The sequence below is a fragment of the Jaculus jaculus genome, chromosome 9 (genome assembly GCF_020740685.1).
Source record: "Jaculus jaculus isolate mJacJac1 chromosome 9, mJacJac1.mat.Y.cur, whole genome shotgun sequence".
Taxonomy (NCBI): Eukaryota; Metazoa; Chordata; class Mammalia; order Rodentia; family Dipodidae; genus Jaculus; species Jaculus jaculus.
The window spans coordinates 38,937,845-38,997,752 of record NC_059110.1 but is presented as its reverse complement, the minus strand read 5'-3'; the positions used below and the strand labels follow the sequence as shown (position 1 = coordinate 38,997,752).

General features: G+C 39.1%; 1 protein-coding gene across 8 annotated transcripts; it reads right to left on the bottom strand.

The window, feature by feature from the left end:
- Positions 1 to 255: 255 nt before the first annotated feature.
- Positions 256 to 41,575, bottom strand: Echdc1 (ethylmalonyl-CoA decarboxylase 1). Of its 8 annotated transcripts, none has more exons than XM_045159350.1 (8): positions 41,475 to 41,563; positions 39,740 to 39,812; positions 38,818 to 38,901; positions 33,352 to 33,570; positions 29,414 to 29,556; positions 13,554 to 13,606; positions 12,602 to 12,682; positions 256 to 2,006 (listed from the first exon to the last, which is right to left on the bottom strand). In XM_045159350.1, exons 4-8 carry the CDS (start codon positions 33,566 to 33,568, stop codon positions 1,598 to 1,600), a joined length of 903 nt encoding a protein of 300 aa, XP_045015285.1. In that variant the 5' UTR covers positions 33,569 to 33,570; positions 38,818 to 38,901; positions 39,740 to 39,812; positions 41,475 to 41,563; the 3' UTR covers positions 256 to 1,597. The 8 variants fall into 8 exon arrangements, with proteins under 8 accessions (XP_045015285.1, XP_045015284.1, XP_045015287.1 ...); XM_045159349.1 differs by lacking the exon at positions 41,475 to 41,563 and adding an exon at positions 40,806 to 41,261; XM_045159352.1 differs by lacking the exon at positions 41,475 to 41,563 and adding an exon at positions 40,806 to 41,259 and having other exon boundaries at positions 33,352 to 33,530.
- Positions 41,576 to 59,908: the final 18,333 nt, after the last annotated feature.

The following is a 59,908-nucleotide window of genomic DNA, read 5'->3' as shown; positions in this document are numbered from 1 at the left end:
TTATCTTTATTATGATTCTCATGTGAGTTACAATGTAAAATAATTACAGTCACTGCTTTGAAAATCTTAAAGGTGTTAATTACTGGGATGATCAGAGTTTGAGTTACATTTTAAAAATTTTATTATTTACTTATTTGTTTGAGAGAGAATGGGCACACTAGGGCCTCCAGCCGCTGCAAACAAACTCCAAGTGCATGTGCCACCTTGTGCATGTGGCTTACATGAGTACTGGGGAATTGAACCGAGGTCATTTGGCTTTGCAGGCAAGCACCTTTAACCACTAAGCCATTACCCAGCCCAAGTTACATATTTTTGTTAAATTTATACTAAAGATAGCTAAATCACAAAAGAAAATTTAGCTATTTTTCAAAAAACCAAAGTAGGTGAAAAGTTCAAACTGTTGTAGGATGCTTTATGAATGTTAAGTTGCTTCAATTATTTATTTTTTATTGGAGACAAAAAGAAAGGGAAGGAGAGAGTGGGCATGCCAGGGCCTGTAGCCACTGCAAACGAACTCCAGGCACATGCACCACCTTGTGCATCTGGTTTACATGGGTACTGGGGAATCAAATCTGGGTCCTTAGCCATCACAGGCAAGTGAGAGCACCTTAACCAGTAAGCCATCTCTCCAGCCCAAGTAGCTTCAATTTTAAATCTTTATCAACAGTACCATTTATTAGACTAGAAAATCCAGCGAACCCAAATGAATGACCAGTTTGCACGGTCGGTTATGTTCCACATCCCAGCTTTCACTGTTTAGCAGATCATTGAAAATAGAAAGCTAGCTGAAAAGATCAACTAAATAATGCTTTAAATTTGTTGGGTGTGTGTCTCTTTCTTAAACAAAGGGCTGTTTCTTTTGATTAGATTCCAGCTGTTTGTGCAGAAGAAAATGACTGTGGTTATAGTTCTCTTCTGATCCTTCACCCCCATTTTGTGCTTTAACTATAAGCACTGCAAAGTGCATAAGGGATGCCATTGGTTTGTTCAAGGTAGGGTCTCACTGTAGCCCAGGCTGACCTGGAATTCACTATGGAGTCTCAGGGTGGCCTGGAACTCATGATGATCCTCCTACCTCTGCCTCCTGAGTGCTGGGATTAAAGGCATGTGCCACCACTCCCAGGCATAAGGGATTTCTTGGTTGGTTGGTTTATTTTGTTTTAATTACTTCCAGGTTACAAAGAATAGTAGCAGGAATCTGTAATTCCAGCACTTAAAGGCTGGCCATGGCTACATAGCAAGTTTAAGCCCAGCCTGAACTTCATGAGATCCTGTCTCAAAACAAGAATAAGAGAAAGCTTAAGAATGTTATGAAAAACAACTCCAGTAATAGATTTTGTGTAGAAGCTTTTCCTATTAAACAGTGGCCTTTAGCTCTAGGCTATGATTTACAATAATGTAGGAACTGATATAAATAACATTTGAGTAAAGGCTCATTTGTTAGCCAAAGTTGGCTGAACTAGTCCACTGACTTGAGATGTTACAAATATCAAATCTTAAATACTAGTAATAGACTTCAAAGTAATTATGCTGCTCATTTAGCTTTCATATTATTAGTCATTATACTTTTACTGTGGTACATGCACATCTTAAAAAACTATTTATTAAACTTTCCTCTCCTAGCAATAGCCTCTAAGTTTGCAGGTCCACCCCACACTGTTCCTATAAGATCTCTCTCATTCTGTAATGCCTCTTCTAAATATAGCTCTTTGCCTGAACAAACAGATTTTTTCACAGCTCTGATGACTTCTGGTGGCCCATTGACAAACTGCATTAGCCACTCTTGTGCTTCATCTAGAGTCTTAGTTGCATCCGAAGACTGCAAGACCTCATCAGCCATACCAATATTTAACGCTTTCTTGGAATCCAGTTTGAGGGCTCCACTTAACACTTTGAGAGCTTGTCTGCTGCCAATAATTTCAACCAGCCGGCTGGCACCACCCCAACTTGGAACTATTCCCATTTCTTTGTGGACAAATCTGATCTCACTCTCCGGAGTCATTAACCTGCAAAAGCAAGAAGGAAAAACAGGCTATATAATCTCACAGGAAATCTCCAATGACTGAACCACTTATAGATACCTAATTTTAAAAGCAATGTTAAGAAAATGTGGCTTCCATCTAGAATTTTTTGTTTATTTATTTGAGAGAGAAAGAGAGAATGGGTACACCACGGCCTCCAGCCACTGCAAATGAACTCCAGATGCATGTGTCCCCTTGTGCATCTGGCTTATGTGGGTCCTGGAGAGTCAAACCGGGAGCTTTTGGCTTTGCAGGAAACGCCTTAACCACTAAGCCATCTCTCCAGCCCCCATCTAGAATTTAACATCACAAATTACTCAACACTTCCGTCTGACAATAACATTTTCTTTTGCTTATTCCAAAATTTGTCAATAAGAATCTACTTGTCATGTTTTTAAAAGCCCAGATTTTATCTTCCTGAACAAGCCCAATGAGAAAGCCTCGGTCATGCGCAAGCCCAAGCACAGAAAATAGTAGGTGCACATTGAAAAAACAAACAAAAAAGGCTCAGTAAGTTAAGTTTTTCTCTTGGGAAAAAGCAAGAAGCAATTTTATTTTCAGCCTAGGATCTAGCAAATGTTTACCGAGCACTGCCAATATCAGTGTGAAGGCCACAGGAATGACCACAACATCTTTGTGCCTAAGCCTGCAGTCTGGAAAAAATAAAGCACGGCAAGGAGGTAAAGAGTAAGGGTATGAGTACTAAAGATGAGCTCTGAATATGTGAGCAGCTACCTGGAGAGTATGCAAAGCTGAAAGCTAGAGGAGTTGCTCCAAGTGTGAAGACTTTCAAATAGAACTGCTTATCCAAGTCAAGTAACTGGTAGGGGGGGAGTAATGGAGGCAGGAAAAAGAACCTGAATGAAACATCTCAGTGTGTAGTTCAGATTTTCTTTTTTCTTTTTGGGTGCTGTTTGGAGGAAGTCCACCAAAAGGACTCCGCATCTCACCAGATTATAATGGTTGCTTTAGTTGCATAAAGACCATCTTCAACAGAGTAGCACTTGTAACACTTGTAGAGAATATTAATCCATGGAGCAGCCATATGAAATCTCAGATGGGGAAACTTAGACAACAGAAGCTAAATAGCTCAATCATACAGCTATATATAGCAGCATCAGAACTTAAGCGCAGTTTGGTTCAACGTGTGTGTTTAACCTCCTAGCACACGGTCAGCTAGACAAGTCTGGAAGCATGGATAGTGGAAAGAAGGTAACAGTGAGTTCCTACCAAAGGGGTTAAATTTCCTCCCAAAGTGGGATTTTATGCATACAGTAATTTTTATGAAAAATACTTAAGGAAAATAGGGTAATTAAGGGGAGTTAACACAAAATTGTTGGACTGAACATTTCCCAGCTGAATATTTGTGTACTAACAGTAACACTGTGGTATACAGTGTTTAGAAAATAATGCTTATGAGTTTTATTTTGACTGTGTTTCTATGAGAGGCTCTCACTATGTTAAAGCTAAATGCCACATCAGAATTTTAGTGTTTATTTTGTGTGTGTGCACACAAGTGTGTACAAGCATGCACTTGTGTGTGTATTAAGGGAAAAAATGCTTTCAAACTACTCACTACAAAAAAGGAAAACATTAAGTTGATCTGTTTCCTCGAATGTTAAAATTATTCAACAGTACATGTTATTAGTGCTCTTAGCACCAAGAACAGAATCAAGTCTTTGTCTCTTGGATCACGAGAAATACTCCAGTGGAGAATTACAACAAAAGCTCATTTGCTAAAACACTTTCTCCTCAGAGCTGTTAATTTCCAGAGGAAAATATGTTGCAATGATTAACAATGACTTCTAGAGGCAAATACTTTAAAGGTAGTTTCTTATACTTTCAAGTAGACTGGAAAGAAAAGGCTAACGGAAGAGTACTAACACCATCAGGAATAAATCTGTGTAAAGCCAGCTGACTGTTAATACCCTAAATGCTGGTATATTGTGGATAAGATTACATAACAAGTTTTCACTAAAGTCAACACATTTGCATTTGGAATTCTTTGCTTCTAGAAGAAAATCTTCATCATCCTTGTAAATGCCTTTTAGAATCTTATCTAAAAACTAACATCCTATGGTAACTTTGTAAAAAGTATCCTTTCCAATCTGATGTATTCTTTATAAGTTACATGCCTAGCATGTATATACTGACCTACGTTTAATATACTTTAAGACTAATTCATTGGTGATAAGAATACAAGGTATTTCACAAGGTTATGTGAGAAATATGGAACATTGAGAGAATCACAAGGTTAACCTAAAAACTAAAGTTCAAGTATAAAACTTTAAACAATAGAAAATATAAAGAAACATAAACCAATCAATAAAATATGACCAATAGTAGAAATTGCTTCATCTCAGGATTATACACTGGTTCTAGAGTATAGGTGCAACTGCCTAATATCACTTGGAATGTCATTTATTGCTAGGAGCAATTTGTTATGTTAACCCATGTAGATTACAGAAGACTTACTATTTTCTTGATGGAAAATTGTTACAGGAAAAAAAAAATAACTACTCACAACTGGACAAAGATTATTATATTTGGCAACTGATGCCAGGTCAAGTATTGATAAATGGAAAGGATGATCAGTGTGCTACTTTGTGACCAGTTAGTTCTAAATTTCAGGGTTAGCAAATGCAGTCAAGATGCAACAAACTGGGCTGGAGAGATGGCTTAGCGGTTAAGCGCTTGCCTATGAAGCCGAAGGACCCCAGTTCGAGGCTCGGTTCCCCAGGTCCCACGTTAGCCAGATGCACAAGGGGGCGCACGCGTCTGGAGTTCGTTTGCAGAGGCTGGAAGCCCTGGCGCGCCCATTCTCTCTCTCTCCCTCTATCTGTCTCTCTCTGTGTCTGTCGCTCTCAAATAAATAAATAATAAATGAACAACAAAAAAAAATATTAAAAAAAAAAAAGATGCAACAAACTTTGCTAAATAGGAAGTTTTTGCTAAAATTCATACAAGTAAAAGTTTTAAAAATGGTTCAGTATTGAGAAAAGGTATTTATAGTGACCTCTGCATAAAGGATGGAATCAAGAATTTGAAAACTAGCTTTTCTGTGAAGTACATGGGGCAGACATTGTGGTTGGCAAGCCTTCTACAAGTGTCCACAAAGCACATCCCACAGTGCATTGATGGTGTTCATCAATGGGAGAAGCAGCTAGCTCCACTTCATAGATCCAATGAGACAGAAACCACCGAACAGCCAGCACAAGCAAGCACAGCCAGAGCTCAAAACTCTCCATACTCCTTTGGACTGGAATAAGGATCCATCCCCAAACACAGTCCACCACAATGACACACTCTAGCAGGAATTTGCCTGCTAGGGGTTCAAGTAAAAAGTTTAATCAAAAATTACTGAGTCGGGCTGGAGAGATGGCTTAATGGTTATAAGGCACTAACCTGCAAAACCTAAGGACCCAGATTCGATTCCCCAGTGTCCACGTAAGTCAGATGTACAAGGTGGCACATGCATCTGGAGTTCCTTTACAGTGGCTAGAGACTCTGGCACACCCAATCTCCCCACTCTCTCTCAAGCTAAATACATAAACATTTTTTTAAATCAATGAGTTTATGGGGCCAAACATTCAAACTGCCACAGAAGCTAATTTGTTCCATTTCATAAATTCATAATCATTTATTCAAATAAGCTTATATCTAGAGCTAAAAACTAAGTACTCCTGTAATATGGAGGTGAAAAAAAAAAAAAGGAAACTACCCACAACTGGACAAAGATTATGACCTTTGACATGTTGTGCTACAAGATTATGCTTATTTGTTGTAGAAAATTATATAACTAGCAACATCTCTAACTACAAACAATTCTTCAAAACCACACCTTGAACATACTATATTTTCACATATACATCCTTTCTTTTCACACCACAGCTTAGAGAAATGGGAAGAAAAGAAACACTATACCTATAATCTCGAATTTTTTGTGTGTGTTTTTATGTTCCCAGCTCTCAGGTGACAGGGTCAAGTGAAATTCTTCATTTTATACAAGACTGACTTGAATAAGAAGATGATTTATTATTCGTGTTTGTGTTTGTCTTAGTAGTGATGCATAAGAATGGAAAAGGATTCAAAACCATTCTATTTTTAATGTTGTTAGTAATCCTAGCATGACCAGAGTTAGATTTTTCTTGGCATTATAGGCCCTAAAGCAAAGTAACATAGACAAGGTGACTATTTCCTGAGGTGAAGATTTCATATTCAGAGTCAAAGAACTTCCAGATTTAAAAAAATAGAATAAAATTAGTCTTATTGTGTTGTTTGTACATGTGTTTTAGTTTTATATTTTATATTGGAAGTATTATGAACATTTTTGTATTAAGTATTTTACGAAAAGCTCTATCTACAGTGAGCTCCACTAGGACAAGCATGTTTACAGGTACCTTTCTTTCTGACATACACTGAACTAGCAGGTAGCAGCTGGAAATGTGAATGCCTGGGCCCTGGGGGATCCTTATGTTCAGGAAAACAATGTTAGAGATTGGAGATCTACGAGATAGGCAGGCAGCAAATTGTAAGTTGAGAGTTTTATTCTATACAGAGACTGAGGAATAAAAGATGTTTTTCATGTGGCAAATCAACAGCCCAATAGACCAGAAGAAAAATGGAAAAAGGAAATGTCAACAATTCACATACACATTCACAAATCAAGGAATAGCTGAAAATATACACCTCCCTAAAAGTGTAAATAAGGAGACATAGGTTTTAATTATCAAAATTAGAAAATATCGTTTTAAAGATCTGTAAAAGATTAGGGACAAATGTATGAGGAAAGGGACTAATTTGTGGGACATGATCTCAGCAAACACTTTGTGAGTGACCTCACAGGGTCCACTTTTGACTAGAGAAGCACACAGCTGAAAGGAGGTTAGGAAGGAAAGTAAATTTGTTTACTTTCAAGGTTACAGGAAGAAAGTTCAAGTGGTAGATAACTAATTAAGGAATGTAGAGCACATCTAGGGATTATTTCTAAAAATTAATCATCAAAGGAGTTTATACTTGGAGAGTATGGACTTATCCTGTCCAGGAAAAGAGCAGAGAGGAGTTAGAGTTGCCAATTCAATGAGAAAATGGCAGAGATTTTGACTGACTTGTCAGCTTAAAAAAAAAAAAAAAAGTGAGAAGGCAGCACATATAAGACTAATAATGTACTATTGTGGGGGGTAGTGCCCTGCCAATAAGGCAGGTGCCCCAACAAAGATGCTATTCGCTGTTAAGAAAGTAAATCGATATTTCAAATAGATATTCATTTACTGCTGGTGGAAGCACAGTAGACAGAATCTTTAACATAACTTGACAATATATACCAAAGCCTAGGTCTTTGTACTTCTTACAGAATAAATTTTCAAGCAATCTATGATGGTTTGTGCATGGTGTGTCCTCCAAAGACATGTAGATTTTCTCTGCAGCTGGTAGAGCACCTGACTCATCAATGGGCTGACCCATGCTATGAAGTGAGCAGATCTGCTATAATGATATTTTCTAATTTTGATAATTAAAACCATTTTCACCATGATATTAAACGGACTGAGACCTCTGAAAGTTCACAAAATAAGTCCATCCTCTTAAACTATTTAATTAGTTATTTTGTCTCAGCAACATAAAACTGAAGGTACAACCCCAAGACCTGTGTAGAGATATTTATCACAGAATTAATGAGGACATGTAAAAGTTAAAAACAATGAACCAAATGGAAAATTCACCCAATTATAAGCAGAAACCTAGTATGTGATGGGGGTAGCTCAAATGACCTGAATATAGACCTTTTTTAATGTAAGTAGTGTCAGGTGGAGTGGAGAGAAACAGCAATATGGGAAAAAGGTAAGCTCCATTATCTATACAACTCATAAAAATAAGATCAAAATGGATTAGGTGAATGGAAAAAACAAGGCTATTCAAGTACCAGAAGAAGACATAAGGCATTTTGCCATTCACAGTCCAAAGCAGTGAAAAAGGCAGATACAGTTACATTTTTAAAAGGCTTGCACTATAAAACCCAAGCAGACTCTAAAGGTATATGGCAATCTAGGCAAACATGCAAAACATACCATAATGATAAATGGCCCTAACATTTGAAACAAAAATGAATGTGAAAATACCAAATAAATTATAGATAGCTAAATCATAAAATGGATTTTAAAAAGTTTTTTTTTCAAAAATATGACCAACTTCACTACTGGGAAATGCTCTTGTTACATGAGTAAGCCCAAACTAATCACAAGACTCTTAAATGAAGAGACCTTCTTCCAGCCAGAATCAAAAAGGTGAAGAAGAGTAATAATAAGAATGTTGCAAAATATGAGAGGAAGCTAACTCACTGCTCCTCAGGGGCTACTAGGAAAGCAGAAGGGGGAATGCAGGCACCTTCCAGGAGCAAAACCCTTCCTTCTCTGGGTGACATCAAGTGAACTATACAAGAGCATGACACTAAACTGTGCGCCTGGAGCCTGAATGGGCCTGGAGCTTCCCTTGAAACTTCAGAGCTCAGTCCAACCTACATTTTGATTTGGGGTTTCAGAAATTAGGAACAGAGGAACCAGCTTGGCCAGACCATTTTTTCCTTCTTTGTTTGTTAAGCTAGAGTTCTGACTAACAAATCTGTGATATAACAAAATATAGCACACTTTGTGGTAATTTGTTACTGAAAACAATAGAGAATATCTTTAATTTGTCAAGGCAGATTTAAAAATTGGCTATTTTATCATATTTCTAGCTTTTCACTTCCACATCAATTTTGTCACTGAAATTGCATCATAATATTTGAATAACTATGAATAACTAGACTGTGAGGATTGAACAATGCCCTTTTTTATGCCTATTTTTAGTTACTTATTTGAGAGTGAGAGAGAGAGAAAGAGGCAAATAGACAATGGACACGCCATGGCCTCCAGTCACTGCAAACGAACTCCAGATGCATGCACCCCTTTGTGCATCTGGCTAATGTGGGTCATGGGGAATCAAGCCTCGAACCAGGGTCCTTAGGCTTCACAGGCAAGTGCTTAACCATTAAGCCATCTCTCCAGCCCAACAATGCCCTTTTTAGTCCATAAATCAATTTTCTTTTCTTTTAAGTGTGTTTTAAAGCCATTTTCTCTCTTGGATTGTTCTGAAAACGACTCAATAGAATATAATTGAGTGTGAAGGTCTATGCAAGTCTATATATACTAGACAACCTGAGTCTTTCTGAAAATCTATTATCAGCTAGTGACTAGTGTTTGAAGAAAAGGGGTCATAGTTCACACTAAGTAACTTCCATCTGCTACAGTACTTTCCCCTGCAAATAGAAGCTCCACTTAGATGAAAATGTCAGCTGTATGGATTCCAGACAATTACCTAGGGGAAGAAAGTCAAATAAGCTATAAAGGAGGAGCAGACATACATTTAAAGGACTGTATCTTTTCACTACAACGCTGTGGAAGCTTCAGTGCTCTTTTGGTGCTTACAGATATGCTTAAATTTTAATTTAGAATTAACACATTTTGTTATAAATAGACAAGGTAAGTGGAGAACTGGGGAAGCATCACCTTGAGCAACCTGTATTGATGATGCATCACTCTAATAACTGGAGCTAGTAATGCCAGTCCTCTCAATCAATCTTTACCTTTAAAATGATAGCTGTGGACTGGAGAGATGGCTTAGCAGTTAAGGCATTTGCCTGTGAAGTCTAAGGACCCAGGTTTGGTTCCCCAGTACCTTTGTACAGCCAGATGCACAAGAACGTACATGCATCTGGAGTTCCTTTGCAGTGGCCCTGGCCCATTCCCCCCCACCCTCACTTGCAAACAAATAAGTTTTTAAAAATGCCTTCAATTAAGGCATAACACAGCAAAACAATTCATCTGTATTAATGGATTAAATAGTCTCAGATTATTTTACTTGCTATTTGGCCTTTTGTCCTAAACCCTGACTATGCTGAAATATAGATAACAAACTGACTATAAAAGATGATGCAAGTTTAGTGAGGACTTGAAGATGAACACCAGATACTACTTCAAAGGATTTTTACTTTTTCCAAAGAACATCACTAGAATCTTAATTTGTACTTTCTCTTATATAGGATTTTGTTTTGTTTTGCTTTGTTTATTTTAATTTATTTATTTTGAGAGTGACAGAGAGAGAGAGAAAGGGGGTGGGAGAGAAAGAGAGAGAGAAAGAAAGAGAGAGAATGGGCGTGCCAGGGCCTCCAGCCACTGCAAACAAATTCCAGATGCATGTGACCCCTGTGCATCTGGCTAATGTGAGTCCTGGGGAGTTGAGCCTCGAACCAGGGTCCTTAGGCTTCATAGGCAAGCGTTTAACAGCTAAGCCATCTCTCCAGCCCCTTATGTAGGATTTTTAAGTGTACTCATACATGCTTATTTTAGAACTCTGTAAGTATAGATGTTATAGTTACATAGTTACATATTTGAATTATATAATCCCTTAAGTACTTGTATTTCAGGCTAAAATAAAAGCATTTAATCCTTTTACACAAAGTGTTTCCAATTTAGTTTCACAAATTCATATAGCCAATGACTGCTTCATCAACGGAACAAAAACAAAAGTAGCAACCCAATGCAGTCTGCAGTAATGACAGCAGAGGGCAGTCATGAGGTGATCGTTTCTTTCTTGCACAAAGAATATATTCAGTTAGGAATTTACTAGTTTTCAGGGACTAGGTTCTTGGTAAAATGTTTCCTACATCAGAACTATTTTAAAAACTCCAAGTAAAAAGTAACATTTAACTGTTAAGATGAAATGAATTATAATTTATAAAAAATAGAGTTTATTACTCTTCATGAATTGGTTTCCTATCACACTACCACATTTACAAGAAACTGAAATGAAAAAAATATATTTTATATTGTTATATAACAGTTAAGTTTCTAAAAGGAAAAAAGTAAGAAAGGAATTACCATAAAATCTGGGGTATAAAAATTAATTCTGGGTGAAAGATGTGTTGGAGAGGGGAGTGAGAGACTAAGAGAGTGCTGGCAATGCAACACACCTGAGTCCTCATTTCACAGGTTCTAATTTTGTAATAAGTCATGGAACAGAATAGTTATGTTTTATACATATAGAGCAAAATATCCCAAGGCTTCATCAGGACTAAATTAATAGGCAGAAAAAATATCTTTAAGACATTTCTAGTTTTCTAAACCATACAAACTACATAAAATAAAACAAATCTGATACCAGATTAGATTCTTATTAGGAAAATCATTAGCTTCCTTTACAAAATCAAAAATCCATATATGGTAGCTGGGCATGAGGGTGCACACCTTTAATCCTAGCACTTGGCAGCCTGAGGTAGGACTGCCATGAGTTTGAGGCCAGCATGGAGCTATAGAGTGAGTTCCAGGTCAATCTTGGCTGGAGTGAGACCATGCCTTTTAAAAAAAACATCCATATATGCATATTAGACCCAGATATTCTTTCTGCTAAAATATAAACAACTGACATGGCATTTTGTTTTCATTATGTTTACTTATTTTAAATAATACTTGATTATTTAAAGCTAAAATATTGTAATGGTAGCATTATAACACATAGATATAAACTTATATGAATTAATCTATTATTTGAAGGTAGACTGTGGCAACTTTAGCATGCATATTGAATTCTAAACTAACCAGAAAAAACATAATCATCTACCTATCAATATCTACAGACCAAGTCATATCAATAATTACACTGACTATAAATATGAAGCAAATATTCCCATTAAAAGGCAGAGACTATCAGTCACTCCGTCAGGTGTGTGTGTGCAGTGTTTGTGCTGTGGTGTGTGCACATGTGTGTAGATACTCCCAGGCTTACTCTCAGAGAGGCCAGTGGAGGACATTGGGTATCTTCCTCTGTTGCTCATACATATATTGTCTTGAGATGAAATCTCTCATTTAACCATGAGCTACTATTTTTGGCCACATTGGCCGATCAGCAAGTTTCGCACCTCTTTTCTTCACAGGACTAGGGTTCCAGGTGTCCATACCCAGCTGTTTATGTAGGTGCTAGGAAACCGAACTCAGGGCAGCCAGGTCTTCTCAGGCCTTCAGGCTTAAGCAGCAAGATCTCTTAACTGCTGAGCTATCTCTTTTTTTTTTAAATTTTGTTTATTTTTATTTATTGAAAGTGACAGACAGAGAGAGAGAGAGAAAGGGGCAGATAGAGAGAGAGAGAGAGACAGAATGGGCATGCCAGGGCCTCTGGCCACTGCAAATGAACTCCAGACGCATGTGCCCCCTTGTGCATCTGGCTAACATGGGTCCTGGAGAATCGAGCCTCGAACCGGGGTCCTTAGGCTTCACAGGCAAGCGCTTAACCTCTTAGCCATCTCTCCAGCCCCTGAGCTATCTCTTAAGCCACTGTTTCTCACTCTGAATAAAAACAACATGACCCGAGCCAGGCCAAGTGGCACACTATAAACTAAAAATGACTTACCTTAATGATGGACAAAAAGTTATTTACTAGTTAATTATCCTGTTTAGCAACATGTAAAATTTGAAATTAAAGAAAAAGAAACCTGAGCATGTTATATTATATAGCATAATTATGTTTATGACAGAATGCAAATTTTATCCTACCTGAAGTCACAAGCTGTAGTAAATTCTGCTCCTCCACCCAGTGCTCGTCCTTGAACTAGCGCAACACTTATCAAAGGCAGTCTGTATAGTGAAAGAAGAAGGAATGGAAATATATCTAGTTTCAATGTTTAGTTTTTTAAAGTCTGAGGAAACAAAACTATTGCACTGTATTAATAACAAATACCCATCAAGGATAGTAAAGCCTTGTGCCTGTGCACCATGAGACTAAAGTAGTGAAGTGCCACAAGTACAACAGGCAGTGAAGTTAGGATTCTATTAATCTCTCTGTACTCTCAAATAAGATGAGTACTAAAAATAGGAATATGTAATAAGTTTAAATATGTTTCTTTAGTTTCCAAAATGTTTTATCTTTAATTTTTCAATTGTCTATATTCAGAATATGAAAGCAGAAAGCTACTTCTCCATAACATGTCCATTTGTTACACTGAATGTACAGAAGACTTTTTTTCCTTTTTACTTCATCTAATTACAAAGGAAACCCATTTTTTTTTTTCAGAAAGCTATAAAAGCTTTTATCAACCCATAGTTTCTGTTTCCCTTCATCTGGACACAGTCACCTTCACTACCAACTCTGCTAGTTCTCATTCTGAGGTACTCCTTGTCTCTGGGTTGGTGTCTTTACTCCATTCTAATACCACTGCTGGACTTTCCCTACATCTATTCCTTTAGGAAAAATTCATTAGAGGGAGGAGCTGCATCTTAAATTACCTTCCTCTTTCAAATTTATTATTTATAAAATACTTGTTCATACTTCACAAATATTTAACTCAAATATGCTCAAATGATTGTTCTGAATGGCATAAAGAAAGAATTCATCATTATATTATATATAATTTGAAACTTCGCTTGTTTTCCAACTAATAAAAGTAAAATAATAATAATGAACTAATTCTGATTTGATACAAATATTTTTAAAAGAAAAATACATTACCTCATAAATTTTGTTAAGGTGTTTTGCATGAACATAGATAAGGCCATTCCATCCTTTAAATAAATAAGCATAAAGGTTTTAGAAAGGCATAAAGTTAAAAGTACATCAGCCTTTTAAGATGAGGTTTCCATGTAAACCTCTGCAATACTGAAATGTAAACAGTGCTGTACTTGCTGATACCCCAGGGCTCACTGCACTCTGCATTGCAGGAGGCTGAGTTAGATCACACACCTAGAACAGTACAGAGTTCTTCTTAGGCTAATGTGGAAGAAAGGTACTCTCCCATCTACTACCTCTAAAGAAGATAAATACTTTTTAAAAGGAAGAGAAGAATAATTACAAGCTTTTAGTTTGGGGACTTATATGGCTCTTATTCTAGATTTTCCACAAATTAAAACCTCATTATAAAAGCAGTTCAAATTCAGGGACTAAGGGGGTCTCTCAGTCCTTCCTCTAAATATTTCCAGTATTGACTCTTCTATTTTTATTCTCCTTAGACTGGTTCAGACCTGTTACGCATGTGTGGGTTAATATAACAGCTTTTCTCCCAAACCAATCACTGTATTTAGTCTTATTTATTTATTTTTTTTCTTCTTAACTACACCTACTGTAGTGGTTTGATACAGGTGTCCCCCATAAATTTAGGTATTCTGAAGCTAGGTTCTCAGCTGATGGTGATTTGGGAATTAATGCCTCCTGGAGGCAATGCATTATTAAGGGCAGGTTTATGGGTATTATAGCCAGTTTCCCCATGCCAGTGTTTGGCACACTTTCCTATTGCTGTTGTCCACCTGATATTGGCAAAGGGTGATGTCCACCCTCAGCTCATGCCATCGTTTTCCCCTGCCATCATGGCACCACACTTACTCTATACCACACTGATCCTGAGAACATAAAATTCTAACCTGTATCTTATTCTAGAACCATAAATGAGCCTCTTTCAAGCAGTTAGAGAGAAAAATCAAGTCCTATACAAAGGTAAGTCTATCAGGATAACAGCAGATTACTCAACACAAACTTTAAAAGCCAGGTCTTGTAATATATTACAAGTTCTGAAAGGAAACAAATGGCAACCAAGATTACATTATCCTGCAAACGTATCCATTCAAATGGACAAAGAAATAAGGACATTCCACAACAAAAACAAGCTAAAGGAATATATAAAAACTAAACCAGTTCTACAGAAAATACTTGAAAGGATCTACCATGATGAAGAGAGGGAAAAGTACACACATAAGGATCCTGGAAAAAAAATAAACCATACTCTAATACTAGTTAATACAAGAGAGCAAAGGTAAAATGGGAAGAACTCCAAAACAAGAAAAAGAGCCAGGTGCACATGCCTTTAATCCCAGCACTCGGGAGGCAGAGGTAGCAGGATCACAATGAGTTCAAGGCCACCCTGAGACTACATGGTGAATTCCAGGTCAGCCTGGACTAGAGTGAAACCCTACCTCAAAAAAAATAAAATAAAATAAAATAAATGACAAAAATAAATATACAACTTTCAATGACAACTCAATGCTGTAACCAAAAGACACAGGTTTGCAGACTGGATTAAAAAGCAGGATCCTGCTGGGCATGGTGGCGCACACCTTTAATCCCAGCACTTGGGAGGCAGGGGTAGGAGGATCGCCATGAGTTCGAGGCCACCCTGAGACACAGTAAATTCCAGATCAGCCTGAGCTAGAGTGAAACCCTACCTCGAAAAAACAAAAAACAAAAATCAACAAAAAGCAGGATAGTTGGAAAATGGTGTTTCAAGCAAATGGACATAAAAAACAAACAGGTGTCACTATCCTAATAATATCTGACAGGGCAGACTTTAGACCAACATTAGTTAGGAAAGATAAGGAAGGTTATTTTATATTAATTAAAGTAACACTCCAACAGGAGGACATTACAGTCCTAAACATACATGCACCTAACATGGGGGCTCCCAAATTCATCAAACACTATTAGAATTAAGGTCACAGATAACACCAAACCCAATTGTAGTGGGTGACTTCAACACCCTGCTTTTATCAACTGACAGGTCATCCTGGCAAAAAATAAACAGAGAGGCATCTGGATTAAATGAGGTCATAGAACAAATGGACCTAACAGATATCAACAGAAAATTTCATCCAAATGCTGCAGAATACACATTCTTTTCAACAGCACATGGAACATTCTCTATACTACACCGTATATTAGGACACAAAGCAAACTTAAGAAATATAGGAAAACTTGGGCTGGAGAGATGGCTTAGCAGTTAAGCGCTTGCCTGTGAAGCCTAAGGACCCCGGTTCGAGGCTCGGTTCCCCAGGTCCCACGTTAGCCAGATGCACAAGGGGGCGCACGCGTCTGGAGTTCGTTTGCAGAGGCTGGAAGCCCTGGCGCGCCCATTCTCTCTCTCCCCCTCTACCCGTCTTTTTCTCTGTGTCTGTAGCTCTCAAATAAATAATTTAAAAAAAAAAGAAATATAGGAAAACTGAAATAATTCCTTGCACTTGATCTGATCACAATGGCATTAAACTACAAGCCAACAGCAAGAAAAGCTACACAGCATACACAGAATCATGGAAACTAAATAGTACACCACTAAATGATGATTGGGTCAATGAAGAAATCGAGAAAGGAATCAAAAAATTCAAGGAATCAAATGATAATGACATGCAACATACCAAAACTTATGGGACACAATGAAGGCAGTCCTAAGAGGGGAATTTATAGTTTTAATTGCCTATATTTAAAAAAAAAATAGAAGCTGGACATGGTAGCACATATCTTTAATCCCAGCATTCAGGAAGCAGAGGTAGGAAAATCACCCTGAGACTACATAGTGAATTCCAGATCAGCCTGAGCTAGAGTGAGAACCTACCTCAAAAAGAAAAAAAAAAAAGCCGGGTGTGGTGGTGCATGCCTTTAATCCCAGCACTGGGGAGGCAGAGGTAGGAGGATTGCTGTGAGTTTGAGGCCACCCTGAGGCTCCATAGCGAATTCCAGGTCAGCCTGGCTTGGAGTAAGACCCTACCTTGAAAAACCAAAAAAAAAAAAAAAAAAAAAAAGCAAGAAAAATTAGAAAGGTTGCAACTAAACAGCTTCACGTTAAGGCCTTGGAAAAAGAATAAGGCAAAGAAAAATCAGTAGACAGGAATAAAAATTAGAAAAGAAATTAATGAGATAGAAACTAAAAAAAAAAAAGCAATCCAAAGTATTAATAAAACAGAGTTGGCTCTTTGAAAAGATAAACAAGATTGAAAACCCTTAGCAAATCTGAACAAAAGAAAGGGAAAAGAAACACAAATTAATAAAAGTAGAGATGAAAAGGTACCATTATAATAGATACCAATGTAATCCAGAAATCACAGGGACATACTTTAAGAACATACACTACACTAAGTTTGAAAATTTGAAAGAAATGGATGGCTTCCTTGATTTATATGAACAACCAAAATTAAATCAAGATGAGATTAACCACTTAAATAGATCTATAACAAGTAAGGAGATTCAAGCAGTTATTAAAAAAAAAAAAAGCCAGATGGATTCACTAGTGAATTTTACCAGACCTTCATGGAAGAACTAACACAAATGTGTCTCAAACTTTTCCAAAAAATAGAAAAGGAAGAAATCCTACCAAACTCCTATGAGGCCAGCATCACCCTGATACCAAAATCAGGCAAAGACAGAACACAAAAAGAAAATTACAGACAAATCTCCCTCATGAACATAGATGCAAAAATTCTCAACAAAATATTGGCAAATAGAATCCACGAATATATCAGAAAGATTATTCACCCTGACCAAATAGGCTTTATCCCAGAGATGCAGGAATGGTTCCACATATGCAAACTGATAAATGTAATACATTATATAAATGGACTGAACTGAAGGACAAAAATCACATGATCATTTCATTAGATGCAGAAAAAGCATTTGGAAAAATCCAACAGCCCCTCATAATAAAAGTCCTATACAAACTGGGAATAAAAGGAATATATCTCAATATAATACAGGCTATTTATGACAAACCTACAACCAACATAATACTAAATAGAGAAAAACTTGAAGGTTTTCCACTAAAATCAGGAAAAAAGACAAGGGTGTCCACTGTCTCCACTTCTATTCAACATAATATGAAGTCTTAGCCATAGCAATAAGGCAAAAGACACACATAAAAGGTATACAAATTGGAAAGGAAGAGATCAAATTATTATTTGCAGATGATATAACGCTATACATAAAGGACCCTAAAGACTCTACCAGCAAACTATTAGAGCTTATAGCAATGTAGCAGTATACAAAATAAACACTCAAAAATCAGTAGCCTTCCTATATGCTAATAACAAACACACTGAGGATGAAACCAGAGAATCACTCCTATTCACAATTGCTTAAAAAAATAATAATAAAAATACCTTGAAATAAACCTAACCAAGGGAGTGAAGGAGCCCTACAATGAAAACTTTAAAACACTCAAGACACACTAGGAAATGAAAAGACATCCAATGTTCTTAGATTGGAAGAATCAATATTGGTGAAAATGGCAACTTTACCAAAAGCAATCTACACATTTAATGCAATCCCCATCAAAATTCCATTGTCATTCTTCACAGAAACAGAAAAACAAAAACAATCCTAGAATTCATTTGGAAGCAAAAAAAAAAAAAAAAAAATCTTGAATATCTAAAACAATTTTGAGCAACAAAAATAAGGCTGGTGGTATTACTGTGGTGGTTTAATTCTGGTATCCTCCATAAACTTAGGTATTTAATGCTAGGTTCCCAGCTGATGGAGATTTGGGAATTAAAGCCTTATGGAGACAGTGTATTGTTGGGGACAGGCTTATGGGTTTTATAGCCAGTTTCCCCATGGCAGTGTTTGGCATACTCTTCTGTTGCTACGGTCCACCTTAAGTCCACCCTCTGCTCATGCCATCATTTTCTCCTACCATCATGGAGCTTCCCCTCGAGTCTGTAAGCCAAAATAAATTCTCTTTTTCCCACAAGCTACTTTTGGTTGGGTGATTTCTACCAGCAATAAGAACCTCCTGACTGCAACAGTAAAGTAGCACCGAGGAGTGGGATTGTTACTAGACACCTGACTGTGTGGCTTTGGCCTTTTGAAGCTGATGTGCAAGAGGAATGTGGAATGATTTGAAAGCTTGGCCCAAGAGATGCCTTGCAGTGCTGTAAGTCTTGATGGACTACTTTGGTTAGAGTTAAAAGACATGAAGGCAGTAAGAACTATGGACTGTGAGGTTTGGCTTATGACGGTAAGAAAGTGCTTTGCTTGGACTGGGCTAGCAGTTTGTGTGAGAAGCTTGCTCTTATGCCCATGTCCTTAATAGTTGTGCAGGGTTGCTTTGCGTAGAAATGAGCTGGTGTGTGCAGAGGGATATGGCACAGAAAGAAAAATCATTGGGTGAACTGCTGCCCATTCATCTGCAATTGAGAGATTACAACCTTTGAGATTGGGCCAGCTGACCTGCACTGGGGCAACAAAAGAATATAGACTCTTTTGAAGGGGCGTGAGTGCTCAAGGAGTGTCCTGTTCTTCAAAGTCTGCTTTATTCCCCCCTGGATTAACAAATTGGCACCCTACCTGGTATTGTGGAGTATAAGAAATGCTAGAAAGAGGGTCATTGAGTTTGCATCACGGTCTTGTGTTTTGGAAATGGCCATGAGCAGTGTGAAGCAGGTTTGCTGGTTGCCTGCATGGAGACCCCATGGGGCCATGAGGATGAACCATGGGTTGCAGTGGAAACCCAATGGAGATGCCGGGACCATGATGGTTGCTAAGGAAAGCTGTTGGCCCCAATGAAGTTTTCCAGGACTGTGAGTAGCCTAGCTGGAGGGGCAGAATTGGAATTCCACAGACTTGTTGCTGGTTGGAACTCTTGGAAAAATTGGAGATTTGTCTAGAATTGTTGGACTTGGAGCTATAGAGTTTGATGTTTGTGTTGGTCATTTTAAATCTTGTATTGGTTGAATATTTCTTCGCTATGCCAAATGCCATATTTTGCAGTGTGAATGTTTACTCTGTGCCACTATGGATTTTGGGAGGAATTTTGGTATTATGGCTAAGTTAAAATACCTTGGATTATGGGGATATATGTACATCAGTGGGATTGATAAAAACTATGGGGACTTTTAAAGTTGGACTGAATGCATTGCATTTTACATCATGGATGTTTATCAGTTTATGAGGGCCAGGGGCAGAATGTTTGAAGGGTGGTTGGATTCAGGTGTCCCCCATAAACTTAAGTGTTCTGAATGCTAGGTTCCCAGCTGATGGAGATTTGGGAATTAAGGCCTCATGGAGGCAGTGTATTGTTGGGGGTGGGCTTATGGGTGTTATAACCAGTTTTCCCATGACAGTGTTTGACATACTCTCCTGTTACTATGGTCCACCTTATGTGGGCCAGGGATGATGTCCACCCTCTGCTCATGCCATTGTTTGCCCCCACCATTACGGAGCTTCCCCTAGAGTCTGTAAACCAGAATAAATCCTTTTTCCCACACACTGCTCTTGGTTGGGTGATTTCTACTAGCAATGCGAATCTGACTGCAACCACCATCATTTTAATCTGTATTACAGAACCATAGTAACAAAAACAGTATGGTACTGGCACAAAAACAGAAACATAGATCAATGGAACAAAATAGAGGACTCAGACGAAAGGCCAGGTAGCTAGAGCCACCTGATTATCAACAAAAATGCCGAAAATACTCATCACAGAAAAGACAGCCTCTTCAACAAATGGTGCTGGGAAAACTGGGTAAGTAACTGTTGAAGGATAAAAATAGATCCTTATCTCTCTCCATGCACAAGAAATAAGTACGTCCAAATGGATCAAAGACCTTAATATCAGACCCGAAACTCTGAAACTGCCAGAAGAAAATCAGCTTCAATATATTGGCATAGGCAAAGATTTTCTGAGTATAACTCCAGTTGCTCAGGAAATAAAACCACTGATCAACTGCTGGGACCTCATGAAATTTTAAAGCTTTTGCACAGCAAAGGATACTATGAATAGTTCAAAGAGGCAACCTACAGAATGGGAGAAAATCTTTGCCAGCTATGCATCTGACAGAGGATTAAGATCCAGGATACACAAAGAACTCCAAAAACTAAACAATAAGAAATCAAACAACCCAATTAAAAATGGGCTATGGAATTAAATAGATGTTTGCAAAAGAAGAAACAAAGTGGCATATAAATATCTAAAAATTGTTCTACATCCTTAGCCATTAGGGAAATGCAAATTAAAAGTACTTTGAGATTCCATCTCACTCCTGTCACAATGGCTATCTCCATGAAAACAAAGGACAATAAATGCTGGTGAGGACGTGGAAAAAGAAGAACCCTTCTACACTGTTGGTGGGAATGCAGTCTGGTCCAGCCATTGTGGAAATCAATGAGGAGGTTCCTGAGACAGCTGAAAACTGACCCAGGTATACCACTCCTAGGCATATATCCTAAGGGCTCATCTCACTACCTTAGAGACACTTGTTCAACCATGTTTACTGCCGCTCTATTCACAATATCTAGGATGTGAAACCAGCCTAGATGTCCCTCAACTGATGAGTGGATAACAAAGATGTGGCACATTTATACAATACAGTTCTACTCAGCAGTAAGGAAAAATGGAATTTTGAGGAAAATGGATGAATCTGAAAAGGATTACATGTAGTAAGGTAACACAGGCCCAGAAAACCGTATGTCACATGTTCTCTTTCATGTGTGGATCCTAGCTACAAATGATTGGACTTGTGTGTGAGCTAGAATAAAACTCAGTAGCAGAGGCCAGTAAGCAAGAAAGGGGATATAAAGGGAAAAGAAAGGGAGGGAGGGGGGACTTAATAGGATGGTATTGTATACATGTAAGTAGAAGAGCAGACTAAAAGGGGTGGAAAGGCCTAAGTAAGGTCAGGGGAAGAGATTGAGTAAAGGAAATGTGGGGGGAGGGCTAATCAAAATCTAAGAGGTTATGACTAAGTCATAAGGAAACCTACTTTTTTGAACACTGGCATACTCAGAAGCCATAGATTATTACTAGAAAACTTTCAGTTCCAAGTATGGGATACCTTCCAGGGAGTTGTTGGTCAGGGAGGTCACTGATAGCCCCAAAACATTACAGAGCATTACTAAGGGTCTTGGTTTCCCACCAGGAATAGATGGTAAGACTCCACTGCTGAAGACTCTACAAACTTGTCCTGCTGGAGCTGAACTGAGAACCTACTCTGTGTAAACCAGCTGACACAAAGCTGGAAAAAGCTATACTACATGCAGTTCTGTAGGAGAGGAATCACCAGTGGAGATAACAGTGAACACTACAAGCCAGGCCAAATGGGCCAATGGGTGAAATAGTGGCATGTCTGTTATGGGGGAAAACAACCACTCTTTAATTGAACTGGATGTCCGCTCCACGGAAATGAATATACCAAAAACCTATGATGAGGGACGTCCATGTGCTCTAGGGTGTAATGTCTGCTGTTGTCTAGCTAAATGTGTATACTATGCTCAACAAACTACCCAGTAAGCACTTCTCTTAGTGTTCAGACCTATGTATTTTTTAAAAATTTTTACTTATTTGACAGAAAAAAGAGGGAGAGAGACAGAATGGGCACCAGGGCCTCCAGTCACTCACTGCAAATGAACTCCAGACACATGTGCCACCTTGTGCATCTGGATAACATGGGTCCCAGGGAATAGAACCTGGGTCCTTTGGCTTTGAAAGCAAACGCCTTAATTATAAGCCATCCCTCCAGCCCCATACCCCTGTATTAATGCTACTCTCACTTTTGGTTAGAGAAGCTTCTCTTGTCAGATGGCGGTGTCCTCTGGGATTACTCAAAAGGTAACACAGTGTTGAGAAGAAGTGACATAAGAGTGCTCAGCACTGAAACATCTCTGTTACATCTTCCAAGGCTCAGGGTCCATTGTGGAAGAGGTGGCAGAAAGTATGTAAGAGCCAAAAGGAGGATAGGACTGCTTACAATGCACTGCTCCAGACACAGAATGGCCTGGTTATCCATGACCTTGCAGTGCCTGACACTACCTACACAAGACCATAAGAGGAGGAAAAGATGCTAACATCAAAATAAAAGAGAGACTGATTGAGAGGGGGAGGGTATATGATGGAGAGTGGAGCTGCAACAGAGGAGACAGTTACCATGGTTTATTGTCTATAATTAGGGAAGCTTTCAATAAAAAAAAAATAATTTAAAAATGCTGTTTATATTACTGAAGACTCCCCATGCTTGAGCTGCAAGGTCACAGAGAAATCAAGCTGAAGCTGAGTTGAAAACCTCCTCCCTGTAGACTAGCTGACAGAGAGCTGGAAAAATCTATACTGCATGCAGCCCTATGGAAGAGAAATCATCAATGGAGATAAACAACAGTGGACACTGCAAGTCTTAATTTTGGCCTGCCAGGCCAAATGAGCCAACAGGTGCAATAGTGATGTCTGTTAGGGGGGAAACCAACCGCTAACTAATTGGACTGGAGGCCTGCTCCACAGGAAGGAGTACACGCCTGGTACTAAAAGGCTGTGACAGCAGAAGTCATGAGCCCTAGGAGTGTAATGCTTGCAGGTGTCTAGCTGAATGTCTACCTTACTGTCACCAAACTGTCTTATAAGCACTTTCCTTAATATTCATGCTAACATATTAATGCTAGTCTCACTTTTGGGTTTGAAAAACTTCTCTTTTCAGGTAACAGTGACCTCTGGGATGACTCAAAAGGCCCATAGTGCTGAGATTAAGTGACAGATGAGTACTCAGCACTGAAACATCTCTATCATACCTTCCAAGGCTTAGGGCCCATTGCAGAAGAGGTGGTGGAAAGAATGTAAGAGCCAAAGGAAGGGCAGGACTGCTTACAATGCAATCTTCCAGAAAAAAAATGGCCTGGCTATCCATGGCCTTGCATTGTCTGATAATACCTACACAGGACTCTCATAATGGGTTGAAAAAATGATGACATCAAAATAAAAAAGAGACTAATTGGGGGGGGGGATATGATGGAGAGGGTATTTGTGAAGGGGAAAGTGGGGGAGGGGAGGGAATTACTATGGTTTGTCTATAATTATGGAAGTTGTCAATAAAAAGTTAAAAAACACAATCTCTGCTCTAGCTCTTGCCTCAAAGTCAGCACATGTGCATTTGAGCTCTTATCTGCCCCATCAGGTGGCCCAATTAAAATCCTGTCATGAATATAGCAAGTCTTTGACTACACTTATAGTGGAAAAAGTATTATTGTTTGAGTGTTTATTTTATTTTATTTTTTATTTTTTGCTTTTATTGCCATGATGTGCTTTTTAAAAAAAATATATTCAATAAAATGATTCTGAAGTTAGTATTCTTAAGTTGATATCTACTGTATTGGTCTTAGTTACCTATTCTTTGAGATTTTGCCTTCAGTACTTGGCTGGATGTTACATTTGTATATCACAGTGTTGTGCATGTGTCTATATCTATGTGCACCAGTATCATATGTGGTATATCTGGAAGGGAAGAAACATGTTCCAGCCCTAAAATGCAGTTACCAGTTTTCATTGCTTTAAATCCTTACAGATAGAAGCTGGCAATTTTCTGTACCATGGAATTATGTTTACTGCTGTTTTGTATTTGATTAGTATAATGTTCAATGCCTCTCTTCTGCAGAGTGTATCATCTCACTGAGTGTGAGTCTGTAAATTGTCCAGATGGCTACAGATAATAATCTTTTCTTTTGTGAGATCTTCATTTAATGCACTGCCCAGAAAGGGCCATGTGTCTTTCTCTGTATGAGAAGCTGTGTGGAAAAGACTTCTGGACATAGTTCTGACTTAAACCCATGAAGTTATTTCATTACAATAAAATTTTTAAATGCTACTTAAAGAATTTATATATTTCCTCCAAATACATAGAAGGGTTTAGAAACAATTAAAAGTTTCTCTAAGCGAGTCTCCAGTCAGCCCACCTAGTGCTGGAAAGTGCTACATTTGGAGGAAAGTGGCCAACAATGATCTGAGCAACCAGAAGGTCGAAGCTACTCAGAAGCAAGCACCCTGACACAGTGTACATGCCAGTGCAATAGTGGCACACAGCCTCAGTGGGTGACTTATAGCTTACTGATTGACTAAGAGATCCACTCAGTGTAAAGGAACCCATATCTGGAACTGGGAGCCAGATCAGAATCCTATGGAGACAAAGATTATGCTCTCCAGTGTCAAGCTCTCACTAGTCTTTGGCTAAAAAGAGGGCTTACATACACCAAATTTTCCCTAAATTAATAATGCTTATCCCATTTAAACTATGCTGACTTCAATCTCTGTTGGAGAATCTGTTCTTTTTTAGCACATAGCAAGACCCAAGGAGATAAACTACCCCTTGCACTTCAACCAAGCCACAGGTAAAACCAGAGGACTTAGGGGGATGAGCATGAATGTTGCTTCCAAGCTGAATCTGATAATCAGCACCAGGGTGAAGGAGACCTTGAGGATACTCAACACCTACCAAAGCAGAAACCCATAAAGTCCTAAGAGCTCGTCACTAAAATAGAATTAAAACTCACCCACCCCATTCTACATGTAGTTCAATGGGAGAAAGAGATACCACCAGTGAAGACACTCAACAGTGGACACGGCAAGCCTTATTATTGGCCAGCCACGCCAAATGAGCCAAAGGGGGCAATGGTGGCATGTCTGTCGTGGTGGAAACCAACTGCCCTCCAATTGGACTGGAGGCCCGCTCCATGGGGGGAAACACATCCCTGATACTGAAAACTTAAAACAGGGGTAGTCATGAGCCCTAGGGGTGTAACATCTGCTGATGTCTGGAACAATGTATATAGTATGCTATCAAACTGCCCAGTAAGCACTTCTCTTAATATTTATACCCTTGTATTAATGCTACTCTCACTTTGGGTAGAGAATCTTCTCTTTTCCGATGGCAGTGACTTTGGGATGACTCAGAAGGTATCATAGTGCTGGAAAGAAGTGGCTGGAGTACTGAGTAACATCTTGATCACACCTTCCAAGGCTCAGGGTCTAATGCGGAAGAGGTAGCAAAAAGAATGTAAGAGCCAAAGGAAGGATAGGACTCCATACAACATGCTCCCTCCAAACATAAAATGGCCTGGATATCCATGACCTCATAGAGCCTGACACTACCTACACAAGACCATAAGAGGAGGAAAAGACCATGACATCAAAATAAAAGAGAGACTGATTGAAATGGGGAGGGGATATGATGGAGAATGGAATTTCAAAGGGGAAAGTGGAGGAGGGAGAGGGTATTACCATGGGATACTTTTTATAATCATGGAAAATGTTAATAAAAATTGAGAAAAAATAAACTCACCCACCAAAGCTCAGGGAATTTTGTGGAAGAGGGACAGAAAGACTGTAAAGGCCACAGGTTGAGACATCATGTCCAGAGGCATCCCCTCCCCTACAAAAATAACTGACTACTTACTGTTCCCACAACTCATAACCCACAACCCCATAGAAATACCTGCAACCCCACTGAGGGTTCCCAGTGGAATGTGGGGGCAGGGATGAGGGAAAAGTGGGTACCAACACATGATGTATCCATATAAAATATGTTGTTAATAATAATAATGAAAAATAATGTTTTAAAAAGGTTCTCTATATAATAAGTTTAAAATGGAACTCTACAGCACTAGTAGCAAACAAAAGAAAGTTTGACAAGAAATTTAAGCCACAGAGATAAGTAATAGACTGGCATAGTTGTAACCAAGAAGTCAGACAACAAAAAGGACAATATTAAGCTGGAGGGATGGCTGAGCAGTTAAAGCTTTGCCTGCAAAGCCAAAGGACCCAAATTCGATTCCCCAGGACCCATGCTAGCCAGATGCACATGGTGGTACATGCATTGGGAGTTCATTTGCAGTGGCTAGAGGCCCTGGCGTGCCCATTCATATTCATTCATTCTCAATCTCTCCCCTTTCTGGCAAATAAATAAATAATTTTTTAAAGGACAATATGCTCAAGGTAGATGAAGAGTACAAAACTCTCTAAAACACCAGATTTTCCTTGAGGCATTTTACCCAACTCATTGCAAAGTAAGGAGGTTTGAATTTCCCCATCCTGATGTTTATAACTGGACTTTGATTACTTCTTCCATCCAAAAAGAAACCCCTACAGCCTGTCAAATATCTGTGACATAAAATCCCAATCTTATAATTGAGTAATATTTTTCTTTTATATCCTCCTTGTATCCTTTCTTTAACTGTTTAGGGTTAATTCTGTGTCCCAGTAATTTATCTCCTGGTCTCTACTTTTTAAATCAAGAATTAACTGTATAGTTGGCAGTGACTACTGGGTTGAGTCAAAGCTTGTCAGTGTTGAGAATAAGAGACTACTGAGTGTGCAGCACTAAAGAAGACAACTATAACACCCCTCCAAGGCTCTGGACACACTGTGAAAGAGGAGGTAAAAGAGACTATAAGAGCCTGATGACTGGTAGCAGGGCTCTGGAAGGCTCTCTCTGGACATGAAGTGGCCATTGCATTCATGACCTCAAGGCAGCTTCCATTTGCTACCTGCACAATATTGGACCAACAACACTCTGTCATAGATTCTGGAGAAAGACAAATATGTATGTATGTATGTCTGCATGTATGCATGTATGTATGTATGTGAGGAATAGCTGCAAAAGGAGGCTTTAGTGGAAGGGAAATGAAGGAGTAGGGAGAACAGAAGTTAACAAGGGGATATTATGATCAAAATATGACAATGTATGAAACTTGTCAATAAAAAAGGCTTGCAAAAATGTCTAAACATTTGCCAGGCATGATGGTGCACACCTTTAATCCCAGCACTCGGGAGGCAGAGGTAAGAGGATCACGAGTTCAAGGCCACCTTGAGATTACAGAGTGAATTCCAAGTTAACCTGGACTAGAGTGAGACCCTACCTCGAAAAACAAAAACAAACAAAAAGTATTAAAAAATTTTAACTGTTGGGCTGGAGAGATTGCTTAGTGGTTAAGCACTTGCCTATGAAGCCTAAGGACCCCGGTTTGAGGCTCGACTCTCCAGGACCCAGGTTAGCCAGATGCACAAGGGGGCACACACATCTGGAGTTCGTTTGCAGTGGCTAGAGGCCCTGCGCCCATTCTCTCTCTCTCTCTCTGCCTCTTTCTGTTGCTCTCAAATAAATAAATAAGTAAAATAAACAAAAATAAAAATTTAAAAAAAACTTTTAGCTGCTTAACAGGGAAAACTGGAACTCTTCTAATAAAACAAAAGCTATCAAATTAATTCAACTTATTTTTGTTTGGTTTGGATTTTGGTTTTTTGAAGCAGGGCTTCACTTGAACCCAGGTTGACCTGACACTCACTCAGTAGCACACTATAGCCTCAAACTCCTGGTGTTTCTCCTACCTTAGTCTCCCAAGTGCTATGATTAAAGACATGTAGCACCATGCCCAGTGAAACCAACTTCTTACAGGATCAGTTATGGTTGAAGAGGAAAAGAAAATGGAATAACACTTAAAGAAATATAATAAAATATTGATAGTTCTTGATGCTGTCAAGTGTACATGAAGGTTTAACTGAATTCATTTTTGTTTTTGTTTATATTTGGAAATTTTTATCAATAAAATTTTTAAACTGAAAAATTACAGTGGCAGAAACATCATAAGGAAAATTTTTATTAAGTCATTTCAACGATCACTTTCAAGAATTTCATTATAATTACAGGACAATGCAATCTGATTACTAAAATCATCATACATTCATTATTTCACATTCTCAGAAAAAACAAATTCACCAAATAAGCAGATGCTAATGAGGCATCTGTAACAACAAAGAGTCAGTATATTGGGGGAAAAAAAGAGCCGTGTTCACAAAATGGCCTGGATATCCATGACCTCACTGTGCCTGACACTACCTACACAAGATCATCATAATAGGAGGAAAAGATCATGACATCAAAATAAAAGAGACTGATTGAGGGGGGGAGGGGTAAGATGGAGAGTGGAGTTTCAAAGGGGAAAGTGGGGGGAGGGAGGACATTACCATGGATATTGTTTACAATCATGGAGGTTGTTAATAAAAAAATAATAAATAATTTTTTAAAAAAAGAGCCGTGTTTAGAGGAAACTGTTTGCAAGTAACAGCCATGTTGAGTCTCAGAAAGTCTCAGCATGAGAAGCAGATACGTTTATATATACAGCTGCATATCATGTAATTGTACAAGGTTCCTTGGTTCAAGTTCATTTCATATATTTACAGTTACTTCTTAAGTGTGTAAGAATGGAGTCTATCAGAAAAATGCTTAGCAAGAATTTTACACTCTATTTCTAGTCCACATTAATTTTTAAATTATTATGTCTTAAACATACTCTCTACTTCATGCATGTTATTGTATTAATATTACCCACAAAGAAGCGTGTTGTGGTAGCTCACACCTGTAATGCCAGCACTCCAAAGGCTGGGGCAGGAAGATTTCAGGGAATCTGAGACCAGTCAGGTGTTACACAGTAAGTTCCAGGACAGTATGAGTTATAGTTTGAGACCCTGTCTGTCTGCCCATTTATCTGTTCATACACCTGTCCATCTTTCTGTATATCAGTCTGCCTGTCCATCTGTCTGGGATTAAAAAACAACATAAGAAAAAAACACAGCATGCACATGGGCTGGGGAGATGGCTTAATGGTTAAGGCATTTGCCTGCAAAGCCAAAGGACCCATGTTCGATTCCACAGTACCCATAGGAGCCAAATGCACAAGGTGGGGCATATGTCTGGAGTTGGTTTGCAGCATAACGTTAGAGGTCCTGGCATGCCCAGTCTCTCTCTCTTTCTCTCTAATAAATAAATTTTAAAAAATAAAATATTAAAAAAAAATATTTACCATATGCTTACCTCTGGAGTTGCTAGTGCTTTAACAGCATTTAGATCAGATCCTGAACAAAACATACTGTTTGCCCCATGGACTATAAGACCTTTCCCTTCTGTCCAATTTTCCAATTCAATAACTCTTTCCAAAAGTTGTAGCATCATAGCACCTGCCAGACAGGGGAGAAGATAAAAGCATGAACATGTAAGAAACTGAAAAAAATAAAAACACAGAAGTAATGAGATGCTGAGCAAGACTATTAGGGTATATATTTTACAAGTACTTACTGAATATGCTGATATAATGAAGTAAACAACTAAGTATATGTAACAGTCCTTGCTTTAGAAACTTAAATTCATCAGTCTGTTTTCTCGTTTAGGTACCTTAAGAAACCAGACAGCTATATATTTAGATATAAAAAATATGTAACATATTTGACCTAGAAATAGGAAAATGGAAATGTAGAATATGGGATATAGTGCTATAGAAAGATTATTTCTTAGGGTAAAGATCTTAATTTCAACTTAGTGATTTTTAGATATGTTTACCTTGGTGATCTTCCAAATTCGTAATATTCTCAACATGACTAATTTTATTTTTCTCTGCCTAGAAGGTGCTTCAAGATTTTTGTTTTGTTTTCTGAAGTTTTTTTGTTTGTCTGTTTGTTTGATTGGTTGTTTTTTTTTTTTTCTTTTCTTTGTTTTGGAGGCAGGATCTCAGTCTAGCCCATGCCGACCTCAAACTCACTGTGAGAGTAGGAGAAGATCTTATACAGTAAGAATCTTAAAGTATCTGGTTGGATCATTTTTTAAAAAATACATTTTATTTATTTACAAGGAGAAACAGACAGACAGAAAGAATGAATGAGAGTGAATGGGTACACCAGAGCTTCCTACCACTGCAAATGAACTACAGATGATATGTCACTTTGTGCACCTGGCTTCATGTGGGTACTGGGGAACCAACCCAGGCCATAGACTTTACAAACAAAAGCCTTTAACTACAGAGCCATCTCTCCAGCCCCAGTCGAAGAATTTTTTTTTAAATTATTTATTTATTTATTTATTTGAGAGCGACAGACACAGAGAGAAAGACAGATAGAGGGAGAGAGAGGGAGAATGGGCGCGCCAGGGCTTCCAGCCTCTGCAAACGAACTCCAGACGCATGCGCCCCCTTGTGCATCTGGCTAACGTGGGACCTGGGGAACCGAGCCGTGAACCGGGGTCCTTAGGCTTCACAGGCAAGCGCTTAACCACTAAGCCATCTCTCCAGCCCTCGAAGAATTTTTAATCAATGGTTTTTGGAGCTCACCCATATTCTCCCCTCCCAAACAAACAAAACATTTTACTCAAGGCAAAGCATTTGTTTTTATTAGTTTTATACATTCTGCCTCAAATTAATATTTATGCCCATTTGAATAAAAGATCATTTGTAACTAACCATAGTAAATTAATACCACTGTTCTAGTTGAACTGTCTAAAGTAGTTCTTACCTTTCTAATTTTACTTTTTTTTATTTTTTAGAGAGAATTGGCGCACCAGGGCCTTAGCCACTGAAATCAAATGCCAGACGTTTGCACTACTTAATGGGCATGTGCAATGTTGCACTTGCCTCACCTTTGTGTGTCTGGCTTATGTGAAATCTGGAGAGTCGAACATGGGTCCTTAGGCTTCGCAGGTAAGCATCTTAACAGCTAAACCATCTCTCCAGCCCTCTAATTTTATTTTTCTCTGGCTAACAGTCTATTAAGTATCCACAATTACTTATACTTTTTGTCTGCTTGAAATGTGGATAGTCAAGCTGACATATACACTAAGTCTATGTCCTGCAGACTTCAAAACTTAACATGAAAATGAAAAGGGAAGCCGGGCATGGTGTAACACATCTTTAATCCCAGCACTTGGGAGGCAGAGGTAGGAGTATCTCTAAGAGTTCAACACCACCCTGAGACTACATAGTGAATTCCAGGATATCCGAAGTTAGACTGACACCCTACCTCAAAAAAAAAAAAAAAAAAAGGAAAAGAAAAGAAAAAAGAAAATGAAAAGGGAAACATGTCACTTGTAATTTCGTATCAGCTATTTGTTGAAATAATACTTTTAATACTATTAAAATTAAGTTTGTCTATTTCTGCTTTTCTAACGCCAAATACAGTATTTAAAATTACATATGTGGATTCCATTTGTGCCTGGTTCTACATCCGTGTTCATCAGCACTGATGCAAGGATAAATTTCTAAATGTAAAGAAGTGGAAATAAAAGTTGCTTTGTATATAAAGACCATTAGAAACTTACAAACTTTATTGAATTATTTCTATAGGTGTTATTATATATAAACATGTAAAATGCATTGTAATATGCTTGAGCCTAACATTTCAAATCATACTAAAGGATATAATTTATTCTCACCCATGAAGTACATAACTGGCAGCATAGATGGCCAAATCAAATGTGAGTGACATAGTTGGGAGGGTCATTGGCTTGTTCTTGTAGATGATGTTAGCACAATTCCAATTTACGCTTCAGCAAAAATTAAAAAACCACATATCCTGGTCTCCCTTTCTTTTCTTTTATTAGTAGGCATGAACTGTACAAAATAATAAGTTTTACACTGATACTGTCATATGAGTATATAACATTTGCATCATATTTATTCCCTCATTACTCTTTCTTGTCCTATCTACCACCTCTTCATAGCTCCCTTCCCTTTCCCAAATACCCCTAGCTTTTATTTTCATGTCAATTTTTTTTCAATCAAAGTTCCATGAGAGAGTGAATATGCAATCTATGTCTTCCTGAGGCTAGTTTATATAAAATTGTTCTATGTTAAGAATCTTGGGCTGGAGAGATGGCTAAGCCGTTAAGGCACTTACCTGCAAAGCCTAAGGACTCAGATTCGATTCCTCAGAACCCACATAAGCCAGATGTACATGGTGGCACATGCATCTGGAGTTTGTTTGCAATGGCTAGAGGTCCTGGCACATCTGTTCTCTCTCTCTGCCTTTTTTCCCTCTCTTAAATAAATAATAAATATAAAGTTTTTTTAAAAAGAGTTTTAATTACTAACAAGAAGGTATTTACCAGTAGCACTGAGTTAGGAAAGAGTCAACAGATAAGTAAGTACAGTGGTTCTATTGTAGGAATTAGTTTTAGTGTTTTATAACAGAGTAGGTGACCGTAGTTCACAGTAATTTATTATATGACTCAAAATAACTATAAGACATAGATATGAAGGTTCTCAACACAAGTGTTACTTACTCTTATTTGATGATTTAAGTGTATGTGTAGAATTATCAAGCTTTACCCCATAAAAAGAATTATCATATATTGTTAATATTTTAAAGAGGAATTTTAAAGTGGCCCTTAAAACTCTAAAATAAAACATTTTGAGAACAAGGGCAAAAAAAAAAAAAAATGGAAATGATGGTCTTATCCAATTTATAGAAACTTTGAGTTAAATGTTTTTATCTTCAGCTTCAGAAAATCTTTCTAACTTCCTTCCGCCTTGTATCCTAGTAGCATTAGCCAAAACCACAGGTGAGGTTTTTATATAGTTAGCATATTTCACATTTTAATGGAAAACATTAAGTTTTCTTTTGCAAGGTAGGGTTTCACTTTAGCCCAGGCTGACCTGGAATTCACTATGGAGTCTCCCACTAGCCTCAAACTCACAGTACTCTTCCTACCTTGGTCTTTGAAGTGCTGAGATTAAAGGCATGTAACCCCATGCCTGGCCAGACAACAGTTTCCTTTTTAATCAACATCTATATTCATTATTTTTAAATGACTAAAATATTCATAATTAGTGAAATATTCCTAGTTCATACTACTATTTTTGTATATGTCCATTTTAGAAAGAGTACCAACACTAACAAGAATTCTTTTAGCAAGCAAAGGATAAAAACAAATGTGATAGCAGGTTAAGAGTTAAGTGTCATTTTATATCTAGAAAAGAAAGATTATACCTGAGAAAGCATTCATTTTGTTTGGGTTATTCAGAGTAAGAATACCAATGCCATTGTATTTCTTCTGAAGGTCAACAGAGCCACCTGGAAATTGCTGAAGCACCTTTTTCACCTCCTCCTCATTGAAGCCGTTAGAAGTAGAGTATATTGACACTCCTGTTTGCTGTAGCAGTTTTGTCCTTGTAGACAGAGATGAAGACAAAAGACTTTTTGCCATTTCTGAAAAAGAATTATGTGGTTGCCCAAATAAGCAGATATTCACTTTTTAGTGCTACGGGTTAACAGACTATAATAATGAACCTTTCTGTTCAGTTGTACTCCTCAGTGAAGGTAAGCACCATTATTTACTTTTTTAGTTTTGTGTCTTTGTGTGTGTGTGCAAGCCACGGTGTGTGTGAGTTCAGAGGACAACTTTCAGGTGGGCCCTCGCCTATCTACCTCAGCCAAAAAGAAGATAAATCCAAATGTGAAAAAAGAAAAATGGTGACCAAGTCATCTATCAGGTGCTGAATAAGTGGTGTTTCAGAATCTAGATGTGTTCAACTTCTTCATTTAGATAATGAACCTGGACATGTATGCTTCCATTGTTCATTAGTCTTCCTGCACATGTACCTCTATGAATAATGGATGCATGAATGCATCATTTATCTCTCAGTGAACACTTTTTTCTTGATGAATGTAATTTTTGACTTTAGAGGATTCTTTGCCTTTACCATTCATGTCTCCCAATCTACAAAATTTATAGAAACTTTGAGTTATATATACTTAGAAATTATAAATTATAAATTTCAAATCTAACTTAAGTACTCTATTTCTTTTCATAATAGAAACTTAATAATGAAAAAATATTACATTTGCAGCTATATAATAGCCTATAGTTGTATGGAGTCTCTGGTAAGTCTACCAACTAAGCAAGAGTCCTTAGTAAATATATTTCTTCTTAAATGTTTTATTAGCATATATTAATTTCATAATGACATTTTCATATATGTGCATAATGTATAATATATTGTGATCATATTTACCCCTTCCTTCTATTTTCTTCTCTTTTCTTTCCTCCCATTATCTCCTTCCCAACTAGCCCCAACTTTAACTTTGTCAGTGTGTGTGTGTGTCCCAATGAGTTTCATTACTGTTATTTAAAAGAGCAAGGCTGAGGGTTTATTTACAGAAGCATGGGCATCTGACCTGTGGCTACACCACTGAAGAAAGTGTCTCCCTCCTGTCCATAAACTGTTAATTTTGCCTAAAGCTCAGGGAGGGTTCGGGCCTCATGGGTCCTCTCCACCCCAGCTTTCATATTATGGTGTTGACAGGCCCAATTTTATGCAGGTAATCACATATGCTGTCTGTGAAACAATGCATGCATCCTGTCCTGCACAGGAGCCAGTATTCTACACTACTCCCCCACCTTCCCCTTTCTCCCTTTCTTTTGTGATGTTCCCTAAGCTTTGGAGGTAATGATAAAGATGTCCCACATACTGCTCAACAAGCAACAGTCACATATTTTCAGCATTTTGACCAGTGTGAGACTCTGCACTTGATGCTGACCACTGCAAAAAGAAGCTTCTCTGATCAAAGCTAACAGCAGCAAATAAAGTAACGATATTTCTTAAAAAACCCATGTACAATTAGAAAACAGACGATGAAAAAGTAGAGGTGAGATGAGTGGTAGCATTTTGAAGGTATTTTGATTCCTAAATTAATAAATTCTTAAGAACACTTTATCTTATTCATAGCCCTTAGCACAGTTTTAAAGATCTGTGGAACTAAGGACATGTAATGTATTACTGTACACTGTTTATCATTTCCTGAAGATTTATACCTGTCATTTACATTTGTAATTGAAAAATAAAAAAAATTTCATCGTGTTTCTAAGAAAATCAAATTCAGGATGTATAGCTGCGAAGTATATAAGCATATAAGGTTAGCCACATTCTCTTTTGCACTGGCCTCTTACTCAGCCAGCACCAACTCCTCCACCAGTCCTGAGTAATCCACTTCCTTCCCTTTCAGGAGAGTTTCTTGTCTGATTTCATTCATGTTTACAAGTTAATTCACATTTTATTGGCTTACTACTCAAAACAAAACATTAGTGCTTTCTAAGCAATGAGGCAATTTGAAGGTACTTTGTATTTGTGTCTATATATAGCACACAGTTCTTAAGAGTCTGGTTTGAAGCTGTATAAGTCACTTTGCTCATTGTTATGACAAAATACAACAAAGCAACTTAAGGAAGGAAGGATTGATATGGGTTCCCAGTTTAGGTACAGTCTATTATGTAAGGGAAGGCTTGGAGGCAAGAGCAGCTCTCACAGTGAAGGCCACAGTGTAAGGCAGCCATTCACACTTTGTCAACAGGAAGGACAGAGATGAATTCCAGCACTTGCCTTGCTCTCTCCTTATTCAGTCAAGAACTCTGCCCACATTAAGAGTAAGTCTTCCCTTCTCAATTAAACCTTTCTGGAATCTTCCTCAGATACATGCCTAAAGGTGTCCTACGAGATTATAAATCCAGTCAAGTTGACAGTAAAGATTCCCATCACAACTCTATTCCTTGTCAACTTGATACCCAAACATATCACTTTAAATCAGAGCATTACACTTCTCCTCCCTTAAGTCTCATTTTCATCTCATAATGCGAAAATGCATTTAGTCCATCTCTAAAAGTACTCAGTTTTTAGCAGTCCCATTACCATTCTAAAATCTAGTCTCTTCCGAGACTCAGTCAATCTCCCAACTGTGAGGCCCTATAAAATCAAAATACAAGTTACACACTTCCAAAGTGCACAGGCACGAACAAACATTCCCATGCTAAAGGAGGAATGGGAGGATAGCAAGGAAAGGGAAGACCAGAGCAAGATGGAATGAAACCCACTAAACCCTAAAGCTCCAGATCTGGCATCTGGGCCTTAGGTACCCCCCACTCTGCCAGCTTGACACCTAGTACTCGTGACCTCTCTCTTCAGCTGGCTCCACTCCGTGCCTGGAGCTTTCCTTGATGGATACCCACAGTGCTGTTGTCTCCAACACCGACATCTCCACTACAATACAGGCTTCACCTTCACAGTTTCATACAACGGCCTCTGGGGACCTCATGTTGACTTGTCTTAGCAAGTTGCTTGAAAATTGACCCCAAACTCTTATATCTTTCATGCCTGTAACATCAGTACCATGTGAGTGATGATGCCATGTTCTGCTGCTAACTCAAGGAGCCAGGCCCCCAGGGAACACAGCTGCTGCAGCCTCTGTGTGCCTCTGAATCCAGCTTGGGAAAACATTTCCCTAGATGGCCATTTTGGAGCTAGCAACCTCTTTAGCAGCATTCTCACTGCAGGCTCTTGTTTCCTGTGTATGCAAACCATCACAAGTCTTTCAGTGGGTTGGGTCTTGCCTTTAGGGAAACTTTCCTACTGCCTCACTGTACAGTGAGAGTTTTTCTTTAATGGGGCTAATCTCTTTAACAATTACACACACACACACACACACACACACACACACACACACACACACACAAACACACACACTTACTTCTGCTATTTTAAACTCTTGTGCTTCTTTCCTCACTAAACTGCACATTTTTTTAGTTTTGCTCCACTTGCTGCTCTAATTCAGCTAAAAGCAATGAGCCATTAGCCACACCAGGACCTGAATGTCATCATGTCTTGAAATGTCCTTCACTAACATTAATCTATTACTTCTGAATTAGCCTCTTATCCTCAGGACATGGGTAGAATTTCCTAAGACATTTCTGGCCATAACTTTTTGCCAGAAAAACACAAATAGCTCCCAGGGCAGTTCCCTATATACTGCTTGTCCCTTTCTAAAATGTCATGCACCTGACTTTACTGTCCATATTTCTCAGTGTGTTCTAATATTTCAACAACTTCACCAGAATAGCCCCTTAACTTCTCCAAACAGCTGCTCTATTACAAAGCTCCAAATTTTTCTGCACCTCCCATAAAATCAGCTCCTAAAGCCTAAGAATCTCATGATTAGGTTTATCACAACAACAACTATACTCTTTGTACCTTTTTTTGGTGGTTGTTGTTACTTTTCTTGTTGCTGTGAAAAAATACACAGCAAAAACAACTTAAGAAATAAGGCCATTTTGGCTGACAGCTTGAGTACTCCATCCTGTGCAGGTAGGCATGGAGACGGCAGTTCTAGTTGCAATGGTAGGAGTGCCAGACAACTGGCTACACTGCCAGAAGTACAAAAAGATGATTCCAAGTTCCTAGCTATTTTCCTCCTTTTAGGTTAGTATAGAAACTCCCCACCCCCACTGCACAGTCCATGGAATGGTACCTACTATGCTCACATTGAGGACGGTCTTCTCTCCTCAGTTAAACATCTATAAATGCCCTCAGAAACATGCTGAGAGATAAGTTTCTAGGTAATTCTAAGACCAGTAAAGTTGGCCATGAAGATTAAACATCACAGTAGAATTCTTTCTAATTAGACTACTTAAATGCATGTCTCTCTCAAGGCTACTGGATGTTACGGGTTGGGGCTAGCCTGTTACATCCTCTAACTTGTTCAGAATAAAAGACATTTACCTGGTAGGTACTAAGGTAAACACTTAACATTATTAGAAAGCTAAACTGAAGAATCTCAGACTTGGCGTATCCTCTTCTCCCTTCTTTCCAGAGGAGGACTATATAATCTTGAGGCAACAAAGAAAGCCTGCTTCCACTGGTATTGCTAATTTGAACTCACTGCATTCTCTGCTCTCTTTTCCTCTCCACTGACTGATTCTAACCCCGCACCATCACCTCCTCTAGGAGAAAATAACCTGGAACTGTCTTCAATGTCTACACAGAGTAGGTCTCAGGCTTCTTGGAATGATTCTGGTTTAGGAAAATAAACTCTCAAGGTCTCTTATTAACTCAACTCCTAAAACTGGAAAACAAACACTCAGAGTCAAACATAATTAGTCCAAGTGCTTGTTTGGACATGGACAGCATGTGCTCTGTGCATGTTTGCCTCTAGGAAAAACCAAGCACAACCAACATAGTTGAGAAAATTAATCTGGAGCAAAGGCTCTGGTTTTCTCCACACTGATCATAACTTCAAATAGAAATCTAAAAAAAAAAAAAAAAAAAAAAAAACATGATAGGACTTAGATGGCTATTTGAAAAAAATTGCCTGTGTTTTTTATAATGCTTTTTTAGTGAACAGAATAAGAAATTAAACTATTAAACTATAAGAGTAAAAAAAAAAAGCTTATAAAATCATTAGCACTGTGTCATTGTGGAATAACAACATTAGTAAGCAATATGCATTTTACTCTCATTTATAAGGGGTCTGTCTGTTCTGTACAGATACATTCCTCCTCACCCCAACAAGACTAGCAAGACTAGTTAAGTAATTAGTACAAATACTATCAGACTATGTTCCTTTATATTTAAACTGCTAACACTTAAATATTTCCATAACAGTAACACATTGCCACATTTGATCTACCTGTGAAATGTTGACTTCTCAAACAAAAGTCTTATAATACTTCAAGTGTAGGATCCTGTGTCCTCTGGGCCAGCCACCTTTCCCCTGAAGAAGAAAGAATCACTCCCAGGAGACAGTTTTGGTGAAGTGCTCTCGGCTCATTGTCAGGGAAATGGGTTTATAAGCAGTTGAGGGTGGGAAGAGGGTCCTAACGGGATTGGATGTACAAGGATATTGCTGATGCCTAATTAGCATACGGGGACATTCATTCCAGCACATAGACAACGGTACAGGGGGATGGGCTTGCAAGGTGCTGGCCAATACCATAGAAGGAGCTTCCTAGGCAACTGGCCAAAGGCCACAGGGTTATGGGCAAAGCCTAAGTTTTATCTGAATGTCCAGGTATCCCTGCTTGGAGAGGGAGTGGCAGATCTCAGTAGAGATTTTGTCTGGGGGTCCAGGCTCCTTGAGAAACTCCCAGGAATGTGGGGGGAGGAACCTGGCTCACAGCAATACCCCAGAATGGGGGGAGGACCTCCCCTGCCAGTCAGATCCCAGGCTGCTGCCACCTCCGTAGCCTGGGGCCTTCGTGTCAGACAGCTTAGGTTTGATTAAACCCAGGGCCCTGCCTATGTCTGATACTTCAAGTATCTTTTCTTCTATTATTATTATTATTTTTGGTTCTCCCTTTATTCTGTCCCTGTCTCACATCTGTCTTTTCTTTTGTCTCATCCTCTTAAGAGTCCTTGTCAGTGCTAGAGTGCTAACAAAATAATTTAAGGATACAACTTAGGCCTGCTCATCTCACTGACCCAAACTTTAGGAATCCAATTCTGAAAATCTCCTAATAGCTTATTATACACCCTTTCATCTCAATTCTAAATTCACACCCTAAAGTATAAAATGACTCAGGTACTGAGGAGATAAGAAAGTAAGTACTTACTCATAAGTAAGTAGAGGTTAAGAATGTCCGGTGCTGTCAAAGCAGCAGGTAACTATCTGTATCAGGTTTACTCCTGGAATCCAAGGCAGTGAAAAAGGTTATGAGGCATTTACAACTTTATAATCTTTCTTCAGGGCAAAAAAATCTACATGGTCACTGTCATTCAGGCTACTTGGCTGTTCTGCAAAGAAAGCAGATCATTACCAAGTCACTACAAAGGGGAAAAAAGAAAATCCCTCTCTAGGCAAAGGTTTCATTCTCAAACTTTTTTTCCAAGTTCCACAAAGGTAATCAAGTATGGTTCCACTCAATGCACAGGAAATAAGCTAGTTATTCTATTAAAAGGCCTACCTGTTTAGCCATTATGTTCAGAACATCAAATCCAGAAAAAAACACCATATTTAATAAGAAAGTAATTATCTTAAAGCAGGTAATCAAAAAAATCAGAAACGTGTAACTTTAAACTGGAATATAGTGTCTATTCTTCAGTTTTCAGTTTTAGACTTACTTTTCAAATTCCATTACATGCCACTTATACCCCTTTTCCACACAGCCAAATCCTTCAGAGTTTTTGTCATTCTAAATTTTAGCACATGTGACCTGTTAGTTTTCTTTTTATCCAAGTCATTTTCTTTAATATGATAAACATAAAATCCTGTTAGCACTACTACACCTTTTTTTTTTTTTTTTTTTTTTGGTCAAAGCACTTAGTATTCTAAACTACTTCTTTTGGCAAACTAACCTACTAAATTTAGCTGTCAAGAGGGCATTTGTTCCATAGAGAGGTTTAAGAATCTCACCACAAGTCACTTCTCCATCTACCCCATTTATTATTTTCATAATCCACCCTGTTTCAACTCTATGTCTCCTCAAAAGCAGGTTTCCCTTACTCACTGATGACCACTCTCCGTGCCCCAACTTAGCTAATTAGCAGTTCAGGTCAAAGCCCCATGTTTTGTTGACATACTTCTCTCTCAGTACATTTCACAACTATGGTTCTTTCCTTCCCAGCCTTACCTTTACCAACAAAGCACTAGTGTTCTACAGAAATCTTTTATGTTCTTACCCATATGGTATCTCTAGACCTGTAGCCCCCAGAACAACAGAGGATGACACATTAGTATTTCAGAGGCAGAAATCTGGTATGTTTTGCTGTTGTTTTAAAGCATGCTGATTTTCACCATCAGCCAGTTACTGTCATTCTTAATCCAGCATGAAAGAAGACTTCCAGAAGAGCACGTATCAACACTAGGCTTGCTTTTCTTTTTTGTTGTTGAAAAATTAGCTGTACGGAACAAATACTTGAAGAACAGTTTCAATTAAGCAAGCTAATTTGGTGCACAGGTAGACATTACAGAGATCCTAGGGGCCATTGTTGCCAAAGTTTGCATAGGTATGTGAGTAGTCTGCGAGAGTATTCAGAAACTTAAACTCAGCACACTGCGGCGAAGCCTCCTTATCCTTCCTCAGTTCGCGTTCGGGCCGCAGGCACCGTCCCTGGCCACCGCCCTGCACGGAGCACGAGGCCCGGGCCGCAGCGCCGCCGCCTGCCCAACAGGGGGCAGCCCTACCAGCCGCCCCCGCCCGGCTCCGCGGGCAAGGGGCGCCCACACCACCCCACGGCCACAAGCACCCGAGCTCGCCGAGGAGCTGGCCGCCGGCCGGGCGCTCACACAGAGCCCCTCCCCGCCAGCCCCCAGGCCGCCAGGCCCGAGCTCCCTTCCGCTTCTCCGACCTTCCGCGGCCGCGCTCGCTCCCGGTCTTCCCCCAGGCTCTCTTCCGCTGCCCGGTGCTCACGCTCTGCGGTCCGGCGCGTCCGCTTCCCACGCGCGTCCCTCCGGCGCGGGCCCGGGGACCCGGAAGTCCCGCCCCCTGCCCCCGCTCCCCTTTCCTGGAACTTTCTCCCTAAATGCCGCCAGCCAGCCCAGGGCCCTGTCCCGGGGGTGCTTGGTCAACCGGTTCGGAGGTATAGTGTGCGGCAGGCGAGGAAGGCAGCTAACTCCATTTTCCCCGGTTCCTCTGCAAACCTGGGAAGGTGTGCGGGGAAGGAGGGTGTGTGCTGGGTAAAGGAGGGCGGAGAAAGGTACTGAACGCCCATGCTCTTTCGTAGAAGAGTTTTTGGAGGGTTGGGGTTTTCTTACTCTTTTTTTTTTTTTTTAAATAGTATTTCTTTAAAAAAGATTTGTATAGATTTATTTGAGACGGAGACAAAGGGGCAAACAGTGAGTATGAGCACCCCCGGGCCTCCTGCCACTGCAGGCAGACTACAGAACAAGTGCCATTTTGGGCATCTGGCTTTACTTGGGTACTGGGGGAATTGAACCCGGGGCACCAGGGTTTGCAAGGTAGAGCCTTTAACCGCTGAGCCACCTCTCCAGCCCTGCTTTGTAATTTTTTCTTTTAAATCATGAGACACTTAGTGTATGTCCTGAAAGTAACCTGTATTTTATAAAACCCACTAAACTTAAAATTCTTAGAATATTTATTTTATGCATAGTGCTGAAAAGTGAGGTCGTATTTTGCACCAGGAGTGGAATGTCGTGGATAAGGGATTGAAGTTAGGTTTTCCTGAACATTAGTTACAGTGGTGTAAACACTGGTCACTGGAAGTGTGGTTAGATTAGCAGTTTTGTAGCTTGCAACTATTTACCATAGAGATCTAACCCACAGAGACTAGGAGACAGGCGTTATCACTTGACAGGTGTGCCTCTCAGGTCCTTGAGAGCACACTTGAGTTGCAAGAAATACATATTTATGATTGTAAAGCCCTTTCTAGTACCTACTTTTTAGAAGATATTAGAAGGAAAATACAATGGAAGGTCTGATCTAGGCCTAGTGGTATATGCCTGTAATCCCAGAACTTGGTAGGTAGAAGCAGAAGGATAAGTAAGTAGTTCAGGGTCATCTTCAACTACATAGTGAGCTTCAGGTGAATCTGAACTACATGGACACTTGTCTTTTCAAAACTTTGATGAGTTTTGAATTTCCCCAGTAACTGAAAAAATGTTTCTCTGATCAAAGGTTAGAATTGTACTAGTTTATAGACAAAATCATAAATATTTACAGGGCAATTTGCTGGGCAAAGCATATCCATTTAGCCAAATATCAGTAATAGCTTCCTAGGGTCAATAACCTCCCTAGATAAAGGGGATTTTTGTTTGTTTGTTTTGTTTTTCAAGGTAGGGCCTCCCTTGCTGACCTGTAATTCACTATGTAGTCTCAGGGTAGCCTCAAACTCATGGCGATCCTCCTACCTCTGCCTCCTGAATGCTGGGATTAAAGGTGTGCGCCACCACACCTGGTGAGATAGAGGTTTTTGAATATGTTTTCAATACCAGGCATGAATGTCTCCCATGAAGTGAGCTTCAAATCTAATCACGGAGAGTTGATTAGTCCTACAGCAGACATGCCACTATTGGACTAGAGGTCATACTTTGCTTGACTGGTTGATTGTATAACTCACAGGGTCTACTGCTGTGTAAGACTGTTGATGATTACTCTCCCTCAACACCTTGCATAACACCTTCTAGCACTATGATTTTAGAAGGTAGACATTCTGATTTTATTTCTACTATGGTTATTTATATTTTTCAAGAAGTACTATCTATTTGCTTGCTTATTTATTTATTTGAAAGAAAGAGGCAGATAGAGGGAATAGGTATGCCAGAGCCTCTAGCCACTGCAAATGAACTCCAGATTTATGTGCCACCTTTTGCTTCTGACTTTATATGGGTAGTGGGGAATCAAACCTGGGTCCTTTGGCATTGCAGGCAAGCACCTTAAGCACTAGGCAAAAGGATCATGAATCTGAGGTCACCCTGAACTACATAGATCCTGTCTTAAAAACAAAAATTCAAAAAGAAATTTCAAGAGCTCAGCTGGCCAATGGACATATAAAAAAGGTTCAACTTCACTAATTTTCAGAGATAAGCACATTGAAGGCATAGTAAGGTATCACCTCAAAACTGTTACAATAGCTATTATTTTTTAAAATATTTCACTTAAGAGAGACAGAGGATGGATGAGTGAACCAGGGTCTCCTGGCACTGCAGGAGCATGTGCCTTTTTGTGTATCTTGCTTTATGTGAATACTGGGGAATCAAATCTGGCAGTCAGGCTCAGGCACCTTTAATCAACAAGCCATTGCTCCAGCCCCAAAAGCTTATTTTGTTTTGTTTGTTTTCTGAGGTGAAGTCTCACTGTAGCTCAGGCTGACCTGAAATTTACTATGTACTTTCAGAGTGTCCTTGAACTCAAGGAGATCCTCCTATCTCTTCCTCCCAAGAGCTGAAATTAAAGGTGTGCATCACCACACCTGGCATTATATTTTTTTTAAATGTAACATATTGATAAAGATGCATATAAAAAAGAGAACCCCCATACAATGTTGCTAGGAATTTATATAGCTTTTGGAAAATCATATGGCATTTCTTCAAATAATTAAGACCAAAGCTATTATATGATCTAGCAATTGCACTTCTAGATTTAAACAAAAAACTCATAGATACACAAAAAGAAATGTAATATGTATGTTGAAGATATATCTCTTTGTCTCAGTTCATTGAAACACTATTCACAAGATCTAGGATACAGAGTCAATTGGAATGTTCATTTCAGAATGAATACCTAAAGAAAAAACAACAGGTGTTTAACTTATTTTAATTTTATTTTTGGCAATAATTTTTTCTATTCTTAAATATTTTATTTATATATTTACTTATATATTTGCAAGTGGAAAGAGGAGAGAGAGAAAGAGCCAGGGCCTCTTGCCACTGTAAATGGACTGTAGACATGTGTGCCACTTTGTGCAAACAGCAGGCTTTATGAGCAAGTGCCTTTAACATCCAGCCATCTCCCCAGGCTCCCCCCCAAAAAAAAGCTATAAAATTCTTAAAAGAAAAAAATAGAAGTCAGTTCTTTTTCTTTTCTTTCTTTTATTAATTTTTATTCTTTTGAGATAGGGTGTCTCTCTGTAGCCCAGGCTGACCTGGAATTCATTATGTAGTCTCAGGGTGGCCTCCAACTCCTGAGTGCTGGGATTAAAGGTGTATCACACCACACCCAGATAAAAGTCAGTATTTTTTGACCTTTGTTATAAAATGACTTTCAGGTATGACACCCAGAGTTCATGTTGAAAGTTTTTATTTTCAAATCATCTCTTTGTAGGTGTTGTATAACATCTATATGTTATTTACTCAAAAATATTCCAATTTAAAAGATTGGATTAAAGTTCATGATTGAGCTATAAGAATGCTTAGAATTTTGGAGAAGTTCATTAGACATGCAAATCTCAAAAGAAAATGTTTACACTTTTGTGCTATAAATTATATCAGGAAATGACCACCAGAGAATGTTAGAAAAAAAATTGCATCTGCAAATAAATATATCCTATCCTATTGGGTTTGCTATTGTTTATTTGTTTAGCTAGTGGTGATTTATTTACTTCAAAGTCTTTGATATTGTTCCTCAGAGGAGCTAATTTTGTGTCCGGTTTCTGTAGTGGTGACAAAACAATTGAGATAACACATCTTAAAAAAAAAACAAAAACAGAAAAAGTCTCTACACCTTAAAAAAAGGAAAAATGCTTATTTTGTCTCATGGCTTCAGAGATGTCAGTTCCTGGTCACTTGGCTCTGTTGTTTCTGGACCTACAGTGAGGCATAGCACCAGGGCAGGGAGTCATTCCCAGGGGAACAGCTTTGCAGTCAGCTACTTAGGAGGAGGAGGGAGAGAAAGAACAACTTGGAACAAACATCCTTTAAACATATGTAGGAGTCCACTTATTCTAACCAGGCCCTACCTCCTACAGTTTCTGCCTCCTCTCAATAGCCCATTAAGCTATAAATTCACAACAAATTGATCTATTGATGTGGATAGAGCCTTCGTAATCCAATTACTTTCCATAGACTGCACTTCTAAATACTGCTGCATTGTTGTCCAAGCCTTCAAAATGTGCCTTTGTGGAACACAGCAGATATATAAACAATAACCTCATACCCTTGGCACCCAAAGGCCCATGTCCATCTCATAAAGTAAAATTCTTTCTGAAAATTCCCAAACTCTCAATAGTTGCAGTGTAACTTAATGTAGTGGGTTTGTACTCAGGAATCACAAAGCCAAAGTAAGCACCATGAACACATAAATGAGTGGAGATAGGCTTATTACCTGCAGCAGGCAAGGGCTGTTGGGCCCTGAAAGGCCCAGGCGTGAGGCCTAGTGGAACTTCCTCAGCCTAGCTAAAGTTTGGCGACCTGTCTCTCTGGCCAGCTAGGACTCAGCAAGACGCCTCATGGCTTCTTGCCTACTACTTCCGCAGGAGTTGAAATTACCATTTCAATAGTCACAGTTTATTATTAGCCCTTACCTCTCCCCCCACCCACCCATCCTAAAATCCCTGCCTTCGTCCCCAACATTATATAGGCAACTGCTCATAGCAATAAAGTGAGTTCCTGCTTCGAAAAGACTCCCGACTCAGTGTGGTTTTTCTCCGGTGGCCAGGAGAGGTTTCTGAGTCGTTGTTCGCTCATCCTCCTCCTCAACCCCTTGGGAGGAACCAGCAGGCCTGGTCCTTCCCTCAGCACTACCTGCCCCGCCGGCAGATTTACTTCCAAAGCAATCACCTACTCGACCAAAGGAAGCGTGGGAGTTGCATTCATGAAGCCACACATGTTCATGGTGGGGTTGGCCTGCTCCTAAGCCTCCTTAGTGAAGGAGTGCATTTCTGAGCCTTTTAAGGTGAAGATCATCATTTAAAAAGAAGACTACAGACACGTTTTGGGTCATGCTGATCTCAAGGTCATGTTTAAAAGATTTAATATTCTGGGAGCTATAGATCTGGTTTGGCAGATAAGAGTGATTGCCAGAAGCATGAGTTCTTGAGGGAGTCTAAAACCTCCAGAGTTCAATTCCCTAACACCCACTAAGAAAGCCCAGCATGGCCCCACACATCTGTAACCTCAGACCTGTGCAGACGGAGGCCAGGGAATTGCTGGGCTCATTGACAGAAATCTGTAAGTCTGAATTCAAGGAGAAGCTCCTCAAGCATGAGAGAAAAGGATATCTGACCTCCAGCCTACACGCACGCACATGCACAAGTTTACATATCTCCACATGCACGCTCACACAAAGATTAAAGTAATGGACAGAAATGCCTCTGGGCATTTTCACATGGCAGCATAAAGTTCTAGCTGAAAGGAAAGGAAAGGACACTGAGTGTACTGACAGACGCGTTTGTTTCTGAAGGTGCCTGCCTTGCTTAGTGGCTAATGCCAGCAGTACTCAAAAATGCAACCCCAAAGTTTTCTCTGAGACTCATGGCAAACTTATATCTGAACGCCCTTATAAAAAAAAAAATAAAGTTCTCAGATATAGTGGTACAGAGTAAGCACTCCCATTCCAAAAGGGAAGAGTAGAGGTAAGACAGAATTTTCGAAAAGAAAAACTGAAACCGCGGGAAATATTACATCATGTAGCTCCATACTGAGCATCCAGAGCATGAAATGGCATACTGTGAACTCCAAAGGGCTTGAGCATCCCTGGGCACACAGCCTAGCTAGATGCAGTCCACGTAGCCGCTCTCTGGGGATAGTGAAGGAGGATAGAAGAAAACTAGCTTTGAGGCATTTTCACTTAGGGATTGAGGCTCAAAGAGAACAGAAAGTGCCACCCCACATGCCTCCTCATCCTGACACTCTTGACAAAAGTGGAACTTGTAGGGCTGGAGAGATGGCTTAGCAGTCAAGGCACTTGTCTGCAAAGCCTAATGACCCTGGTTCTATTAACCAGAACCCACTTAAGCACATGGTGATGCATGTCTCTGGAGTTCATTAGCAGGGGCTGAAGGCCCTGGCATGCCCATTCCCCCAATAAATAAGTAAATAAAATTAAAATTTAAAAAATGGAACTCATGTCTGATAGTGCCTGATACCCAGCACCCCCTGCTTCCCATAGTCTAGCACTGTATCTAAATGAAAGGGCTCAGTTGGACTGGCTCTGAGATCCACCCATGAAATTTAAGAGTCAATCAGGTCTTCCCCTTACAAACCTGAATCTGATGCTATTAAAGCTGTGGCCTTCCAGCCCCTCCCTCTCTCCTCATCCAGTGAGCCCCCAGGTGTGTATAGGTCTCTCCAGCCCTTACCTTGTGCTGCTTGATGTGAGTCTGGCCTCTATCTTCACCCAGCAGAGATGGGAGAGCACAGCATCTTTTCTTTTTTTAATTATTTATTTGAGAGACAGGCAGATAGAGAGGGAGATGGGCAAGCCAGGGCCTCTAGCCACTGCAAATGAATTTGACACATATGCCACCTTGTGCATCTAGCTTTATGTGCGTACTGGGGAGTCGAACCCTGTGCCTTTGGCTTTGCAGGCAAGTGCCTTAACCCCTAAGCCATCACTTCAGTCCAGCATTTTTTTTTCTTGATCTAAACTTTTCCACTTGCCTCTGCTTTATAGTTCACTTTCATTATATACTTAATTATTCTCGGATCTCCAAATCTGCCACATGGGTGCTCTCAGCAACTCTAGACTTGCTACCTGTATAGTCACTTTAAACTCAGGGAAACCATGAGTGTAACCCTCTTCATCACTTACTTTTCCTCTGAGTTTCTTGGCCTCTTTTGATACCTTCCTTCTTCAGGAAAGCACATGGCAGATGCCTCCTGTGTTCTTTCTGAGTCTCTCTACATGAACATCTAAGGTCTATCCACATTCTTTTGGCTCGAGTCCAGTTCCCCCCCCCCCAATCCTCAATTTCTCTTCTGCTTTGGTATTTTTTCTCTCTGCTCTTTTTCCTTAAGTCACCATTATTTTCCCTTTTCACTTCTCTTAAATGAACGTTATAAACTATAATACAGTGTCTCCACATAAGTGTTTCATTTTAGCCCCATTTCCCCCAAATAAACTTCATAATTCATAAGTTATCCTTCTTGGATCCATCTTTATTAATTCTTTACTAAAGATAGGACAGAACCCAAAACTTGTGGTTCACAAATGCTCAGGGGCCTCTGCTGAACCCCCAAATTCTACATCACCAGCTTTGCTCATTGCCTGCAGCTTTCCCAGGCACGTGTTTATGTTCCTACATGGCTAACTTCCTGAGACTTTCCACCGCTGTTTGGGCGTCTCTCTCACAGACTCTTCTCAGGGCTTTCCTTTAGGGTGATGGATCTTTCTATACACTGCTTGGCCTCCCAAGCTTTCTTTAGAAATTTCTGTAGAAATTTCTGTGGCCATACAACTCTTGAATTTTGCACACCTACAAAACCAGCACCATGCAATAATGCCAACTTCTACCCCTTGGCCTGCTTGGACCATGGCTATAATACTCTCAGTACATGTTGAACAGAACCCTGGGAAGCAACTTCCTAGGCAGCCCAGTGGGAATTTGGTGCCCAGAGACTCTCTTCTCAAATAAAAATTTTATACTTTTACACAGTTGAGCCTCCAAGGGTGGAATCTTTTTGATTTCTTTCTTTCCTTCTTTCCTTCCTTCTTTCTTTCTTTCTTTCTTTCTTTTTGGTTCTCTGAGGTAAGGTCTCACTCTACCTCCTACTTCTGCCTCCCAAGTGCTGGGATTAAAGGGTCATGCCACCACCATGCCCAGCAAATTTTCTGAGGTACCCTCAAGCCGTTCTTCAGTTGTTTTAGTAAAAATTGCTTTTTTGTGATGCCAATCTTTTTAGCAATATACCTCCTGTGGCTGAAACTTTACAGAGTATTCTTACCTTGACAAAGCAAAACTTCAAATTTTTTCTACTATGCTTTTTGCTCATGTTTCCTATGTCAATCTAACTAAACACAGTATACACTACCTCTGTTATGGCCTGTATGCCAGGGTCCCTTGAAATCTCCTTCACAGGGTTGACTAGTCCATCACCTTCAAACTGAGCTTCCAGTAAGTCTTAGGGCATGAACAAGATGCAGACAAGTTCTTTGACAGAATGCAATACTGATGGTCTCTAGTCCAATTTTTAAAGAGGTTCTTATTTCAGTCTGAAACCTCATGAAACTTGGCCTTTACTCACAACATTCCTATCAGCATTCTGGCCTTAGCTGTCATCAAAATTGCCCACTTATAGCTTTCTAACTAATTGTGCAAAATACCCAAGAGACACAACTTTAATAAGAAGAAAGGTTTGTGTTTGCCTCACATTTCAGATTTTTCAGTCCATAATTACTTGACTCCACTGTTTTAGGGCCTTGGTGAGGCAAAACGTGGTGGAGAGAGCATGGTAGAACAAATTACTCACTTAATTGTACCTGTATAATAAAGAGATAAAGAGTAAGAACAGAGGGATGGAAACAAAATATGTTTTTTCAGGATACATGCTCACTGACCTTCAAATATAGAGCTTGTTCTTTTTCTCATCACTATGAAAAAAATCACCTGACAGATACAACTTAAGAAGGAAAAAAGTTAATTTGGCTCATGGTTTCAGGGGATTAAGTTCATGGTCACCTGCCCTCATGTGCTTGGATAGAATATCATGGCAATTGAAACATGTGGCTGAGGAGAGCTACTCACTTCATGCTAAATCAAGAATGATGGAGAAAGCCAGATGTGGCAAATCTTCAATCCCAGTGCTCCACAGGCAGAAATAGGAGGATTGCAGTGATTTCTAGGCCACCTGAGGCTACAAAGCTAGTGCCAGGTCATCCTGAGCTTGAGTGAGACCCTACCTCAAAAACTGAAAATGAAACAAAAACAAAGAAAAGAAAAGAAAGCAAAAGGAAAGGAAAAAGAACTATGGAGGGAGAAGGTAAGTACTAGCCTGGTGGTATGGTTACCTTTTCATTGTTGGGACAAAGCACCCTACCAAAGCATCTGATGGGAGGAAAGTTTTAATTTTGGCTTACAGTCTTGAGGAGAAACCCTTTATGGCAGGGGAAAGCATGGCATGAGCAGAGGCTGGACATCACCTCTGCCATAGCAGGAAGTAAACAAGAGCAGGAGGGTGAGCCCATCCCTGGCAAGGGGCTGCTGGCTATCACATCCCTAAGTCTGCCCCCACCAGAATACCTTCTCCAGCAATGCATCACCTTCAAAGTTGCCAACAGTTTCAGACCAAGAATTCAGAGCATGTAAGTTTTATGGGGGACATATGATTCAAACCACCACATTTTGCCATTGCCCCCCATAAACTGAGGGCCATCACTGAGGTAAAATGCATTGTATTCAGTCCAGTTTTAAAAGTCTCTGCAGTTTTTATCAATCCTAACACTGTTAAAACATCCTAATTGTTCAGTCTCTTAACTGAGCCAATAAAACCAAAAACACATAATGGCACAGAGTAAACCATCCATACTACAAAGAAGCATTGGACAGAGCAAGGAAAGTTTGATCAAATGTAAGATCTAAAGCATATGGGGAAACCATCAAATCCTGTAGCTCAAAATCCAATATCTGTAACAAGTGTAGAAATATCTGGGGTTCTAATTCTACCACACCACCTGGGCTGCTTAGAGCCTTGGGAATACTCCAGCTGAGCCAGCAGCTCACCATGACAAGCCAGTCCATAGTCCTGTTATTTTCAGTCCTAGGGTCTGCATTGCAACCTGTGAGTCATCCATGCCTTGGTCCCCATGACCTCTATTCAGGGACCCTGCTCCACAATGTCTAGGGGCCATTTCCAAGTAATCATGTTGCAAATCTAATAACACTTTACTGCATTTTCTTTTCTCTCTTAGTACCAGCTTGGCTAAATTTGTTAATCCAGAAGAGAATAAAGCCAACTTGAAGAGCAGTGAAACACCTACAGCATTTTTCCTTCGGGCTCCCTACTTTCAAAAGTCAGCATTCTTCCTGCTGTCCTGGTGTAGAACTCCTGGCCCAAATTAATGGTACTAATCTCTCAAACATTTGTAGCTGAAACAGACTGTTACTTCCAGCCTAAAACTTTAATTTATATCTGTGCCATATCCTTCTGCTCACACTCGTCTATTTTTTCTAAACTCAATCATACACAAGTTATCATGACATAAACTGCTTCAAACTCTTTCATTCCCTCATAAGTCAAGCCTTCACAGTTATTTCTGCATGTAGGTCTTTCCACTCTCTGACCAGAATGATATGTCAAGTCTTACTTAGAACACTGGAAGGCATTTCAATCCATTGTTTCAAAATCCTTCCACATTCCTCCCACAGATCAGTTCCAAAAAACAGAAACAAACAGATCTTTCTAGAAGCAATGACCCCAATCTTTTGGTACCAATTTTCTGCTGTAATTACCTTGATATTGCTGGAACAAAGCACCTGATGAAAAGCAACTGATGGGAAGAAAGTTTCTATTTCGGCTCATAGTCTTGAGGGAAAATTTCATAAGGGCAGGTGAAATCATGGCATAAGTAGAAGCTGCACATTACCTCTGCCACAGCAGGTAGAGAACTGGAACAGGAAAGTGGATCAATCTCTGGCAAAGGGGAGCTGGCTAAAACACCTGTAAGCCTGCCCCCAACTACACACCACCTCCAGCAAAGCTCCACCTCCCAAGTGCCATCAACTCGGTACCAAGCATTTGGAACACATGAGTTTATAGGGACATCTGATTCAAACCACCATACCTGGAATATCTCATTTTTCAATTTTTTTTTTCCCCTGCTGGGTTCCCAACTCAAACCACCCACATTCAGCGTGAGTTTTCATTACTCAGTAAATCCTTTCTGGAAATGTCCTCATGGACAAACCTAAATGTGTGCTTTAATCTATTGGCTGACTCTAACTTTAGTCAAGTTAACAATTAAGAGTATCATAAATCCCCACCTTCTAAAGTTCCCAACGTCTCCCATTAAGCACTATGAACCCATTGACAAGATTAGAATCCTCATGATTAAGTCACTTCCCAAAGGCCTGACCTGTGTACACTGTTATATTGTACACTTAATCTTAAACACATGGACTTCTGAGGGACGTTTCAGACAAACTATAACATTTTCTATTTAGAAATATTTACCTGTGATAACAGTGGTCTCAGCAGGGTTCTCTTAGACTGTTTTCTTTCCATTCCTCCACTCAGAAATTAAACTGCTATAATTTCTGGATGACTGTTTTCACAATACCCTTGGACATAAATTGTTCCAGTGTTTAGTGCAATTAAATTTGAGCTTTATTTTAGAGGTAGGTGGAAAATTGCCCAGGCCCCAGGAGCAATTTTCATCTGATATACATTTTCCTTGTCCTCATAGGCCAATTATTACTAGCACCAATTTTATGACTACCACTTTTGTTGCCTACAAACACCTCTACTGTTTTTAGAAGCACCTTTATGCTTGAACTCCTCCATGCTCTATTACAAATAAAATTCATACCTTGATAAAGACATTTAGACCTCACTGCTTTAAAGGCCTGTTTCTTCAGTAAGGGAAAATAAAATTAAACATGCTGAGAGACTATGGTCTTTTTGGTTTGCTCTTCATACAAGAGGGTGGGAATAAGAGCAGTCAGGGCATCTGTCTTCTCAGCCAGTCCCACCTGGGCTAAACTTCTGCCCTAAGAGGTACAAAGTGAAAAAAGGAGTTTCTAGAGTTTTGTGTAGTCAATTAGAATACAGCCTTTCCAAATTTTACCTGGGATGTTTAATAAATGCTGGCATTCTGCCCCTTGCCTGACAGCTAGTGGGAGTTCATGTAATTGGCTCCACCTGCTTAGAATGGAATTACCCCCCCCCCCCATGCTGAACAGGGAGAGGCAGGAAGAATGACTGAACACTTCATGGTTATTTATCATCTCTTACACACATTTCCAAACATATTGGTTGGTTGTGGATTTTTAAAAATAATTTTTACTGGGCTGGAGAGATGGCTTAGCGGTTAAGCGCTTGCCTGTGAAGCCTAAGAACCCTGGTTCGAGGCTCGATTCCCCAGGACCCACGTTAGCCAGATGTACAAGGGGGTGCGTCTGGAGTTCATTTGCAGTGGCTGGAGGCCCTGGCACGACCATTCTCTCTCAATCTGCCTCTTTCTCTCTGTCTGTCACTCTCAAATAAATAAATAAATATATTTTTAAAAATAATTTTTACTGCCAGATGTTGTGGCACAAGCCTGTAATCCCAGTATTTAGGAGGCTGAGGTAGGAGGATCATTATAATCTCAAGGCTAGCCTGAGACTAGATAGCAAATTCCAGGTCAGCCTAGGCTAGAGTGAGACCCTACCTTGAAAAACCAAAAACAAAACAAAAAATAGTTTTTTCCAATTATACCTTTGTTTCACTGTAAGATGGATCTCATGCTATCATTTTAGAAACAAAGTTCTTGGAACGTTGCTTTTGAGAGTAGCTTCAACTAGGGTGAAAAGAACACAACTAGTTAAGAATGCAAAAGCTGGTAATGAAATTAAGGCAAAAGCCATAAACTACTCTATTAGATGTGGGTTTTTTTTTTCCAATTTGAGTTACTATAAGTCATAGCTAAGGTATATACTATTGGGCAGAATATTACTATTTGTGCACACAGGAAAATGTCACTATGTAACATTTTAATAAATGTGTACAATCAAGTGATCAGATCAGGTAACTGGTATATTTGCTATCTCAGACATGAACTGTCTTCTTGGAAACATTCAAAATCATTCTCACCAGCTTTTTAAAAACATTCCACTAGTACTTAACCATATCTATCCCACTGCACTATAGAAGATCTGAAGTTATTCCTCCTATCCAATCCTGGGCCTATTAATCATTATTTCTTCACATCCATTTCTTTTTAAAGTCAGTATCTTTTACTAGTCTCCTTTAAATTTTAGTATTGAAAGTGAATAAAAAATGAAAAAGCAATTTTTCCATATTATAAAGAGTGAGAAAGTTGATTGAAAGCGCTATGTATTTCTTTTTGAGATAAGGTCACATGTACCCCATGCCAACATCAAACTTGCTAAGGAACAGAGGATGTTAAAGATTAAGGTTAGAGTTAGGATTAGGGTTTACACATATGGCTACTGTGCAACTCTTGATGATGCAAAAGGTATGACAACATTTTCTATGAGATTAAAGATCAAAACACTAAGATCAGTTAAGAGAGCTGCATTTGCTCTTGTTACTTAAGCATTAGTTTCCAACAGTGTGTGTGAGGACATTACACATGAGAATTTCCTAATGCCATTGTCTTTCTCCCCCAGATCCAGACTTCAGTGCAATGGTTCAATTGCAGATAGTTTGTTGGAAATGTCCAGGAACACAGCTGAAATGTTAAAGGAGCGTTCTGAAGGAAGCATCACTAAGAAAGCTAGCATAACAGCAGATGGAGCCTAATCCCAGCAGCAGCACTGGACCGTCATAGAAAATAAGGGGAAAAGAATTTCATCCAGGAAACAAGAAGAGCAGACTATATGTACATTCCCAAAGCAGTGAGTTACCACTTGAGGTCTGTCACCATTAACTGTCAACATTCATGTGCATCTGGTCTGCTGTACTCTCTATGAAGGTCTGGGGCGGACACTGACAAAGATGCATTAATGGCTTTCATAATCCATGCTAGCATGTCCACACATTGTGAAAGACTAGCACCTGCTTCCTCATGAACCGGCCTGTTTTGGGCTCTTCTCCCCATCCCCTATCTCAAGTTCACTGGCCTGTGGGGGAAGAGGGTCAGGTGGACCTGTCTGCATGCATCAGGAAAGTGTTCCTATGATGAACAGTCATAGTTTATTGGTGAAAGAAGTTAAAATTTTTTTAAGTTAAAATAATTTGCCCCTGGACTTAAAAGAGGCCACACTGGCTCTGGGAGAATGAAGAGAGAAAAGTAAATTTAAAATCTCTTTGGGGACATGATTTTGAGTCAACAAGGAGAAAAAAAAGATTGCTGAAATTGAACTAAAATCACAATAATTCTATATGGGCCAATCAGCACCATCCTGAGAATTTTGAGGAATAGTGAAGATTATGGGGTGGGAGGGAGGGGGAAAGATGGATTTTTAACTCTGTGGAAAGTATAGAGTTCAATTCCTAAGGTTGTTGGCACAAAATGAGCCTGTGAGCAATACAAAGGGATAAGCTGAGACAGTAACTTGTGTACTATGATGAAAGAGAAGAAGTTGAGAAGCCTGAGGTGGTACAATGATGAAAAACAATGATTCCTCACACTGGAGGAAACAGAGCATGAAGAGTGGATTAGGTGGAGAGAGCCTTGTGAGTTAATCTTTGAGGTGGAACAATACAGAGCTGTCAGACTGAAATGAGGTAGAAATAAAAAGGATTTGGAGATAAGGAGATAGAGAAATTTTGAGGTCAGCTTAAGTGATGAGAAACATCCATGTAATAGCAGATGATAGTGGAAGAAAGAATGTTCTGCCTTTAGTGCTCAAGTTGAATTCAAGTAAGCACTTTAATTGCTAAACCACCTCACCAGCCCTGAGGTTGAGGTTCACATAGCATTTTAGTCCACACACCAAGGAATAGCCTAGGTAAATGTATAAACCTTCTGAATCCACCATTTATCATTTCTAGCTTATTTACAACTTTTAGACATAAAGAATAGTGGGATGATGAAAAGCCCAAATGAGTAAAAAGTTTTATAATGACTTTGCAGAATGGCATAGGAATACAACATAATAGTCACAGTTAAACACTGAAAATGTCATTTTACCAGCAATCTATAATCTATGGTGTTATAAAAAAAGTTGTTTATTTTTATTATTTGACAGCAACAGACAGAGAGAGAAAGAGGCAGATAAAGAGAGAGAGAATGAGTGTGACAGGGCCTCCAGCCACTGTAACCGAACTCCAGATGTGTGTGCCCCCTTTTGCATCTGGCTTACATGGGTCCTGGGGAATCAAGCCTCTAACCAGGGCCACAGGCAAGCACTTAGCCCCTAAGCCATCTCTCCACCCCCCTGGGGGGTATTTTACTGCAGTAAAATATTTCCTAATATTTAGGGGAAGTGCATTTTGCTCAATTGCCCTTTTGGGAGCTGAGCATTCAGTGGGGCTAGTTGTTTTTGCTTTTTCTTGTGCATGCAATCGTATGAAGGCCCATAGCACCTTAAGCAGAAGAAAATGGAAGGACAGAACTTAATCCCTCCAGAGTAGTAGCATTTGCTTCTTTTAAGGACCTGCATCACTGTTGTGTCCATATTTAGTAAGGCTAAGGAATAACAAGAGTGAGATACATTAATTATACTGGCAGGTTTATGTAGCAATGCCTGAAGGTGGATGAAATTGGATGTAGTGAGAATTTTAGTTACATCAAAAGAAACTTTTCAAACTTTTGCCTGAAATATTTAAATTGTTTTTGTAATATATTTCTGATTATAGCAAGTGTTAATTTCCATCTTATATCTAGGTGACAAGCATAGGTTTATTCTGGCTCTTTGGCTTCAGATTTTGGAGTAACCATTGCTCTTAATTCTCTCTTGAACAAATAGAGAAAGATCTGTTCTTCTTCAATAATGTACACGCTCCAGTTTTCTCTTAGCCATAAGGAAGCCTTGTAGTCACTGTACAAAGAGTAGCCGGGTAAAGTTCAAGGGAATTCAGATGTGTTTAGCCCCAGTGTAGGGACACTCCATAGTAGGGCTTGTGACACACAATACACATTGACTTGGGACTCAGAAAGAACAACTTTGATACCTCAGCACACAACAGGTATTTAAGAGCACTCATGATCCGTGACTTTTTTTAAAGTGAAAATAGAACTATACTAATATCTAGCAATTCACAGAATAATGATGGGATCTTCAAGATGAGGAAACCGTGTTTATATCAACATTTATCACCATCTATTTGACAAGTCAAAGTTATCTCATGAGTATGATGTCAATACATCTTACTTATAGTAGCCTTGAGGAGGGGGAGGAAGGAAATGAAGACCACTGAAGAACTAGTGATGTTATGAAATAACTCTGTATTTGTTTCACAGGGTTCATCTTAACTGAACAAGTCCTCTAGTCTTGAGGCTTTCTCCCTGCTCTCTCCTTAATGAAGATCACTTAATGGAGAAGCCTTAGACAAAGAACCCGAGAAAAGAAAGTGATCTGGTAAGAGTGCAAATATAAAATAAACATACTGTGCCAGAAGGGCCTGAGGCCTCAAGGGTAAGCAACTCCTGTCAGCGACTGATGGCAAGGCTCTGGCAGCACACCACGGTTGGTGTGGGGAGAGCAGCTCTTCTCAGTGAGGTCTGCCAGGTCAGGCCTAGAAAATGACCCAGTTCTTTTTTTTTTTTTCTTTTTAAAGAGCTAGACGTCACTGTTGTAGTGCTCTTTGGTCAGTTTTGAAGTGTCAGAATGGGGTTCAATGCTTATGTAGCAGTAATCCATGTGGTTCAGAACTAAAACAAAGTCACACCAAAAACCATGCATGCATAATTATTCATTCCACAGCATAAATTTAACAGAAGCTGTGCTTCTTAATTCAAATAAATTTCTACAGTTTTTCTTTTTCTAGTTGAGTTTGCTTCTTTTCTTTTACATGACTTAATTGAACTGCTATTACTTCCTTTATCATAATATGGCATTAAAGATCTTGATAAAGGGACTGAGATATGGTTTAGCAGTTAAGGTGCTAGCCTGTGAAGTCTAAGGACCCAGGTTCAACTCCACAGAACCCATGTAAGCCAGATGCACAAGGTAGCATATGCATCTGGAGTTCATTTGCAGTGCCTAGAGGCCATGTTGTGCTCATTCTATCTCACTGTCTTTCTAATAAATAAATAAAAATTAAATAAAAGATCTTTTTTAAAGATTTTATTTTTATTGATTGATTGATTGATTTAGATACACAGAGAGAGAGAAAGAGAGAGAGAGAGAGAGAGAGAGAGAGATGAGAAAGTGAAAATGGGCATACCAGGGCCCCCAGCCACCGCAAACAAACTCCAGACAAATGCACCGTCATGTACATCTGGCTTATGTGGGACCTGGAGAATTGAATCTGGGTCCTTACGCTTTGCAGGCATGCACCTTAACCACTAAGCCATCTCTCCAGCCCAAAATAAAAAATCTTGATACAAGTAAACATTTTATCTCAATTGTTTTTTTTTTGCAATGCTGAGTGTTGAACCTAGGACCTCACCTCGATACTAACCATTAATCTTTAGATTTTAATGTGAATTATCTTGACATTTTAATATTAAGTGAGTAAGGTTACTTAGCCTTAATTAATTAATTAATTTATCATTAAAAAGTTGTCATCTATTCCTAATTTGCTATGAACTACTATGATAGTAAATGGTATATCCTACTACTTCTTCTCCATTAAATTACAATGTAGGACTGGAGGGATGGCTTAGTGGTTAAGGTATTTGCCTGCAAAGCCAAAGGACCCAGGTTCAATTCCCCAGGACCCATATTAGCCTGATGCACAAAGGGGCACAAGCATTTGGAGTTTGTTATCAGTGGCTGGAGGCCCTGGTGTGCCCATTCTCTCTCTTTTTCTGTCAAATAAATAAAAATCAAATATTAAAAAATTACAATGTAGTAAATTTTATTAATACATTTAAAAATATTCTTGCAGCCATGCTGATATTAATCAAATTTAACTTTGGTACATTATTTTTTATATGTATCCCTTACTCCTTTCTAAAACTTTTAGATTAATGTAGTTTTTTAAAAGAACTCATATGTTTTGTTTCCTGTGGATATGAAAATTATAAATTCTGCTTCTTAGTTTCTTTTCCAGGAATGAGAATAAATATCACATCTAACTATAATCAACTCTATTTGCAATTACCAAGTTTAATATATCCTTTGATTTGTTCCTTAATTTATAACTTTTTTTTATAGTATTTTACTTTATTTTATTTTATGTTGAACCAAACTTGTATCCCTGAAGGGAAATCATCTTGATTATGGGGTATAACCTCCTTAAGGTGTTCTTGAATTTAATTTGCAATAATTTTATTGAGCATTTAAAAATTATTTATTTGTTTAAGAGGGGGAGGGAAAAAGAAAGAGGCAAACAAAGAAACAGTGAGTTAATGTGCACCAGGGCTTCCTGCCACTGCAAATGAACTCCAGACACATGCAACATTTTGTGTGCCTGACTTTACATGGATATCGGAAAATCAAACCCAGGCTGTCAGGCTTTGCAAGTATGCTCCTTTAACCATTGAGCAATCTCTCCAGCCCTATTAAACATTTTTCTGTTTGTGTTCATAATGTAAATTGGTCTATAATTTTCACTCTTCTTGTATCCTTCCTTATCATGTTTTGGTATCATAGAAATAATGTTTTCCTAAGAGTCT

Excerpts from the sequence above, each read along its gene's own strand:
- Echdc1 (XM_045159348.1), bottom strand. Across the intron at positions 13,607-29,413 it reads AAGCACTAGCAACTCCAGAG|GATGGAATGGCCTTATCTAT; the intron begins GTAAGCATATGG and ends ATTTATTTAAAG. Across the intron at positions 12,683-13,553 it reads ACCTTAACAAAATTTATGAG|ACTGCCTTTGATAAGTGTTG; the intron begins GTAATGTATTTT and ends TTCACTATACAG.